Source organism: Saccopteryx bilineata, chromosome 10 (assembly GCF_036850765.1).
Source record: "Saccopteryx bilineata isolate mSacBil1 chromosome 10, mSacBil1_pri_phased_curated, whole genome shotgun sequence".
NCBI classification, from domain to species: domain Eukaryota; kingdom Metazoa; phylum Chordata; class Mammalia; order Chiroptera; family Emballonuridae; genus Saccopteryx; species Saccopteryx bilineata.
This window is the reverse complement of record NC_089499.1, coordinates 46,043,745-46,105,828: the sequence shown is the minus strand read 5'-3', so window position 1 is coordinate 46,105,828 and position 62,084 is coordinate 46,043,745. Positions and strand designations below refer to the sequence as shown.

The following is a 62,084-nucleotide window of genomic DNA, read 5'->3' as shown; positions in this document are numbered from 1 at the left end:
GATGAAGTTAACATTTAAATTGGTGAACATTGGGTAAGCAGATTGTCCTCTTTAATGTAGGTGGGTCTCATCCAATCAGTTGAAGGCCTGACTAGAACAAAACGATTAGTATCCCCTGAGCTGGAGGAAATTCTGCAGCAGATGGTTTTCAGATTTGAACTGCAACATCAGCTCTTCCTGGGTCTTTGGCCTGCCAGCCCACTCTGCAAATTTCAGATTTGCCAGCTTCCATAATTGCATGAGCCAATTCCTTAAAATAAATCTTTCTTTTTACATATACTCTTTTTTTTTTTTTTTTGTGACAGAGACAGAGAGAGGAACAGACAGACTGGAAAGGAGAGAGATGAGAAGCATCAATTCTTTGTTGCAGCACCTTAGTTTCTCATTGATTGCTTTCTCGTTTGTGCCTTGACCGGTGGGCTACAGCAGACCGAGTGACTCCTTGCTTAAGCCAGTGACCTTGGGCTCAAGCTGGTGAGCCTTGCTCAAACAGATGAGCCCGCGCTCAAACTGGCAACCTCAGGGTTTCAAACCTGAGTCCTCCGCATCCCAGTCTGACGCTCTATCCACTGCACCACCGCCTGGTCAGGCTACATATACTTTTTATTGGTTCTGTTTCTCTGGAGAGCCCTGGTTAATACAGATGCCTTTCAAAGAGCATCTCCTCCAGGAAGTCTTCCTTGATCCTTAAGCAGAGTTCTCTACTTTCCCTGGTCTATCATAGCCCATCATGCTGCCTCTGTTGCATAGCATTTGTCAATTTATATCCCACTAAATTATGTTGGTACCCTTTACTGGGGAGTGAGTCCTGGATGTTAGGGAGATAACTCACCCCAGTCCTCAGCCCAGCACAGTACAGCACAGGGCCTAGCATTGAACAAGTGCTGGCTGGCTGGCTGACTGGATGGGTGGATGAATGAATGATGAATGGATGATGGATGTATGGATATATGTATGTATGAATAGATGATGGGTGAACGTGTGGATGGATGGATATGTAGAAGGATGGAAAGATGAGTGGGTGGGTAGGTGGATGGATAAATGAAGCAAAGTCCCCATCACCAGGAAGCTTCCAGATGGGTAGGAGAGGTACCCCAGGTAAAAAAAAGCTCAGGGGCCCCAAAAGGAAACTCAGATTCCCAGGCACAGTGATCTCCCTTAATTGGTGGTAGACTCATTCAATCTCCTCTATAAAGACTCTGCTGTGTGCCTGGCCTTGTGCTTGGACAGTGAGTGTGGAGTTTGGCATGATACAACCTTGTGTCAGTTCTGCTGTGTGGACTTGGACTAGTCACTTTTCCTTTCTGGATCTCAGCGTCCTCATCTGAATTGGGCATATTTAGAGATCAGCTCACCAAGTGGCTAAGTACCTATGTTCTAGACTCGAGCCAGACTGCCCAGCTCTGTCATTTGTTATGGTGTGGCCTCGGGCTGGTGACTTTGCCATCCTGTGCCTTAGTTTCCCATATGTAAAATGGGGATAATACCAGTCCCTCTCCTATGGCATTGTTTTGGGGATTAAATGACTGAATACACATTAAGTTCTTGGCACAGAGTTGTTGCTTATAAATGTCAGCTGTGCCCCATGTCACAGTGCAGTTAGGGAGAGAAAACAAAATCTTGCTGGTAAACCCTTGTCTGGATGCCCCGAGCAATGGAACCTCTCTATATGTTATGTTATCTTTATTTTAATTTATTTTTGTATTTTTCTGAAGTGAGAAGCAGGGAGGCAGAGAGACTCTCACATGTGCCCAACCAGGATCCACCTAGCAAGCCCACTAGGGGGCGATGCTCCATTGCCACTGGAGCCATTCTAGTGCCTGAGGCAGAGACCATGGAGCCGTCCTCTGCACCCGGGGCCAACTTTGCTCCAATGGAACCTTGGCTGCGGGAGGGGAAGGGTAGAGAAGCAGATGGTTGCCTCTCCTGTGTGCCCTGACCAGGAATTGAATCTGGGACTTCCACATGCTGGGCTGACACTCTACCACTGAACCCACTGGCCAGGGCTGTTATGTTATCTTTAATCTCTAATATGAGCCTGTTTTCCAGATAGGCAAACTGAGGCTCTGAGATGAAAAGTGACTTGGCCCAGAGCAAGCAGCAAATGAGTAGTGGAAGCCATGATTCAAACGCAAGGCCTGTCCTCTGTGTAGGAAGGTATCAAGCAGCAGGCCTTGAAGCATGAGTGAAATTTCAGCAGGTGATGAGATGGGGCTGGCAGAAAAGGCCTCTGGGTTGAAGGTCTGGCTGGGAAACCTCGAGGCAAACTGGGGAATCACACAACAGGGCACCAGTGGGGACAGCAGAAGAGTGCCAGGAGGGGGCAAGGGCAGTGAGGCACCACCGAAGGCTTGGGGCAGGCGAGGACGCCAGGTGCTGGTGGCCGTGCAGTGGAATGAATGGGCTATGGAGAAGGGCAGATCAGAGGTGCCAGCCTCCTCCCTGCCAGGCTAACTGTGTGTGGAGAGCACAGGATGAGGTGAATTTCTCTATACATGTCAAGCACAGGGCAAGAAACCACCTTACAGAAGGCCGGATTCCTCCCCATTTCAGTCTCAAAAGGATGATAACCCCAGTGGACACAGCCATGGAGGCTGACCGTGAGCCGGGCACACAGCTTATGAAATCACCACAATCACCCTTACAGGGAAGCTACTGTCCATTTTATGGATGAAGAAACTGAGGCACAGAGAGTCAAGTGACCTTCCTAAGGCCACACAGCTAAGTAACTCAGGACCAACTGGCCTTCGCTATTCTTTCTTGCCCCAGCTGACCTACCAGGTGGCAGGTGAGGGCCTTGGTTCTGTACTGTGGGGTGTTCAGAGTCGGGGGGAAGAGGGATGGGCAGTGAAGAATGTGAGGGGCATTCCAGGTGAGGGTCTCAGCTGAGGAAGGTGAGAGGTGGCAGTGAGTAGGGGGTGGTACAGGGCACAGTGGAATTTTGGGGGGCTCTGTAGTCAAGTGTTTGAGCCAGCCAGTGAACAATAGTAATGACAATGCATGTGACAACAACATCTTTGTTTCATATCACAACTTACGAGGTAAGCACAGCATTATGCCCATCTCATGGGTGAGAGGCAGGTACCTCTGCCCACTTCATAGATGAGGACATTAAGGCACGGGTCAGGGACAGACTTGGGCCTGGAACCTAAGGCTTTTGGAGTCAGGGTGGTAGGGGGTGCTGGTGAGAGTAGGGTGCAGGGCTTGAGAAGTGCTCCAAGTAACAGGACAAAGCTGAGAAATCTGATCACATGTTTACCAGCTTGGAGATTAAGGCTATGCTGCTGGGGCTTACCAGGAGGCAGGCAGGTAGCAGCAGGCTTTGGAGAGCGGGGCGGAGCAGGTGGCCCCGGCCAGAGTTTCCCAGGCCATGATGTCTGCCAGTCACCAGGTTTATTTAACATGCTTAGTCTCTGTCAACCCACTTTTTAAAATTGCTTCATAGCAGAAGGTACATTGAGTATGCCACTGTTTCAAGTCTACGCACTTTATACCCATCAACCCTCATAATAGCCCTCAGCCAGACAGGGATGCCAGTTCTATCTTCACACTGTCCAGTGGGGAAACAGAGGCGAGGAGAACTGCCTGAGAGCATGCAGCAATGAAGAGGCAGAGCTGGGATTGGAACCTGGAGCACTTACCCCCCCCCCCCACGTCCCTGACACTATTGCTTAGGTCAGCATACTTTAAAAGGAAAAACCACGGCACATCTGAGAAATGGCTGCTATAAACAGATGGTACCAGGAAAACAAATAGAACAAAGATAGAACACAGTTTTATAATTTTCTTTAGATGCTGTTACCTGGGAGAGTTCAGAGCCAGAGACCTGTGTCCAGTGGTGGAATTCAGCCGGTTCTCACCGGTTCTGTAGAACCCATACCTAGCTTTTTGTGGAGTTTGTTGAACCAGTTGGTAAAATGGCACTTGTAATCAGGGTTCTCTCTAAGGTGGGCGCCTGGGCAGCTGCCCAATGTGGAAATCACAAATTTACATTCCTTACTCTTTTTTAACGTTTGTCTGCACAACAGCTTATTCTAAGCGCCTGTATTAATGTTCGTTCTGCCCATAGGTGAAAAAAAAATTTTTTTTTATAAATAAATTTTTATTAATTTTAATGGGGTGACATCAATAAATCAGGGTACATATATTCAAAGAAAACATGTCCAGGTTATCTTGTCATTCAATTATGTTGCATACCCATCACCCAAAGTCAGATTGTCCTCTGTCACCTTCTATCTAGTTTTCTTTGTGCCCCTCCACCTCCCTCTTCCCCTTTCCCTCCTTCCCTCCTCCCCCCCCATAACCACCACATTCTTGTCCATGTCTCTTAGTCTCGTTTTTATGTCCCACCAATGTATGGAATCATGCAGTTCTTGGTTTTTTCTGATTTACTTATTTCACTCCATATAATGTTATCTAGATCCCACCATTTTTTTTATCTCACCATTTTGTTGTAAATGATCCGATGTTATCATTTCTTATGGCTGAGTAGTATACCATAGTGTATATGTGCCACATCTTCTTTATCCAGTCATATATATATATTTTTTACAGTGATTAAAGCCTTTAAGCAAACTCTTGGCCAATACAACAAGAATCCATAAAAGAGTAGTGTCCTTAACATGTTCACCAAGTCCAAGTTGGCACCAACACCATTCCAAATCCCTGCAAATGCAACCCAACCCCAGTTCAGTTCGTTAGGAGCTGTCACAAGGAGCAGAAGTTCAGGAAAAGTCCACATCTAGGAAAAGTCCACATGGCATTGGAATTGTTGTCACAATTCTATACTTTGCAGCTCACGTCCAAGTCCCAATGACTGCTGCTTCTAGCTGGCAATGATTCAGGTAGACTGGAAAAGCCATCTGCAGCATGTGTGGAGATGGAGCCTCTGTTCTCTGCCTGGAGAGATGAGACCAGGTTGCTTTTCCCTGGAGCTCTGCGACTGTGGCTTAGTAAAGAGAACCTTGGGATACACTAAGCTGGGTGGCAAAGGTAGATTCATAGTAGAAGTTGGCAAAAGGGGGAGAGAGAGCTCTAAATTAGGAGTAGGTCCTAGCCTGAAATATGAGTGGGGCATTGAGGTAGGAGGAATAAAGGAAACACTATATATTAAACAAAGCAGCAGAAAATAGGACTATCAACACCCACAACAGAGATCTTTGAGGGAAGAATAAAAAACCTGACTATTCAGGCAAGACATAGTTAAGTGGCCCTTGTGCAAATGAGATCAGTTTACCTGCTTCTTGGAATAAATACCCTAGGCTCATCCACAGTGTCGTAGATGGGGCCGACGGCCCTGGGCACCTTCAGCCTTTAGAATGCTGGCAAACCCCAGCATTCTGGGCAAGGTTAGGTCATAGGTGGCTGGAGCAGGGCTGGAAGAGACTGAACCCTCCCTTAGAGGAGCGAGGGGGAAGCCCACCTTCCAGTGTCCCTGTTTCCTCACAGCAGAGGCATGTAAGCCTGGTAGGCTTTAGCTCAATGACCTTCATTTTCACTATTGAAGCGGGACCCAGATGGATTCCTATGACACTTCTTTAGGGTGTTGGAGCCTTTAAGGGCATATCCTAAAAGCTGGTAGTTCCCCTGATCTCCATTGGGCTTTTTCTGCCTCTTGGTACCTTAAAAGCCATGCTCAGAAGATCTCGCTGAAGGGTTTGAGGATCCCCATCCACCTATATAAACCTTTTCCGTATATCTAGAAATATTTGGAAAAAGACAAAACAGTGTTATTAGCTGGATCAAATAAAGAAGGTAGTAGTTAGCAGGAGAAGAAGATTTGGCGTCTCCTGTTCATCAGCATTCAAAAGAAATTTAAAATTTTTTAAGTAAAAAGCATGATATGGTAAACCCGTAGGAGTTCCAGGATATGACTCCCCCCTTTTAAATTTTTTTAAATTGACCTTAAAATATTTGCTGGGTATGCTTTAATAATACCTTGACTTTAAAGATTGTAAGAAATACCCATAATTCGAAAGGTTTGACAAAATACAGTAAATGCTTTTGCTAAATATGCAGGAGCATGGTCAGTTTTAACCAGTTTAGGAAATCCAATAATAGAAAAATGCATACAGACAATGAGCTATAACCTGCTTAGCAACCTCTCCTGTTCTGGGGTGAAAAAAATTTGACAAAACTATACTTGTAATATTTATTTATTCATTTCATAAAACTCATTATACCTTTGATAAAGACTACATTTTAATCCCCTCCCATTTAGTACTTCAGTAGGAAGTGAGGACGCCAATCAAAAAACAATATGAAAATATCTTAAATAACAGTTTTATTGTTTTTTGGTCAGGTAGTATTTAATATTTTTATTAATATTTTAAAACTCTTATAACCTAGTTTTGTATACCTCTTTTATTCTTCTAATTTAAGTATTAAATGTATTAAATAATAAAATACCTTTCGGTATATCGTTTTTTTATACCTAAAACGGTCATTAAGGCAGAGAACCAGTTGTTAAATTATTTGAATCCCACCACTGATGTGTCAGTTTGCTAACAGGACAGAACGACAAATAGCAGAGAGGATTCCAAGACATACAGTCCTGCTCTGAGCCCTCTTGACTCAGTCAGAAGAGCTGGGCAGAAACCCTCCAAGCACGGACCCTTCAGTGTACACTGTCTCCAGTACCTTGGGGAACCAACTTTCTCTGTGTGCCTGCCTGAGAGGCAGTGAGAATTGGCCACTTTTGACAGATAAGGAAACTGAGGCTCACGGTGGGATAGCCTGCTCAGGAAGAACAGAGCAGAGACAGGATTTGGATCCTAGCCTGTCTGGCTCATCATTCTCTGTGCTTTTTCTCAGCACATCCCATCCCGTTGGGCTGACAGTGTCAAAGATCCCTAGAATCTTAGGTGGCCTCCACACATTCCTTTAATTCACTCATTCATTCATTTATCAAGGATTTCCTGTGCATACTGTGGCTGGCACTCTACAGTACCAGGGACACAGCAACGGGTCACCTCCAAGGGAGCTTATCTGGTAGGGAGACAGAACCCAAACCTAACCATCTCATAAGAAGGGGCCCTGAGGAGGCTGCTAAGTCAGCCTGGGTCAATGAAGCCTTCCTGGAGGAGGTAGAGCCTGACCTGAGTGTGGAAGGAGGAGCCTGCTTGGTACCATGTGACTGAGCTTGGCAGAACACGGAGAGAGAGCACACTCACCTCCGAAACTTACAGCCTGCAAGGGGGTAGGAATGCACAGGGGAAACCAAATAACCAGCAAGATCCAATTACTCCTTCAAGAGATGGGGAGCCCCAGGGGTCCCAAGCCCCCTCCAAATCTGATATCAAGACATCACCAAGCACCTGGCCCTGGGCTGGGCCCACAGCAGGTACCTATTGCCCCACAAAAGTCTAGTCATTGAGCAGCAGACCTGGGAGGGCCTTCATGCATGTCTGCAAATGAAAAGGGGGAGAGGGCATTGGACTTGCTCAAGGTCACACAGCAAGGTGTTAATTCACATAGGTTCATAGCCAGCTCCCTCATGCCCCAGCCCCCTGGTACCACCTCAAGGAGACTGGCTATCACTGTGTTTCTCCATAGATTTACTGGGCATCTGCTCAGGTCCATGTGAATCCCGAAGACTCATGTATGAATCATGATGATGATGGTAGTTAACCTTCCTGAGCACTGACGGTGCTAAATGTTTCACATGTATTTCATATGTACCACTCACAATACTTACAGAAACCTAGGAGGTGGACAGTATTACTAGTCTTTATATATCTGGAAAGAGGCCCAGACAGCAGGTATGTGACAGAGCTGAGATCTAAGCTTGGGCTATCTCACTGTGAAGCCCCTTGTGGAATCATGAGCCTCTTTGTCCTCCTAAGTCACAACTGGCTCTTAGAGACCCCCACAATACATCAGGACAGCAGACACATTAACTCTCTAATTATATGGAAGATGTCCCAGTGGAGGAAAGTGTGGCCCAGGTGACAATGGCCAACTTTAACGCCTTGAGATTGGTGCGATCTCCAGGCATTGACGGCATTGTGTCCTCAGTTGTACCTTTTCCTTAGTAACTCTTGGCCCTGAACTTCCAGGTGCATCAGAGAGAAAAGCCTGTTGCTCTTGGCCGGGCTCAGCTGGCAGCCCCTGGGCTGGGTGGGGCCATCCCCTAGCCAGCACCTGACTCCCAAAGTCGAGCACGTACCCCTCACGCCACTGTGCCTGGTGATAGCCCAGGGGTTGGTAGGTGGGGTTCTCAGCCTTCACGTGTGCTCTGCTCACACCTGCCTCTATCTGCCTGCTGGAATGTAGAGCCCTGGCAGGGCTAGGAGGCCCAGGTGCGGTGACTGAGGCCTGAACCGAGTGGGGAGCAGGGTCTCCGGTGGGGAGTAGGGTCTCCAATGAGGAGCTGGAATAAGTAACTGCTGTGTTTGAATCCTGGTGCCCAACTTTCTAATTGGAAAATTCTGGATGAGTCTCTTGACCTCTCAAAGCCTCAGTTTCCTCATCTGTGAAATGGGGATGCTAATGCCAACACTATAGTTTGTGTTGCAAGTACTGAAATGAGAGAGTTTGAAAAACAACTAGCAACAAAGCTGGAGGTTAATTAAAAATTATAATTGATAAGTAAAAAGAAAAGCAACTAGTTAGTGCCAGGCACATGGTAGTACCCACGAACAATGGTTTCCATCCCTGTGTGAGCCTAGGCTGCTTTTAACCTTATTCAGTATTCAATCTTGATTAATGGGAATGATGGCTTACTGGTTTTGACTTAGGGAGATTCTGAGGATCAATCTAGGAAGAGTGAGGAAAAGGCCTCAGTTAATGGTGTCTGTCATGGACCCAGGAGAGAACAGAGATGTGTGTATGTGCTATGGATTCGACATTCTTTCTCCCCTCTCTCCTATCTTCCCCTCCATTTTCCTTCCCTTCCCTCTCCTCTCTTCTCTTTCTTTCTCCAGTTTCTATTGCCTCCACTTTATTAATTAATTTATTTATATTTATTTATTTTTTTACAGAGACAGAGAGTGAGTCAGAGAGAAGGATAGGCAGGGACGGAGAGAGATGAGAAGCATCAATCATTAGTTTTTCATTGCGCGTTGCAACACCTTAGTTGTTCATTGATTGCCCTCTCATATTTGCCTTGACCGCAGGCCTTCAGCAGACCGAGTAGCCCCTTGCTAGAGCCAGCGACCTTGGGTTTAAGCTGGTGGGTTTTGCTCAAGCCAGATGAGCCCACACTCAAGCTGGCAACCTCAGGGTCTTGAACATGGGTCCTCTGCATCCCAGTCCAATGCTCTATCCACTGCACCACCGCCTGGTCAGGCTATTGCCTCCACTTTAAAAACATATCCAGCCCTGGCCGGTTGGCTCAGGGGTAGAGTGTTGGCCTGGCGTGCAGAAGTCCCGGGTTTGATTCCTGGCCAGGGCACACAGGAGAAGCGCCCATCTGCTTCTCCACCCCTCCCCCTCTTCTTCCTCTCTGTCTCTCTCCTCCCCTCCCGCAGCCAAGGCTCCATTGGAGCAAAATTGGCCCGGGCGCTGAGGATGGCTCCATGACCTCTGCCTCAGGAGCTAGGATGGCTCTGGTCACAACAGAGCAATGCCCCAGAAGGGCAGAGCATTCGCCCCCTGGTGGGCATGCCGGGTGGATCCCAGTTGGGCACATGCGGGAGTCTGTCTGCCTCCCTGTTTCCAACTTCAGAAAAAAAAAACCAAAACAAAAACAAACATATCCAGAAACCACTTACTTCTTGCTATATCACTGCTACCACCTAGTGCAGCCACCATAATCTCTCTTGCTTCCTCCCTTGCCCTTTTAGTCTCTACTCACAGGGGCCAGAAGGATCCTGTTAAACCTTTAGTGAAGCCTCATCCATCCTCTGTTCAGCAGCTCCCCGTGGCTCCCACCTCAATTGAGATAAAAGCCAAAGTCCTCAGAACCTGTACAGTCTGACCCTCATCACCTCTGAGGCCTTACCTCCCATTATCTGCCCGTCACTTTGCTCCACCTTCACTGGCCTCCTGGTTGTTCTAATCTCAGGTCTCTGCCTCAGGACCTTTGTACTTGCTTTCCCCAGCTTGGAATGTTTTTCTCTCAAATTATTCACACCATTGTCTCTCACTTCTGCAGCCTTTGTACAAATGTCCTCTTGTCAGTGCAACCTGCCCTGATTTTAATTTATTTTTTTTTACAGGGACAGAGAGAGAGTCAGATAGAGGGATAGATAGGGACAGACAAACAGGAATGGAGAGAGATGAGAAGCATCAATCATCAGTTTTTCGCTGGGACTCCTTAGTTGTTCATTGATTTCTTTCTCATATGTGCCATGACTGCGGGCCTTCAGCAGACTGAGTAACCCCCCGCTTGAGCCAGTGACCTTGAATGAGCTTTTTGCTCAAGCCAGATGAGCCTGCGCTCAAGCTGGCAACCCCGGGGTCTCAAACCTGGGTCCTTTCACATCCTAGTCCGACACCCTATCCACTGCACTACCGCCTGGTCAGGCCTGCCCTGATTTTAAATGGCAAAGCACCCTGGCTGGGTAACTCAGTTGTTTAGAGCAGGGGTCTCAAACTCGCGGCCCGCGGGCCGCATGCGGCCCGCAGACTAATCCATGAAGTTCAAAATATTTTGGATAAAATTAAGTAAGCCTAGGGGCCTACTTGTATTTTTCATTTCTCTAGCATCCTAGCTAGATATTAGCTTAGTTAACAGCAGTTGTGATGCGAACTACAGTTTCTGGTCGTTTTGTGACACTGAGTAAACTGCATGTACGATTGTGCTTGTTGTACTGATTTTTTTTTGTTTTCAACTGCAGTGAGAAAAGTGTTGCGTAACAGTTGCCTTTTGTAGACCTAGTGCGGCCCTCCGAACGGCTGTGATCTTGCTCTGCGGCCCACATGCTGAGTTGAGTTTGAGACCCCTGGTTTAGAGCATCATCCCAATACACCAAGGTTGAAGGTTTCATATTCAGTTAGTGCACATTCAAGAATTAAACAATGAATGCATAAGTAAGTGGAACAACAAATTGGACATTTCAACAAATTAAAATATCAATAAAATTTTTTTAATTAAAAAAATAATAAAATAGCAAACCCATCCCCATCTTTAACACACTGTTAGTCTCTTTCCCACTTTAGTTTTCTCTTCAGCATTTTCTACTTCCTAACATGTTGTGTTTTTTTTTTCTTATTATCTACTCCCTCTCCAGCTCTGCCTCTGTGTTCAAACCAGGCACTTCAGAAGCCCTGTGCGCCCTGAGTCCTGGGCTCTCACATTTCCCCTCTGTCAGGAAAGCAACCCTCTCCCCCTCCCCTGGGCTAACTCTTCTTCACATTTCAGGTCTCTGCTTAGACCCCCCCCCAATTTCTGGAACAGTCCAGATGGTGAGCCTTCAAGGGCAGGGGCCACATCCCTCATGAGTGCCATGTACACTGTGTTGCCCGAGGCCTGGCATAAAGTGAGTGCTCAATAAATGCTCAGTGAAAGGTTCATTCACACTTGGAAACAAAAGAGCTCATACTTTCTGATCATAAATCCCCTTCTCTTTCTACATTTTGCTTTAACTTGGGAGGAGGTGCTGTTATTACTAACAATGAGTGCGTCCTGCACAGCCCATTACAGTTTGTTTGTGGAGCTCTTCATGTTGTTATTCCCTAACTGCTCTGTGAGCTCAGCAGCTCCCAGGCTGCTGGCTCATGGGGGGGGGGGGGGGGCGTGCTCTAGGCCACACTGCTCCGCCTTTCCTGGAAGGAGACAGAGCAGGTGCCAATGCTGGAGGCCCTGGAGATCCACATGGTGCAGCTGAAGTCCTGAGGGTGAGTGGAGGCCTCTTCAGAGGTAACAGCCAAAATAGATTGCCAGTGAAACCATGGGGTCTGTAGGATTTCTTACAATCTGGAAATCTGAATCATTTGGGGACAACTGGTAAGAGAAACCAGACCCAGGGTTAAAAATGGGGGGATGGAAATAAAAGTTGATTCTCCCCACACCAACACTCTCACCCCCACCCTACAGTTCTGTTCTGCAGCCTTTGCACGAAGTATGCACACACCAGATCCCATCAGAACATTCTAGGCCTTTCCTGCGGCCAGAAGGATGGAGGCCAGGCGCATCCTTTTCCCCTGACAGCCTGTAGAGGACATGATCCTTCACAGACCAGGCGTACTTGGAAAGTTTCCCCATTTTTCCTGCCCCAAACCTAGTTGGAATAATTCGTAGGCCATTTTACTTGTTCAGTGTCACTGGGAATTTTCAAGATTACTAACATTTTGAGCTTTAAAATTCAAATTGTAAAAGTTCAATTGTAAAAGTTTCAAGTACAGACAGAAATCTTTCCCTGACGCTTCACACACTTTGCAGAGGGGACTAACCCCTCTGAGCTTTCCTACTGAGTCAGACCACACTGTGTGCCACAGACAGCTGCCCCACACTGAATGTCTCCAGCCATTGTGCTGAAGCAGTTCTTATGTTGACCTTCTGCTCCAGTGGGATTTTGTTTTCCAAGATTGGCCATAACATCTCCCAACGCACAGGCTCCTCTTATGATGTGACTGGGACACTCTCTTCTTTCAGAGCTGAGTTCCATATGTTCTCTCCCCTTGAGTCTGGGTGGGCCTGTGACAAAGACAGAATGATGCTATGTGACTTCCAGAGCTAGGGTCGCAAAGGCAACACGACTTCCATCTGGTTCTTTTGAGATCCTTACTCTTGCAATCCAGCCACCATGCTGTGAAAAAGCTCAAGTACAGGAGGTCCTTGGGTTACAACAGTCTCGACATATGACGTTTCAATTTTACAATGCTCACTCCCATAAAAACTTTAAAAAATTGAGACATGAGTGTTTCGACTTATGCTATTAGCGTCGTACTTACAGACTAAGTGTGCAAACTAGTTTGGTTGTGTGTGGCTATCTTTTAAGGTGTTGCTAGTGCTGGACAATGCCCCTGGTCACCCAGCCCACTTGACTGACTTTAACCCTAATGTCAAGATACTTTACCTTCCACCTAATACCACTGCTTGTTTACAGCCCAGGGACCAAGGTGTCATTGCCTCTTTCAAGGCCTACTACCTCTGGAGGACATTTACTATGGCCCTTAATGCAACTGAGAAGGACAAGAACCTGACACTCAAAGACTTTCAGAAGTCTTATAACATTTACAATGCTGTATAAAACATTGCTTCTGCCAGGGATGAAGTGAGGTGAACAAGCTTAAATGGTATGTGAAAAAAAACTGTGTCCCCAGTTTGTGTATGACTTCCATGGCTTTGAGGAGTCAGTGGAGGCTGTAAGAGAGAATGTTGTTGCCATGGGTAAACAGTTTAATTTTGAGGAGGAGGCTGAGGATGTCACAGAGCTACTGGCTTCACATAGAGAGGAGCTGTCTGCTGAGGACCTCATTCAGCTGGAGAAGCAGCTAGACTATGATTTTATAACTGTGTTAGAAAAGGTAAGTGACTTAGGCTGGGGTGTGCTTTGACACACCAAAATTTGGGTTATATCATTGATGTAGGATCAGAACTGTGTCATAACCCGAGGACGCCCTGTAATTGGTGGAGACCCACAGAGAAAAGATTCAAGGCCCCAGACATTTGAGCTGAAGGTTGAACAGAAGTTGGACAGCAGAGGAGACAGGGAGAGAGTATTCCAGCAGGAATAGCATATGCAAAGGCTCAGAGGCAAGAAAGAACTTGGCATATTCAGGCAGCTCCAAGAGGTGCAAGGTGGATGGAGGCCAGGGGTGATGGAGAGGTTGGCTGTGACCAGGTTACAAAGGGCCTCTGGAGGCTGACTGAGGTAGAGGGATGAGGGAGCCATGGAGATTTATAACCAGGTAATCACAGTGTTTTCTGTCTGTTTGTTTTTAAGATTTTATTTATTGATTTTAGAGAGAGAAGAGAAAGAAAGGATGGGGCCTGACCAGGCGGTGGCGCAGTGGATAGAGCGTCGGACTACGATGCCGAGGACCCAGGTTTAAGACCCCGGGGTCATCAGCTTGAGCGCGGGCTCATCTGGTTTGAGCAAAAGCTCACCAGCTTGGACCCAAGGTCTCTGGCTCGAGCAAGGGGTTACTCAGTCTGCTGAAGGCCCATGGTCAAGGCACATATGAGAAAGCAATCAATGAACAACTAAGGTGTCGCAATGCGCAAGAAAAACTAATGATTGATGCTTCTCATCTCTCCGTTCTTGTCTGTCTGTCCCTGTCTATCCCTCTCTCTGACTCTCTTCTGTCTCTGTAAAAAAAAAAAAGAAAAAAAAAAAAAAGAAAGAAAAAGAAAGGATGGGGAGGAGCGGGAAACATCAACTTATAGTAGTTGCTTCTCATATGTGCCTTGACCAGGCAAGCCCGGAGTTTCGAACTGGCGACCTCAGCATTCCAGGTTGATGCTTTATCCACTGTGGCCTCACAGGTCAGGTTACAGTGTTTTAAAATAATCTCCATGGCTTTAGTTGGGTGGACAATCCCCTTGAGGGGCAGAGCTTGGCTGCAGTAGGAGAGTGAGGAAGTGTGTAACACTGGCAGCCTAGATGAGAGTGGGTGCAGTGGGTCTGAAGGGAGAGTGCTCCAGAGGTGGGTGTGAGGGGTGGTAGCACCCAGTGGGTTTCTCAGCCAGGCTCTGGCTCATTATATGCGCTGTTAAAGCCAATACGGATGTTGCCCTGGGTTGAGGGGACCAGGGGAGTGCCAACCTCCGACCCACCTGGAATCAGGTTCTGACAGCAGGACAATGACTTAGGGGTCAGAGCTATGAGCCACAGAAGGTGTAAATCCCAGAGACCTTTGGTGCAGGCTGCGAGACTCTGGGCTGCTCACCAGCCCTCTCTTATTACAGTCAAGGTAAAAATAACAATGGTCACTACTGAGTGCCTCCTACACACAAGTCTCTCACTAAATCTCGGCTGCCTTTGTATGAGTGTGAGGTAGGTGCCCAGTTTACAGATGAGGAAACTGAGTCGCAGTTGACCAGCTCAAAGCCACTCAGTTTGGAAGTAGTAGAACAGGAATTAGAGCCCAGAATCTTCTAGGGGCTGTGGAATCCGTCAGGCTCTCGGAAGGTGGATGAGCAAACAGAGCTGGTGTTTGTAAATCTGAGAGGAGTTTTGGAGGGAGAATGCAAGCTAAGACACATTTCATTTGGAAAGTCAAAACAAATGGGTCTGAGTCAAAGTCTGAACAAACTAAATCCCCAAGATTTTGTTTGAAAAAATAATTGAGGCCAGATGGAGGAAGAGAGCTAGGGGTCTGGGCAGGTGATGGTCCAGGATCAGGAGGGGCTCCTGGAAGAAAGTCTGTCTGAAGACCGGCTGCTTCCTTGCTGACCCCTGGAGTTGCAGCTTTACGGAAGTTCCAAACCTGCATTTCGGTGGGGTCTGGTCTTTAGTGATTAAATTGTCCCTGGGGGGCTGGGAACAGCTGGCTTAGCAAGGCACAGACGGTCACTTCACCCTTGTGTGGGGCAAGGATTAGAGCCACACGAACTACATGTCTCCCATGGAATATGTCTCCCTTAGGTGTGCTCCCCTGTCCCCTGGATCTGTCGGGCCAACCTGCTGCCTGATGGAGCTCCTGGGGAGCTTTATGAGATCCAATGCCCAGGCCCACTCCAGAATCAACATTTTCTAAGCTCCTCAGTTCATTACAACATGTAGCCAGCGCTGAGAAGCAGTGTGGGTTCTGTGTCTAACTGCTTCCGTGCTGGGTGACTTTAGGCTCATTTGGCCATTTCTCTGAGCTTGTCTCCTCCTCCTTCCACTGGGAATGACATTCTCCTCACCAGGCTAAAGGGATTAAATCATATAATTTGGCCGAATCACCTGGTACTTAGAGCTCAAAATAGAGTATCAACTGTTCTGGCCGAGTAGCTCAGTTGGTTAGAGTATTGTCCAGATATGCCAAGGTTGCAGGTTCAAACCCTGGTCAGAGCACATATAAGAATGAGCCAATGAATGCATAAGGAAATAGAACAACAAGTTGATGTTTCTCTCTTTAAAATTAATAGATAAAAGAATTGAAAAAGGAGCCCTGGCTGGATACCTCAGTTGGCAGCATCCACCAGATACACAAAGATTGCTGGTTGGATCCCCGGTCAGGGCACACACAGGAACAAATGGATGTTTCTGTCTCTCTCTCTCTCTCTCTTGCTCCCTCCCTCTTACCCTAAAATCAATTTTTAAAAATTTTAAAAATTTAAGGAGCCTGATTGGTGGTGGCGCAGTGGACAGAGCATCAACCTGGAATGCGGAGGTCCCAGGATCATGACCCCAAGGTGGCCGGCTTGAGTGTGGGGTCACCATCATGATCACAAGGTCACTGGCTTGAACCCAGAGGTTGGTGGCTTGAAGCCCAAGGTCTCTGGCTTGAGCCCAAGGTCATTTGGTTGAGCAAGGGAGTCACTGGTGTGGCTTGAACCTCCGGGTCAAGGCATGTACAAAAAGCAATCAATGAACAACTAAAGTGCTGCAACTACAAGTCGATATTTCTTCTTCTTCTCTCTCTCTCTCTCTCTCTCTCAAAGAAAATGAATTAAAAAATTTTTAAGGAAAAAGAATAGATTAGCAACTAAAATAATCAAGCCCATAGCAATTGCCGTTGCTGAGTGGAAGGGAACACTGACTCAGGACTTAAAAAGAGCGTGTTGAAAGCTTCTGGAGCAGAGCGAGGGCTGAACCCCATTCAGCTGAAGTCGCCTTGCAGTGTGACTTGCTTTGTATTATCCTCCTTCGCAGAAGGTTCTGAAATGAATGCCATTACTGGTGAAGTGGGCGGTTAATTCGACATCTGTGTGGGAGAACAGCGGTTCCTGCATTGTTTAACCCACTGCTGTTTCTGCAGAGAGGGGCCATGGCCACAAGAGCAAATCAGAACCCTCTCTGCCCCTGGACGGGACCCTGCAGCACCCTCCCTAGGCTGCAGGAGGGAGGGAGAGGAGGTGAGAGAGCAGGAGGCTCACCCTGTGCAAGCACACTCCTTGTGTTAGGCACTTGATGTAAACATGAAACACATGTGAATCTGGCATTCACTACTGGCCACATTCTTTTGTAAGCCTGTGACATGCAATTTCTCATTTGATCCTCAAAATCACCCAATAAGTTCAGCACTATTATTCTTCATTTTATAGGTGGGGAAACTGAGGCATAGAGCAGTCAAGTAACTTGGTCAAACTCACAGCTGGAAAGTGACAGAGGCAAGATTTGAACTCAGGCCAGGTGGTGTCACAGAGCATATACTCAAGTACTTCCCTGTGCTGTGTCTGCCATCAGTGTGCTACCAAACTTGCCCTCTAGGCCGCACACCAAGAATGATTGCCAACACTCTACATGGGCAGAAAATGAGGCTCTGGGGGCTGAAACGCCACGGCCACCCAGCCGGCAAGAAGCAGAGCTAGAATTTGGTCTTGGTCTGTCTGGCTTCCAACCTATCTTTGACCATCTGTGCTTCCAGGGTGTGAATGTTAGTCATTCCTTGATTCACTTGCTTGTTTGTTCATTTATCTCTGTCTCTAGTCAGCAGATTTTGAGTAACTGCTGTGTACCTAGCCTTGTTCTGAGTGCTGGGGAGGCACAGCTGAGACAAGTTCTCTGCGCCCAAGGCCCTTCCAGGTGGTAGGGCAGACAAACAAGCACCTCCCCAGTGTTTGGAGAAGAGGAGACTGATTCTGTCTGTGACAGTCCAGGAGGGCAACCCTGAGGATATAATTTTCCGCTGGGTATCAAGGGATGACTAGGAATCACCAGGAAGAATGAACTAGCCAGAGAGAATGGCAAGTACAGTCATGGCCATGTGAAAGTGTGTGCTTCATCTGGGGACATCAAATAGTTTGGTGTCACATGGATGGTATGACACATGGGGTTGATGAGCTGGGGAGAAAGCTGCTCAAATGTGCAGGGGAGTGATGAGGGGGCCTAAACTTAGGACAGTGGCCGGGCTGGAGAGGGAGGAGGGATTTAGGTTGGATAAAAGCAGGGAGGGAGGTTGACTCCTGAACTTCCCACAATGGGCCCCACCAAAGAGTAGAAAGGGAGGCCCTGGCTGGTTGGCTCAGTGGTAGAGCGTCAGCCTGGCGTGCAGGGGTCCCGGGTTCGATTCCTGGCCAGGGCACACAGGAGAAGCGCCCATCTGCTTCTCTACCCCTCCCCCTCTCCTTCCTCTCTGTCTCTCTCTTCCCCTCCCGCAGCCAAGGCTCCATTGGAGCAAAGTTTGCCCGGGCTCTGAGATGGCTCTGTGGCCTCTGCCTCAGGCGCTAGAATGGCTCTGATTGCAGCAGAGCGACGCCCCAAGATGGGCAGAGCATCACCGGCTGGTGGGCGTGCCGAGTGGATCCCGGTCGGGCGCATGAGGGAGTCTGTCTGACTGCCTCCCTGTTTCCGACTTCGGGGGGGGGGGGAAGAGTAGAAAGGGAGCTGGAGATGGGGGTGGGGAGTGGGGCTTCCTGCAGGCATGGTGGGGGCAAGGGCTTTGGGAGGGAATGGGATGGAGACCTGTCCCTCTGACCAGGCCCTGGCTGGGAGCTGTGAATCCCAGCCAAGTGTCAAAGGCATCAGACTCTGCCAAGGGGCTGAGTGGAGAGAAAGGCCTTGGACTTGGAGTCCATGATGCCAGCTGCATCATTGTCTGGACAAATGACCTTGGGCAAGTCACTTCCTTCTAAGCCTCAGTTTTCTCTTCTGTAAAGTGCGGCCTCAATATCCCTGTCGGCCCCACAAATACCAGTCAATTCCCTGGCCTGCCTTTTTTGTCTTTTGGAGATGCTTGGCTGGTGCCTTCCTAAGCACCCTGCTTGGGATAGGTCCTCACTCCAGCTTCCTCCCTGATCTCCTGGCTCTCAATCTCTTACCTATACAATCCATTGGCCACTGGTCCTCAACCCCACCCCCTGGCCTTTTGGAAGGAGCTTTCTGGGATACATCTGATCCTGGCATTCCCCTGCTCAACTTCCATGGCCCTCTCTTGCTCCAAGATGAAACCCGGGCCTCAGTGCTCTGGGCCCTCAGCAGGCTGGTCCACGCCTACCCTCTGTCTCATCAGCTACCCCTTGCTGAGCAGGAGCTTCAAGCTTCAGCCACAGAGCACATATGCCCTTCTCCAAGGAGGCCACACTGTTGTCAAGCCTCTGGGCTGTAGCATGAGCTGTTCCTGTGCTGAGATGCTTGTCTTCACTGTATCTGGTGAAATTCCCATGACCCAGGTTAACATCTGTGGAGATGAGATGTGAGGGAGGGAACAGGGGAGTCTGGAGGGAAGGAAAGGAGAAGTGGCGGGATTTTACCAGCACCTTTGGCCACAAGCAGGGTTATTTATTTATTTATTTATTTTTTACAGAGACAGAGAGTGAGTCAGAGAGAGGGACAGACAGGGACAGACAGACAGGAACGGAGAGAGATGAGAAGCATCAATCATTAGTTTTTCATTGCACGTTGCAACACCTTAGTTGTTCATTGATTGCTTTCTCATATGTGCCTTGACCGTGGGCCTTCAGCAGACTGAGTAACCCCTTGCTGGAGCCAGGGACCTTGGGTTCAAGCTAGTGGGCTTTTTGCTCAAACCAGATTAGCCTGAGCTCAAGCTGGAGACCTCGGGGTCTTGAACCTGGGTCCTCTGCATCCCAGTCTGATGCTCTATTCACTGTGCCACCGCCTGGTCAGGCCACAAGCAGGGTTCTTATCCAAGCTGGCAGCCAGACCCCAGGGCCTCAGGGGTGGGCAGAAGTGACCAGGCAGGACCCACAGTGCAGTTTCCCAAGCTGCTAGGAATCTGGAATATGCAGTCCCATCCTGTCTCATCTGTGGTTGGGGAAATATTCAGCTGAAAACAAACACTCTCATTCCTGACTGAGGGTGATGTCAAGGACCCTCTGACCCATAAGTGAGGGCCTTGCTCTAAGGGTGAAGCGTGACCATACCCCTCCTCCAGGACGCCCACCTGGACCATGCTGTGTGAGGCCTGGTCAGTCGCTCCCAGTCTCTGCTACCGCATCTGTTGTGTCTTACTCAGGGGAAAGACAGGATCACGGAGAAGTCTCCACACACGGAGGACTTTTACTTCAGGCTCTGTTTGGAGGCTGTTTTCAAGGTGCTAGAAACATCTGAAGAGAGAAACCTGGAAGCAAATATATCCCTCAGGCAGGCCTTGCCTTTTCTAGGAGCTTTATTTGAAGACATCTCTCAATTGTCAGTGGCCAAAAATGGATTTTTGCAGAAGTGGGCACTCCTAAGAGAACTCAGATGTGCAGCTCTCACCTCAGGAGAGACTCGGTCCAGGAATGCCTTCTGTCTTTCCCTTGCCTGCATACCTCCCAGGATGGGGTGCTCATTTCCTGTCCAAGAAGCCTCCAGTTCAGCTGGAACGGGCTTCCCTGGGCTTCTCTCTCCCCTGTCACAGGGGGTCTTGCCCCCACCCCCACACTTCTGCTTCCTCAGCCTTGAAGACAGCCCTGCAGAAGCCTGGGGTCAGAAATCAGCTTCCTGCTGCTGCGCTGCTTCTGGGTGAGTGCTTCCATCTCTCCTGCCCTTCCTGGAGATCCTGATGGTACCCCACTCTGGCTGGGAAAGTTGTGGTGGAGGGAGGGTACAGCTAGAAATAAGCATCTTCAAGGGAGCAGCTTTGAGCCCCACAGATGTGGGTTCCTAATCCCAGCTGTGTCCCTTTCTGACTGTGCTGCTTTGGGCAGGTGTCCCAAATTCCCTAAGCCTCAGTTTACTCATTTGTCAGATGGAAACAATGAAAGCATCTAGCTCACAGGGCCATTGTGGGGATTAAATAAGATAAGCAGTGGGAGACTTTTCCGTGGTTCGGCCTGCATATGGGACTATTCACCTCAAACTCCTCCCCCATCCCTGCCCTTGCACCTGCAGTCAGCCTCATGGGATGGCCCGTTCCTCCCATGATGCTGTGCTCTCTCCAGCCATCGTGCCTGTTTCCTCTGCCTAGTATGCTCTTCTTCCCCTTCTCATCCTGGCCACCCTCAACTCTCCTTTAGAGGGCCCCTCTTGAGAGCCCTCCTGTCCTCCCTCTCAGACAGAACAAATCTCCCCCTCGCCTGGTCCCCACAGCCTCCACACCAGAGGGGTTTGAGGCACCAGAGAGGATCTGGTGCTTGATGGTAGTCCTGTGTCCAGATCACATGACCCTAAACGAGATGCTTTTGCTCCTGAGTCTCAATAGACCTCACTTGAGAAATGGCGACAAGGACCAAGTTCTTGTTCTGCGCTCTTTCACATCCTGTGACTCCCAGAGGTGCCGCTGGTGTGCAGGTGCAGCTTTGCAATATGAGTATTTCCTGGAAAAAGAAAGCAATTCCAGCCTAGCCCTCGGGGCCCAGGCAGTGGGGTTATGCAAGTTCCGAAACTTATTTTTCCTGTAATTATGACAACCTCCTGGAGCCCTGGGTGAATAGGCCCTTGCTTCTGTGCTTGTTGGGACACACACCAGAATTAATTTAATTACCATCTTGGGCCTCCTTCCAGGTAGGCCCTGCCAGGGCATCTCCCTCTGGGTTTCATTAAGTCCCCCGTCAACATCACCCGCTCCGTGCTGCTGGTGGAGCCGCGGGAGGAACGGGCGCCTGCCTCAGCCCTGCGTGATAGATTTTGTTTACCCGTTTCTTCCCACAGATTCCTCCGTAATAACCCTGGAGCCAGGAGGCTCCCTGGCAAGAGGGCGGGAGACTGGGGTCAGGGTGGAGGCGCCGGGGCAGCTCCCCTGGTGGCGTGGGAGCATCTAGTGGGACGGTGCCCACTAGAAAGGAACTAGATTTTTAAGGAATAGAAGAAAAATTCAGTCAGCTGCAAGGGGGTCCAAATTTTGGGAGGGAGCTAAGTGGTTCTGGAAGCTGTGTTTACTCTCTTCATTAGGAAATCCACAAAGGAGCTTCTGAATACTGACGCAGGCTGAGCCCTGGTCACGGTCTCCGACGGACTCCTCATCCCAATCACAGCCGGGCTATGGACAGCCTCAAATGTAAACGGAGCCCTGATCCTGATCATAACCTGGGCCCTGACCCTGGTCACAGATTGAGCTCTGGCTCTGGCTCTGGCTCTGGTTCCAGGCTGAGCCCTGATCCTAACTTTAGCCCAAGGCCTGAACTTGTTCCCAAAGCGCTAGTTCTATTCATAGACTTACCTCTGATTTTGGTCACAGACTAAGCCCTGACTCTAGTCATAGGCCCAGCTTTAACCCTAAAAACAAACTGAGCCCTGATCTTAGTTCCAGCCTGAGCCCTTATCCTGTCCTAACCCAGGCCTTGATTCTGGTCATAGATTGTGTCCTAGTTCTGGCCATAGACATAGGCCTGATCCTGGCCTTAGATAGAGTCCTGGCTTAACCATAGACTAACCCACAGTGCTGATTCATGGAATGGACCAAGCCTCGCTAATGACTGTGCACTCAGACTTGTTCTTAGTCCTTGTTTTAGCCCAAACCTTAACCCAGCTGAATCCTAACCTAAGTTATAGACTGAGACCTCAGCCCTGACTCTGATCCTTAAATGACCTCTAACTCTAACTTCTAACTGAGCCCTGACCCTGATCGAAGACCAAGCTCTGATTCTGGTCATGGACTGTACTAACTTGATCCCTGGATGACCCATGGTCCTGGCTCCAGGCTAAGCCGTGACCCTGGTTATAGACTGAGCCCTAATTCCAGCCCCAGGCTGAGCCCCAATTCTGGATGCTGCCAGACCACACAACAAGTTCTTAGATTATTTTTTCTCAAGACTGCCCCTTTCAAAGTATAAAGTTGTCCCCTAGAAAGGAGCCAAGGCAGCCCATTAGTGCTCATTCCTCAGTTAAGAAAGAGATGTCTTGCCTGACCAGGCGGTGGCACAGTGGATAGAGCATCAAACTGGGATGTGGAGGACCCAGGTTCAAGACCCCAAGGTCGCCAGCTTGAGCGCGGGCTCATCTAGTTTGAGCAAAGCTCACCAGCTTGGACCCAAGGTCGCTGGCTCAAGCAAGGGGTTACTCAGTCTGCTGTAGGCCCACGGTCAAGGCACATATTAGAAAGCAATCAATGAACAACTAAGGTGTCGCAATGAAAAACTAATGATTGATACTTCTCATCTCTCTCCGTTCCTATCTGTCTGTCCCTGTCTATCACTCTCTCTGACTCTCTCTCCCTATAAAAAAGAAAAAAGAAAAAAAAAAAGAGATGTCTTTGCATCACAGAACTAGGTTTAAGAGGCAGGAGACAGAAAGAAACAGTTCCAAACAAGAAACTGAGCTGGACAGATGGCTCCCTAGAGGAGCAAGAAAGGGATAAGAGAAAATACAGTGTCGAGGATAGGGGAGCAGACTGTTCCAAGGCTTCCCCTCAAGCACAGTGGCCGGGAGCCTTTTAATATATGCCCCTTTGAGAACTGACCAAGCATTCAGTGATTCAGTCACTCAATAAACACTATGAGGCACCCCTCACAAATCTAGACTCCATCCATTCTACCATGCATTTAGTAAGTATACATTTTGTGCAGCAGACCCACATTCTATTTGGTGGGAGCAGGAGGCTTCTTAGTGGGTATCTATCTCCAGTTATAAATTATTCTCCTTCCCTTCCTTATACCAGTGCTGCCGCTGTAGGGTCCCAGGGCAATGGGAAATGAGTCTTAGAGTCAGGCAAGTCACCTCCCCACTTAGAACCTCAGTTTCTCCTTCTATTAAATGGGCATTTGTGCAGAGTGAAGAAGATGATAGTTAAGAACATAATTAAGGCAGGTCTAGGTCTGCAGTCAGAGCTTACTTAATAAATGCTGCCCCTTCCTTGACTTCTGGGATGGATGAGAGGATGCAGCCACTCAAATCACAAAATAATGGTGACAGAGACCACCCAATGGGAGGCCAGTGGCAGCTGGTTGAGGGCTGGGCCTCAGTTTCCCCATCTGCAAACAGTAGGCCTTCCTTCTAGCCACCCTTGGATGCCACAGAGCTGGATTTCGGGGTGAAAGGCGACGACGACACCCCAAGCTTGGATATGGTTCCAGCTGCTCGGGATGTTAACCTGCTGCTCAGCAGAGTCCAGAGCAGTGATAAAATGGGGCCTAGCCACCCCCATCCCCACGGGCAGTGTCTGCACCGCCCAGCTCATCAGCCTGGAAGGCACTAAGATCGCACCAGCCTTGACCCCGGTTCAGCAGATGGGTTTGGCCTCAGGAAGTCACTGGCCCCTTACCCCAACTCTGGGCCTTGGTTTCCCCATGCCTCACGTGGAGCAGTAGCCTTGACCCCGGTTCAGCAGATGGGTATGGCCTCAGGAAGCCACTGGCCCCCTACCCCAACTCCGGGCCTTGGTTTCCCCATGCCTCGCGTGGAGCAGTAGCCTTGACCCCGGTTCAGCAGATGGGCATGGCCTCAGGAAGCCACTGGCCCCTTACCCCAACTCCGGGCCTTGGTTTCCCCATGCCTCGCGTGGAGCAGTAGAAGGAGCACAGCCTTGGAGGGGTTGACCTCGCTGTGAAAAATCAGTTCATCCCCTACAAGCTGGGGACCCCGACTAACTTAGTCTCTCTCAGACTTTGTCTTCTTCCTGGAGAATGGGACAATGAAATGTGGATTTTAGGGCTGTGACTGAGAAGTGGGGGGATGGAGACAGCTGGCTCAGGCTGTGCAAAGTACAGAGCAGGTGCGCTATCAATGCAGACAGGTCTTACTATTCCTGGGCCTGAGCAGGGATTTTATACACTGTGCTTCATGGGATGTCCCCGGGTGGCGAGAGGCAGGGGGAGGAGGACTAAGCCAACCAGACTCAGGACCTTGAGCTGTTTTTATCTAATGGGCTGCTTTGTAAGGCTTCATTTAAAGAAAGCAGACTGAAGCTAAAAGGTAGTTATGCAAAAAAGTTGAACAAAAAAGTTCAAGATTGCTGGTTAGGGCTGAAATGCTGGGATTAACAAAGGACCTACTGCGTGCAGGGCTTTTGGAGGGACAAAGTGAAGGTCTTCTACCCTTTTGTCTGTGCTCATAGGCCTTGCAGTATATGAAGGGGCTGTGTATATGGGGGTACTTTCAGTCCATGGCAGCCTTAACCACCCCCTTTTCCACCTTCAATGGGAGAATACCAACAGCTACCTTTTAGAAAGCTCCACTCTGCCTCACAGAGTGCAGAGTTTGACAAGCAAACAAGAGGGTTGTCAGACAGACAGGCACTGCTATTTCTTTCCCATTTCACAGATGGGGCAACTGAGACACAGAGCAGCAAAGTGACTTTCTAAAGGTCACACAGTCACTAAAAGTTGGAGCCTGGATTCACAGGCATGTCTGGGAGCTCCAAAGTTTTGTGAATTGGGTAGTCCCTGGACGGCTGTCTTTGCTTCTGTGTCCCCCCTTCTGTGTTGCTCAGAGGCATCGGGGATGAAGGGGAAGGGGGGATTGTTTGTTTGTTTTCCCCCTTACAGTTATTTTGTTCTGCTGTGGCCAACTTCAACTTGCCTTTGTTAAGCCAGAAGGAGGGAAATTTTGTGGCCCATGTTTGACCCAGAAAACAGAGTGAGCAGGTGTGAGTGAGGAGGAAGGGAGACTAAGTTGGGGGGAGGGATCCTATAAAGCAAAGGAACTTGTGTTTATTGAGCACTTACTATGTGCCAGGCACTAGGTACCATGCTCTTGGGTGGACATTATTTCACTTAGCGTAAGGTTCTCAAGGTTCATCCGTATAGTATATGTTAGAATTTTCTTCCTTTTTAAGACTGAATAATATTCCATTGCATGAATATACCTCATTTTTAAATCAATTTTTTTTGTCATTGCCTCGTTTTGGCTACTGTGAATAGTGCTGGGATGAATATGAGTGTACAAATATCTCTTAGAATTTCTGCTTCAAAAATTGGGTAGTCATTTAATTATTGAGTTATAGAAATCTTACTTTTTTTTTTTTTTTTTTTTTTTTTAGAAATCTTACTTTTGAATTAACATCACAGTTATCAACCTTAGCTATCTGTTAACTGCTTGGTGTTCCAGCCAACATCTTAGTTATCAGCTAACACATTAGTTATTAGCCAAGATCTTAACAATGAGCTCACACCTTGGCAATCAGGGATGTTTTTTGGCAACTAACATCTTTGGTTTTGGCTAAACACCTTAGTTTTCAGTTGATGTTGTGGTTATGAGCTACCATCTTTTTTTCCAGCTAACACTTTGGGGACATTAATACCCTCATTATTTTAGCCAGGATGAGAGCTGGCTGAGTCAGGAAAGTATGGGCCCTAGTGAGAAAATGTGGAGGCGTTAGAGACAGAACCCCTGTGCTTGGGGTCGTCTTTCCTCATTTGAACTATAAACTAGGGAGTAGGAGGGGTCCCATTTTGTTCTCTTGACACCATCAGCGGCACTGAGCCCCTCAATGGGCCCAGCTGTATCTAATGACACAAGGGTAAGAACGCTCCCAGCCCAGCTGCCCTTCACAGGTCTGCTGGGGCAGAAAGGGCTTGCAGAGCTCTGAGCAACATGGGCCTCAGTATCTCCTTCCTTCCAGCAAACGGGTCGCTCCAGGCTAAGCACGTGTGAAGTTACATCCCCACGGGAACAAACTAATTCAAGGATGAGCCGAGTTGATTTATGGGACTGGCTGTGGGAAGAGGAAAGACACGCGTCCAGCCTGGAGCTCCTGGGACAGCCAGAGGGGGCAGAGAGGCCGCAGGGCTGCTGAAGGGAGCCAGGGCCCCAGGGCCCAGGAGCCAGATCAGCCGTGGCCAGGAGTAGGAGGTGGTGAGAGAAGCCCCAGGGTCCATGGAAGCAAGTCCCCCAGTCCTGCTCATACCCGTCTTCTCCTCCTATTCCTCCACAACTCCCTGCACCCTGTGATGCAATCATGCCCAGCAAGTGTCCCCGTTCCCTGCCACTATAAGTCATGCAAGTTCACTGCATTGTAATTTTGCAGTCATACTCGAAGCCCAGAATATCTTTTCTTCTTCTCCAACAGAACTTTTTCGACCTCAGTTCAAAAAAAAAAGTCTTCACCTCTGGGGACCCTTTCCCGGGGCCAAGTCCCTCTTAAGATTTTTAAAAATGTAATATAATGTAATTTCTTTTGTAAGGATCTGTGACTATAGATAGGATCTGACTCAGAGCCTGTTATTCATGAAAGTGTTTTGAATGAATGAATGAGCCCTGTGGGTGGTAGGTGGTGGGTATAGGGCCACATGTCTTTTCTAGGAACAGCAGTTTCCAGAGGCAGTGATCTTTGCTCTCATATCTTGCTGACATACTATGTGTTACTCAGAAACACCTGGAACCAAGTCCCCAGCACCCGAAGTGCAGCTGGCCCTTCTAATGACTCCTGTCCTGCAGTCCCAGAGGGCTAGAATCTGCTCCCTGCTTAGGGTACATCAGGTCATTCCTGGTGTCCTGTTCTAGCTAAGCAGGGTATTAGGGGATCACACCCCTGACCCTGACATCCTCTAGTCACGGCACCAGAACAATAGCATCCTCTGTGGAGCCCAGGCTGCAGGGCTCTGAAGGGGCTCTAAGGGCCCACCCCCAGCCTCATACAACTCCCACCTCAGCCCTCTACTCCCAAGCTTGCCGTGGGTCACTTGACCTCTCTAGACACACATTTGTTTCACTCATATATCTGCATGATCTGGCTCACATAGGGTTCCCTACCTTTGTCTTCTAGCAAGGGCCCATTGCCTAGGTAGGACATATCCTGCTAGTTCTCCCCACAAATCCTTTTCACTGGCTGTTCTTTCTGCCTAGAATGCTTTTCCTCCTTCTTTGAGTCTCAGCCCAAAGGTCACCTCCTCAAAGAGGCCTTTGCTGACCATCCCAGGAAGCATGAGTCAGCCCAGCCCTTCTATACCTCTACTCCCAGGTGGTTTCGATGCCTAGGGGTGGGAGCACCTCTCTGTTGGGCACAGAGTCTCACACTCGAATGTGTGGTTAGCACTGGGTACTGGTCTGCAGGATTCTGGACCCTCCGTCTGCTGTGAGCTGCTGGTCAAACCTGGTAATGATACCATCTGCCATTATTGATGGTTCTAAAAGATAGTTCATAAGGCTGATTTTATGATTGGGGAAACTGGACTCAGAGAGGGGACTGGCTTGTCCAAAACTATACAGCCCTGAGGGGTGGAGACCTCAAACCTACACTCTGCCTGTCCCCTTGCCTCCCTCTCCTGGCTCAGTCTGTGCCCCTCTGGCTTCCTAAAGATTTGCCCCTTGCTCTATAAAACAGGCCACAGATTTTATGAAGCAAGGCAATGGTGGCAGAGGACAGAGTCTGTGCCCAGGAGGGAGGCCATGTGACTATGAACCAAAAAGCTGGGACCAAGGTCCACTTAGATTGGCTGGACCCTGATTTTCTATTCCATTCTGTGCCTGTGCCCTGCCCAGCTCACCCTATTTGTTCAAGACAGTCCCAGCCTGAGCACTGAAAGTCCTGCATCCCAGGAACCTCTGTCCTGGGTGACTGAGACTGTTGTTCACTCTTGAGTGAAGGGAGAGCAAGGTGGGTGGGAGATCCAGCCCAGCAAAGGCTGGGAGGCGGGAATGAAAGGGTATGAGTGGCAGACATGGCTGCCTTGGCTTGTGGAGGCTGTGCTGGGCTTGGGGAGCTGAAATGAGAGAGAGGCATTCCAGGGGACACGAGGGCCATGCACAGGACTTGGGCACCAGGAACTGCTGTGGCATCTCAGTAGCTGCTCCAAGCAGGAAGGAGACATTGGGAGAAGAAAACGAAGCCTCTTTCTACCCTCCAGAGCCTGCCCTGCCAGGGGGGTGATGGGACCGACCCTCTTGCCCTGCCTGCCGGCCTCCGGGCATTGCCAACACAGTGGGTTCTTTCTTGTCAAATAATTCAGTAACAAAACACCTAACAAGGCCCCATGATTCAGCCCCTGCCTAAAGGCCTTTGTAAGGGGTGGGCAGAGAGATAAGCAAACCCCAGACTGACAGTGTTCTCGGAGATTTTGTAATTGGAAATATTCTCCCGCCTGTCCCAAAGCCAGAGGCCAAAGAGCCCTGGGGGCCGGATTAGCCCTGGTCTCTACCTCCCCAGTGGGGGTGGCACATGCCTGTGGTTTAGGGCGTTGGGGGCAGATCCAGCTGGAATCTTGGCTGTGAGCACCACAGGCCAACGCAGCTGCCCACAGGATGTAGGCAGAAGTCCTAACAATGAGAATGCTGACTGCACTCCCTACAGTACAGCTTCACGCCTGTATACTCCCCACAACCCATTTCACAGATGAGGAAACGAGGTCGGACAGGGCACACGGCCTGCTTAGCCAAGGTCACCTTGTCAGTAGCAAACCTGTAACACTTGAGCTAAGTGAGTGCTGATATCAGCGTTCTCCACCACACCCCTGCTTCTCTTTTAGAGCTCCTTGCAGGGTTTCCTGAAGACAGACATGTGGTTGAAACAAGGTTTGGAGACCCTTAAGTGAGTCTACTGCTTCTCAAAGTGGGGTTCCCAGACCACTACCGGCAGCATCTGGAACTTGTTAGAAATGCGCCTTCCTGGCTGCTCCTCAGACCTACGGAATCAGACACCGTAGGGGTGGGGACGGTAATGTGTTAACAAGGCCCATGGGGAGTCTATGGTCCATCAAGGTTGAAAACCCCTGCCCTAGTTCAGTCTGGGAGAGGAAACGGAGGCCTGGGAAGTCTTCCCTTGCTCACAGCAGAGCCCTGAACCGACCTGCGGCCCCCAGCTCCGAGCTCCCCCAGCTCTGGCTCCCCTACAATATGTCCATCTCCCTGAAGAGAATGACATCCTTTGCCTTGAAAGTGATTCACTGAGGCCTTTCTCCTCCACAGGACTGGAAGCTCCTTGAGGGCAGAAATGACATCTGATTGTCTCTCTTCTGAGAACCACCTGGCAAGTCTAAAGTATGTGCTTATTAAACTACCTAATGAATTTAACAAGGTCTCTTTTATATACTTGGTATACTGACCACTTTGCTTTCCCTTCACATCTGGCACATCTCCCCTTCCCCTCAGCACCACTGGTCAAGGAGGACAGTATAGTTAGCTGTGCCCCTTGGTTGATACCAGGACGACCTGGCCCATGGTCTCCAGTCCAGCCTACTATTTCTCCCTGGGTCAGGGTCTCTTCCAATCCAGTAAGTCACTTGGATAAACTCAGAGATCCATCATCCACTGCCCTTTCCTGGTGTGCACACCCCTTCTGTTGGTCCCCTGCCCTCCCCCAGCATCTCTGCTGGTCTAGGATGTCTCTCTGTTCTAAGAGAAACCCTTCAAACAATCCTTCAGACAGGACTCTGCCGCTCAGATGCTCCTGGAATTATCACCTGCTCTCCTTGGTTGACACTTGCTCCTCTCTCTCCATGCGCCCTTTTCCAGGAGCCAGAGATGTTTTCGTTTTAGGAGCAGCGTTTCAAACTCCAAGCTAAAACTGGACCCTGGGTCCGGTGAGAAGAACTCCATGGCAGCAGTGAAATCCAGAGGAGGCTGCCATTTAGTGTGTGTCCTTTCCCTCCTCGGCCCGAGATGTACGTGAGAGCATGATAATCCCACAGAACGGGGCTCAGCTGCCACGTGACATTTAAGCACATCCTTGTAACCTGTGCCAGAGAAAGGATTAGGCTGTGAGGGACCCGGCACAGGAGGCCGAGGCTAAACCGCTCCACTTGTCTTCTGGGTCTGGACCATTGAACCAGCCATGCCCAGGCCCCCTGCCTCCAATTGCACCTCCCTCTCCAATCTGCCCATAGCACCGCTGTGGCTGCTAGAGTCCTCTCAGAGAATCCTACCCTGTTCAGGACACGGTCTGAAAGCTTAGTCTGGCATTCGAGGCTCTCCATAGTCTGACCCCAACTTGACATTGTGGCCTCTTCTCCACCAGTCCTTCACATGCCCTCTGATCTGGGGTGTCACTGCCAAACACACCAGACCTATCGCTTCCAGGCCTTTGCCATGCTGTCTCCATTGCTTGGGATACACATCCTCCCCTTCCCTCCTCCCAGCCATTCATTCAGTTAATGACTCATTCCACAGTGACTGAGCCTTCTGTGCAGCAGGCAGGCCCCGGGTACTTGGAGGGTGACTAGCAAAACCGTGGCTCCTGCTCTCATGGGCCTCAGTCCGGGGAGAGGGAACAACGCAGGCTTCTCAGGGAAGCGAAGCCAAGCAGGCACTGAGGCTCTTGTTTGTGAACTGGGGAGAGTGGGGAGGGGAGAGCATTCAAGCATAGGGAACAGCCCGTGCAAAGGCCATGAAGCAGGAGGGAGCAGGACAGGCTGCCTTCACAGCTGTGAGACCAGAGCAATGGCTCCAAAGAGCCCTGCACTTGGGGTATAACACTCCCACTTGCTGCCTTAAAATTCAGAATTTTATCTTTGAATGTATTGTCCAATGGGACAATGGAGCATGTATTGGTGGCTTGGACCATGGCTGGCATGTGGCCCTGCCTCTTACTGCTGCTCCATGACATTAAAGGTCCCTCCATGACCCTGCTCCCTCGCACCGGAGGCCCTGCCCAGTGACCCTTGCTGCCTTCTACCGAGCACCCAGGCACAGACAGAGTCGAGGTTGAAGGCCTGCAGCATCTCAGAGAAGGACAAGGCAGTGGGTATCATCACCCAAGCCGGCAGCACCGGTAGGCATCTGCTGTGTTATTCCGGCAGAGGAATCAAGGTACTGTACCTAGTATGGAGGGACTCTACCCAGCACAAAGGGTACCATATCCTTGTGGGTTGCCTGTCACTATGGGTTGGGGCAGCAGGCCAGGGAAAAGGAGAGGCCTGGCTTGGTCTCTCACTGCTGTCTGGAGCACGGCCGTGGGAAGGCACCTGGAACTCAGTGGGCACAGGAGTGCTGAGTTGTGGGGTGAGGCCTAGTTGCTGGCGTGGGTCTCTCCTGAGTGTCCCCATACCCAAGGGAATTATGACATTAAGTAATGAATACAAAATAGCATGACAAGTTGAGAAGGAGAGTTAGAGGAGTTGGGAGTGGGGGAGGGGAGAGAGAGACAAAGAGTCAGAGAGAGATATAAGCAGAAGAATGGAAAAGGTTTATATCTTAGTCCCTTTAGTGATACTTTATTTCTGCCTTTAGAATGGGGCCCCGGGCAGTGTGGCTGGACAGAGAAAAGTCGACAGGAAACAGACCACTGTGCTCCAAGTCTGTGCTGGAGGGCTTAGAAAATCCTCTCCCCAGCAGGAGTGGTCAGAGGAGTTACCCTTGTTCCCAGGTAGGGGAAACCAACACCCAAAGGGGGAAAGGCCCCTTTCCCATGGAGCTCAGAGGTTCCAGGCAAGCTGCAGACTAAGTCCGGGGCATGGTGTTTCCTGAGAGGCGGGTGGTCCTCAAACCCAGGGTGCTCTTTGGGTTCCGATCATAGTGAGGAAGTGGCGAGTGGGAGGGGGATGGCACAGATAATTTGGGGTCCAGAGCCTGCCAAGGCCCTGGGGGCTCCCTGCCCCGCCCACCAGCACCCTGGCCTCTAACACCCAAACAGCCATTCTGAACTTGCCCATCAGATAAAGGCTGGTCTTACATCACACCTCTCTCAGCTTCCAGAATTGATGGAGCCAGTGCTAGGCCAAGGATAGGGGTGGGTTTCAAAACAAGAACAGAAGTAGGGAGGATGCTGACTTTTCTACCCCCACCCATAAAACTTCTGGCTTCACAGGCCCCTGTTTTCCTGGTGAGGAGAGACGCAGACCAGTGCCTCATAGGTGGACATTCACTCTACCCCGACCAAGGGTGCCGATCAAACACAGGACGGCCAGTTAAATTGAAATTTCAGATAAACAAGTCCATTTTTTAGTATAAGTATGTCCCAAATATTGTGTGAAACATAGTTATACTGAAAAAGTATTTGTTGTTTACCCAAAATTCAAATTTAAGTGGGCATTCTTTATTTTTATTTATAAAATCTGGCAACCACACTCCCAGTTAGCTTGCATGCTCTACCTTCAGATAGTAACCCTGAAACTCCGGCAGTTCAAGCCCAAGTCAATCCAGTGACATAGAAATCACATTTCACCATCTATGACCTGAGGCCCAGAAAGCAGAAGGCTTTGCTTGAGGTCATATGGCAGAGTGTGTCTGTCCGGGACACTTGGATGGTGCCTGGCACTTTCAAATGCATCTCACCACCCCAGGGCGGGGTGGGGGTGGTGGGGAGGTGAGTTTAGTGTTGCTGCTTCCATTTTGCAGATAAGGAAATTGAGGTCCAGGGAGGGAGAGGTGTTTTCTGGGGCTCACGGGAAGTCTAACTCCAGTTTAACAAACACAAGGCTTGATTAATTCTGACTCTGTCAAGCCTTCAGCCTCCAAAGTCACTGCCCTCTGCCCTGGTTCTAAGAATGTGGGATTCAGTGACATGGATTTGGGTTTGATTGGCTGGGTGACCTTGGCCAAGTGATCCCTTTCCAAGAGCCTCAGTTTTGTCATCTGTAAAATTGGGGATATACCTACTTCAGAGAGTGAGGGAAACCCATGAAGCCTATACCTGCCACCTGCCTTGACCCTTAGCAGCTGGCATCGAGCTCTGTTCCAAGCCACGCTACCCATGTACGCTGCCTTTTCTCTCTGAGTTGGCTCAAGAGGTCTCCCCTGAGATCAACACTGTGAGGTTGCTTGGGACCCGGAAGGAGACCCCCCCACCCTACCCCAAGCAGACACAGGGTCAAGCAAAGAGAACCAGGAGCTGCAGGGGTCCAGGACCTATCCCATCTCTCATCCTTGAGACTACCTCTTCTATACATTCAGCCCATGGCCAGTGTGCTCCAGGCCTCTGCCCATGCTGTCTCCTCTACTTGTCATGCCCTTTGCCCACCCATCACTTGACTAGTTCAGAGTCTCCTCCACACTGGAACCCACAGCCCCGTTGCTTCCCCCAGACTGATCACAACTAGTGCCACTGTAACGATGGTGGTAAAGCTGATGCTTTCCTGGTCCACAGTGGGGACCAGGCACTGTGCCTAACACTTCACATGTATTGAATCATTTAAGGTTCACAATAGCTCTACAATGTAGATTCTATATTCATCCTCATTTTAAAGAGAGATTCACACAGCTGGTCAGCAGAGGAGCCAGGACCTAAACCCGGACAGCACAGCTGCAGCCTCTGCACCCAAGTCACGGCTATGCAGCCCAGCCCCAGCACAGGCCTGGCGTGTAGCAGCTACTCAGTAAGCAGTCGTCCAATGCACAACTAGATGTGTCATATCAGGTCATACTTGATCCTTTCTGGGTCTGTTTCCCTGATAAAATGTTTGCTCCTTGAGGCAGGGACTGGATCATGTTTGTCTCACGACCAGCACAGAACCTGGCACACAGTAGGTGCTCAATAAATGCTTGATGAATAAACAAAAGAATGAATGAACCGCAGAGATGATTTGGGGACCTAAAAAAACAACAAGGAAGATGGCCAAGAATTTCTCCTGCAAACAAGGCCACAGAGTAGCAAAGCCTGGATGCCAAATTCATTCTGATGACCCTTTGTTATGCGCTCAAAACAGTTGGCAACACAGGCTGGCAAAGGGCATGTTGACCAGTTGAAGCGGCAGGCTGTGGCGTGAGGCAGTGCCATGCTTGCAGAAAACCCTCAGAAGGTGTCCTGTCCACCACACTTCATGTTCAGCCACTTACTTTTAGTTTTGTGGTGTGTTTTTTTTTTAAAAAAAAACAGCTTTATTGAGATATAATCACATCCCACACATTTTATCCATATAAAATGTGCAATTCAGCATTTCTTAGCATACAGAGTTGTGCAACCATCACCGCAATCTAATTTTAGAACATTTTCATCACTCCAAAAAGAAACCCTGCACCCATTAGCAGTCACTCCCCATCCCTACCTCCCTGACCCCAGCCCTGGATGACCACTAATCTACTTTCTGTCTCAATGAATTTGCCAATTCTGCATATTTTGCATAAATGGAATCATACAATCTGTGGCTTTTTGTGGCTGACTTCTTTCACTTAGCCTAACGAGTTCAGGGTTTATCCACGCTGTGGCATGTGTCAGCACTATATTCCTTTCAGTTGCTGAATAACGTTCCATTGCATGGATATACTGCATTTTGTTTGTACATTCATCAGTTGATGGACACTAGTTTTTAATTACTTTTTAGTTGTTATAATAATACTGCTATGAACACTCATGCACAAATGCGTTGTGGACATACGTTTTCGTTTCTTTTGTGTGTGTGCCTAGATTAGAATTGCTGGGTCATAGCGTAATCCTGTAGTTAACATTTTGCTCCCTCTTTATTTGCGGAGGGAAAGAGTAATAATCTTTCTTATTTAAAAATACATTCCAATACCTGTGCGGTCTTGTAGCTTCTGCAAAGCTGAGCCCCAAATAGAGGGGTCTTGAGAAGAGTGGGCACTTCAGTGAATCATGTGAATTCAAATCCTGGCTTTACTCTCCATGATGTGACTTTGCCCAAGTATGTCCATCTCTCTGAATCTCAGTGTCCTTGGCTATAATAGGGAAATTTTCATAAAATAACTTGGAGGAACTTTGTGAGGATTAATTGAGATAATAAGTGAAGATCACCTGGCGCATCGTAGGGGCTTGATACGCAGTCGTGTGTCATTTAATGCCGCAAACAGCATTTATTTGTGCCCTACACCGGACACTGTCATTTTACAGCTGGGAAGACTGAGGCCGGGGAAGGACTAGGATTTCCCAGGATCAGGACATTGATTGCAGGCCCAGCCATGCCTCCTTTTTCAAGAATGCACATTTCTGTAGTTCCTCAGACACCATTTTCCCAGCCCAATCCTGGTTACTTTAGGCAAAGGAGGGATCGGGTCAAAACATCCCTAAGTCACACTAAAGGTTTTCACTTTGAAATGGTAAGCTGGGCCTGGGGAGAGGTATTGCCATCTCTGTGCTTCGGTTTCCTCATCTGTAAAATGGTACTTCCCTCATCGGGTGGTAGCGAGGGTTAAATGAGGTAAGAGATGTAGAGTTAAGCTCTCAGGTCTGGCATAGGTAAAGTGTTTAACAAATGGGGACCTATTGCTTCCAGCTATTTGGAGGGATGCAGAGGAAGCATGGGGGGGGGGGAAGAGTAAGAAAGAAAAAGAAAACTGTGAGGCAACATCATTTACAAAAATCGCAAATCCAGGTGCACCCATTGTAATGGCTGTGATGAGGAAGACAGCACCAAGCTGGCAACGATGTGGAGGGCCAGGACTCTCTGACATTGCTGGGGGCAGTGCCAAACGGTGCAGGCATTTTGGAAAGCTCCGGCAGAATCTACCAAAGCTGAACAAACACATACACCAGGACCCGATAATCCTACCCATAGCTATTTACCCAACAGAGATATGTCCTATGAATCCCAAAAATTTTGTTCAAGAATGTGCAGCCCTGTAACAGCTCCGAGCTGGAAACACCCCACGCCCAGCGAGAATGGGCACAGAACAACGGTGGTCGTTACCTACGCAGGCGTTCTAGACAACAAAGAGGGTGGATGAAATCTCCACCAACATGGATGGATCTCACAGATGTGCTTTGAGCGAAAGGAGCCAGATGCAGAGGGGTAGACAGTGCCTGGCCCCATTCGTATAAAGTTCAAGCACAGCTAAGTGGACTCGACAGTGCCAGAATTCAAGAGGGTGGCCCCCTGGGAAGGACCTGGGGGAGCGTATGGAGAACCCATTCTATTCTGCTTCCTGAGCTGGGGGACAGTGTGTTCAGGTTGTGAAAATTCTTAAAGCTGCCCCTATGTCGGTTTTGACCTTTTCTGTATGAATGTCCTGCTGTGAACAAGTTTACTGAAGAATAGAAGCATGCTCATTTCGCAGAATGCACACAAAGTAGCTGGCATTCCACACTTTAGAAGGGTTGCCTGTGTTGGGAAAGACGGCAAAGAGGAGCCTAGAGGAGGAGAAAAAGACACAAGTCTGGAGGGTGCAGCTTGCACAGGCCAGGGACGGCCGTGTGGGGCTGGGTGTATTAATTCAGTTTTAGCACTGTCCCCTCAAAGTGTTTTCTTATGATTGTTATTATTTTAGGTCAAATGGTCTCCAAAACTTGGATGAAAACACAGCTCCCAAAGATGTGTATTTTTTTTATAAAGTATAGACATGCCACTGAGCTAGCATATTATGGAGGTTATAAAAACCATACTCAAAATTTTTAAATTTTTAAAAGGATCATGAGGGGACACAAATATTCTGATTTTTTTCTCTGTTCACTCAGGGACTGCTGCCGAGGATATCCCTTGTCCAGCCCAGAATCTACCTTCCTCCAGAGAGATGGCTGAGGGTGCTGGGCCAGGGCCTCTGTCTCATCGGCTCTGCAACTACCCCGTGAATTCTCTAGGAAGGAAGGCATTAAAGCCCCCTCAGTGTTCTCATCAGGGTGAGGAGCACAAGGCAGGCATTTGTGTTTTATTTAACCTGTACGCCTTGCATCGGACCCTGTTGCAAGCATTTCACAAATATTAACGCATTTCATCTTCAACAAGGAAAGTTTCTGTGAAAACTTTGTTTTAGCAGATGGGGAACTGAAGCACAGAAGGGTTAAGTAACTTACCCAAAGTCACACAATTGGCAAGGAACAAAGCCAAACTGTGAACCAGGACAGTCTGGCTCCAGAGCCCACGCTCTCTCCCACACTCACCATGACCGGTGTCACCTCCGGCTTCCTGGAAGAGGGAGTATCTATTCCCAGGCAAGGCCCAGAGGGATAAAGTGAATCTCAAATCCCCAGCTTCTTCTGAGATGCAAGAAATATCTTAACAACAATGTAATTATTATCCGCATTTACAGAGGCAGAGACTGAGGCCCAGCAAGAAGAAATGACCTGTCCAATCTCCCCAGCTGGTAAGTGGTACAGGTGGGATTCAAGCTCAGTTCCATCAAACTTCCAAGGCATCATCTTCACCATCAGCTGAGCTGCCTCAGGAAAGCCCTGTTTGGAGAAGAGCACTGGAGGGGAAGTCCTAAGGCCCAGTTCTGGCACAGACTTGGCCATTGGCTCACTGTGTTATCTCATGCCAGTCCCCCCAGAGGTCTTGGTTCCCCTGGGCAGTATGTGAAGGGAGTGGTTGAGCCCAACAATCACTTCTAACCTTTCCACCCTGATGTTTCCCAGTACACGATGGGGGCAGACAAGAGACCAGCAGGGTGAAGCCATTTAAGACTGGGGATTCAGAAGCCCAGGTGGGTTTCTTGGAGGAGGTGAAACTTTAGTTTAATTTGGGAGGGGCCCTCACAGCCAAACCCTGAATGGGCTGAGTTGTCAGCCCATTTTACAGAATGGGAAGCAACTGGCTTGAGGTTATAGAGTGAGCAAGTAAATGGCAGTCTTGGATTCAAACCCAGAGCTGTCAGAGCCCTTCTCTCTAACACAGCAGATGGGAAGAAAGGAGGCTGCCCTCACCCCAAGAGCTTGAAGAAATAGAACTAAGAGAATAACACCAAGAGTCTGGACCCCAAGGCAGAGTGTGCTTGGCAAACACTAGGTGCTCAGTAAATGTCTACTAAGAGGAAAGAAGGAAGGAAGGGCCCATGGCAGACCCAGCCTGGCAGGCACCAGGCTTCCCACCAAGCAGCCAGGCCCGCTGGGCCCTGGTGGGGGACAGGAACCTGCAGTTTTGGGGCTGGGCCAGGCACACACTGCAGAGCGCACCTATTAGACTAATTAGAGCAATCTTTTCAACTTAGCTGGCTGCCAGGCAGCTCCTTGCTGTGCCCAGCCTGGGCTCAGGGGAGGTCACCACCTTCCAAGGGCAAGGGCAGGGCAGGACCGGGCTCTGAAGAGCCCCCAGAATTCAAGGCTCAGACTAAATGGAAAAGCTAAACCCCTGATACATTATGGGCCAAACTCTCCTTCTGTACCCCAGCGGGTACCTGCTTACCACCTAGACTACAAAATCCACCAGTTGGGGGTCAGATTGGTTATGTAACATGAACACTTCCCTTGCCCAGCATGGAAAGCAAGGGGCACAGGCCATCCTGGGCCCCGTCCCACAGCATTTTTGACCTTGGTTTGCACATCTTCAGCGGCGTCCTCCAGAGCAGCAGAACAGGTATGGGTTGCCTGCCTCCGAGCTCACGGAGCGGCACCATGCAACACTGGTGCAGGAACCAGATCTAAATGTCTCACTTCCTTCATTTCCTGATTTGTAAAATGGGGAGAAAAACAGCATATATCTCAAAGGGTGCCTGTGAGAATTAAATATGATAATAATATATTCGAAGCACTTGGGACAGCGCCAGGCACAGAGTAATTGTTACATAAATATCAGCAAGCACTGCTGCCACTACCATTACTACAAATGTTATTATCATTCTGATTCAACTACTTACCACCTTTTCCTTAACCTCTCTGACCCTCAGACTTCTCTTCTGAAAAATTAAGATAACTGCTCTACCGCTTCACAGGTTGTCACGAGGATTAGAGGTGTTAACACCTGCTCATGTAAATTACCACACAGTGGCTAGTACATAATTGGTGCCCTGTATCATGACTCTAGGGCCTGCTGTCAGAAAAGCTGGGTCCAAGTCTCCATAGTTGTTGTTATGAAGTCCTGGGCAACTCAGTTAACCTCTCTGAACCTGGTTTCTGCATGGCTTGGGATATGGCATGTCCCTTGGAATAACTATAGTCCTCTTACTGCCTTCCCAGGCGTGTTCCTGCACACAGCCTCCAGGGGTAGCCCCCAGAGGTCATGGAGCCTGCAAAGAGGTCACCTGATCCATTGGAGATTTCACAGGGATGGGAACCCCTTATCTCCCCCAGGAAAGCCCACAGGAATGGCAGCAGCTCAAGCTCAGAGAGGAAACCCGTTCAGTACCTAGAGGAGAGCATTTTAATTAAGTCCCAATAGGGTCAGAGGGCAGACAGGACACCACAAGGCCTGTGGAAAACCTAGGTGCCCTGGCTTCTTCTTGGGTCTCAGGCCTCTGCTCCTGATCCTACCTGCTTACCTCGCTTCAATTCATTCCTATCTGCTAGGAAGGCACCCACCCCCTTGTCCCCCACCCTACCATGTCCCTAGACTCCACTCCAACCTCCTGACCTTGCATCACCTGGCCAGGCGCCACCAAATGCACTGCAGCTTTAATCAATTTCTGTCGCACACAGGATGGTGCTGATTCTCCCCAACTCTGCGAGTGGGGGCTATCCGTCCCTTGTCTACACTGAGGCTTCCCAAGCCCACACAGCTGGGATTTCAACCCTGCATCCTGTGTGCACTGCCCCTAAGTCATTTCTGCTCTGCTAGACTGTGATCTCACCTCTAGCTCTATCCTGGGAAGAAAATTAAAATATTTAACAACTGTCACAGCAACCAATTGGAACAGATGCCAGCTGCAAACAGCCAACCCAGCCATATCAGGACATCATGACTGCACCCCTGTCTGTGTACAACATTTCCTGTCTTGTACTGTGGATGATTTGGCCTCTTCTCCTAGGTCCTGTCTCTCTGAAGCCTGGGCCACAGTTATTCACTGTCTCACTCCACTACGGCCCCTAGCACAGAGTCCTGCACATGATAAGGGCTTCACACATCCACTCATTCAAAAGCTACTTATTCACTAGGCCCCACAGCAGGGGCTGGAGACATGGTAGTGCCAGGTCCCTGTCCCTTAGGGAACTGACCCCGGGGTAGGAAGGTAGTCAGCAGTATGAACACATGTGTAAGCTGATTGCAGAAGTATGTGCAAAGAATGACTTGCCCAGAGGACTGTGAGTGGGAGTGTCAGGAAGTGATTTGCTGTTTAAATAAGTGATCAGGGGAGGCCTTTCTGGGAAGGTGACATGTATGCCAGACCTGGAGGCTAAGAAGTCATTAGCCATGGAAAGATCAGAGGAAGGGGAGATCCAGGCAGACAGCACAGCATGTGCAAACATCCTGAGTGGAGACTGAGTGGGAGTTGGATGGGTTGAAAGGCAAGCAGAGTGTATGGCAAAGATGCAATGAAGGACCCCTTGGTCAAGAGTCTGGACTCTCTGAGCATGATGGGGGTGGATTGAAGAGTTCCAGCAAAGGAAGTGACATCATCTGATTCCTATTTTGAAAGGCTCCATCTGCCTGCTGAGTGGAGAACAAGGTACAGGAGGGGTTGCAAGGACGAAGGAGGGAGAGATTTCCATAAGTAGCTTGCAATGAGTAAGGTCTAACTACACAACAGATGAGAGAAGCACTCATTACCCTTATCCCTCTGAGGCAACAGGACTTCTGGAGAACAGCTTTCTGAGTAATAAAGCAGATGGAAGAATGCTGCACTCCTGCCAGTAAGGCATAACAACCTATAGAGCACGTAACCACATAAGTCACAGAGAGTGGTGGTCACTTGTCAAAGTTCCAATAAGTGCCAGTAGCTATAAATTCTATTGCATTGACTTTTTTTTTAAGGGAAGTGGGGAGGCGAGAGATGAAAAACATCAACTCATAGTTGCTTTACTTTAGTTGTTTACTGATTGCTTCTCATATGTGCCTTGACTAAGGGGCTTCAGCTGAGCCAGTGACCTCTTGCTCAAGCCAGTGACCTTGAGTTCAAGCCAGCAACCTTTGGGCTCAAGCTGGCAAGCCCACACTCAAGCCAACAAACCCGCGCTCTAGCCAACAAACCCGCACTCTAGTCAGCAACCTTGGAGTTTTGAACCGGGGCCCTCAGTGTTCCTGGCTGACACTCAATCCATGGTACCGCCACCAGTCAGGCTGCATGGACTTTTAATGAAATAAATTCACTAGGAGAGCCTGACCAGGTGGTGGCGCAGTGGATAGAGCGTTGGACTGGGATGTGGAAGGACCCAGGTTCGAGACCCTGAGGTCGCCAGCTTGAGCGTGGGCTCATCTGGCTTGAGCAAAAAAAAGCTCACCAGCTTGGACCCAGGGTTGCTGGCTCCAGCAAAAGGGTTACTCAGTCTGCTGAAGGCCCACAGTCAAGGCACATATGAGAAAGCAATCAATGAACAACTAAGAAGTCGCAACACGCAACGAAAAACTAATGATTGATGCTTCTCATCTGTCTCCATTCCTGTCTGTTTGTCCCTGTCTATCCCTCTGACTCTCTCTCTGTCTCTGTAAATAAATAAATAAATAAATAAAAAATAATAATAATAAAAAATCACTAGGAGAGTTTGGGCTTGGCCCACAAATATACTTGGTACAATACAGTGTTTTAAACAAACCTGACATCGTTACTAATATTCCAAAATCAGATATATAAAAATATGAATTTCTGGCATCTTTGGAACACTCCAGAACTCTGGCAGCCCTGGGTCTGCACTCCCCATGCAGACCATGCTCAGGGAGCAGAGCTGAGGTCATTGATCTGAGACAGGACTCGTGTGTCCCGGTTTGCTGCAGTCCTCACCTTTCCCTGCTATCCTCAGGCCAATCTCTGGTTACTCCAATGTCCTCCAAAGCATCTGAGTTTATGGTTCTTATCTTTATTTTCAATCATTTAAAACTCCCAATAATTCCAAGGTTTGGTGAGGATATGGAATTTTAATCCTTTGCTGTGACATTGTAAATTATAAAATTGTCCATGTTCACTTTGGAAACTATCCAGTAATTTCAAATAAAGCTGTTATTATTTTATAAGTCAAAGACATGCATTTGCCATAACCCAACAATTCCTGTCCTGGGTTTTTACCCTAGAAGAACTTGTACCCAGGTCCACCAGAGGATATACACAAGCTCCACTTGCCCCAATCTAGAAATAACCCTATCAGCAGAATGAAAAATTGTCCTATAGTTCCTCACCGGAATACTATGCAGTAATGACAATGAACAAGTTACAGTTATGCACATGAATGAATGTCAGAGACACAGGGTGAGTGAAAAAAAGCAAGTCTCAGAAAAATACAGGCAGAATGATTGCATTTATATGGTGTGCCCAAACAGACACACTAAACAGTAAACTATTTAAAGAGATGGGTAGAGCTGGTACAATTTAGAAGAAAATCAAAGGAATAATCAACACACAATTCCATCTAGTGTTCATCTCTGAGGGAGAGAGAAAAAGGCGAAGGTCTAACATAGTGGTTATGCTCTATTTCTTTTTCTCTTTTTTTTTTTGTGACAGAGACAGAGAGAGAAACAGAGAGAGGGACAGATAGGGACAGACAGGAAGGGAAGGAGATGAGAAGCATCAATTCTTTATTGAGGCACCTTAGTTGTTCATTGATTGCTTTTTCATATGTGCCTTGACCAGGGGGCCACCGCAGAGCGAGTGACTCCTTGCTCAAGCCAGTGACCTTGGGCTTCAAGCCAGAGTCCTTTGGGCTCAAGCCAGCGACCATGGGGTCATGTCTATGATCCCACACTCAAGCCAGTGACCCTGCACTCAAGCTAGTGAGCCCACGCTCAAGCCAGATGAGCCCATACTCAAACTGGCAACCTCGGGGTCTCAAACATGGGTCCTCTACATCCCAGTCCTACACTCTATCCACTGTGCCAATGCCTGGTCAGGCCATGTTCTATTTCTTGAGCAGGGTAATGGAAATGCACAATTTGCTGTATTATTATTAAAGTATTAGGAATAATACAAATTATTTTTGAATTTTAATTATTTAATTTTTTTAGAAATTATCAAAATTTTCTTTTTTTTGAGAGAGAGAGGAGGTGAGGAGGGGAATGACTGAGGGAGAAGAGAGATGAGAAGCATCAACTCATAGGTACATAATCTTAGTTGTTTCTTGACTGTTTCTCATATGTACCTTGATCTTGGCTTAGGCTGAGTGAGTGACCCTGTGCTCAAACCAGCAACTTTGGGCTCAAGCCAACCACCACGGGGTCATGTCTATGATCCCACACTCAAACAACCCTGCGCTCAGGCTGGTGAGCCCGTGCTCAAGCTGGTGAGCCCGCACTCAAGCTGGCAACCTTAGGGTTTCAAACCAGGGTCCTCAGCATCCCATATCCACTGCACCACAACCAGTCAGGCTAGAATTTTTATTTTTTAAGATATATATATTTGCCAAAGGCACATATAATTAGTATAGAATAAATTGCACAAATTGTAAGTTTTTACTTCAATTCATTTTTACATTTGTATTCACTCCTTGTAATTGTCACTTGAGTAAAATATGAAACATTTGCAGCACCCTAGACACTTACTTCCCTTGTACCCCTCTGCAGTCATTTCTTGTCCCCGGAGATAATGTCTGCTCTGATTTCTTTCACTATAGGTCAGCTTTCACATTGACGGATTTGCACAGGATGTACTCTCTTGGGTCTGGCTTCATCTCCTTGGTGTACTCCAGGGGTCCCCAAACCAGGGCCCCGCGGGCCGCATGCGGCCCCCTGAGGCCATTTATCCAGCCCCGCCGCACTTCCAGAAGGGGCACCTCTTTCATTGGTGGTCAGTGAGAGGAGCATAGTTCTCATTGAAATACTGGTCAGTTTGTTGATTTAAATTTACTTGTTCTTTATTTTAAATATTGGATTTGTTCCTGTTTTGTTTTTTTACTTTAAAATAAGATATGTGCAGTGTGCATAAGGATTTGTTCATAGTTTTTTTTTTTATAGTCCAGCCTTCCAACGGTCTGAGGGACAGTGAACTGGCCCCCTGTGTAAAAAGTTTGGGGACCCCTGGGTGTACTCTTTTGGAGGTTCACCCACGTTGTCACCAGTAGTTGACATGTTTTCATTTTCAGGTAGTATTCCATCGTGAGGATGTCCCACAGTTTATTTATCCACTCCCCTGGTGATAGACATTTGGGTTGTTTCCAGTTTGAGCTAACATGAAGAAAGCTGCTCTGAACATTTTCACACAAGTTTTGGTATTAACATATGTTTTTGTTGCTCTTGGATAAATAGCTATGAGTGAAATGATTGAGACATTCTCTAGGTGTATGCTTAATGCAAGGTAACTTTGAAATCTCCTTAGCTACCTAATTTCAGAGAAAATGTCCCGACTGTTCCTCCCCAAACTGTCTGTACATTTTAAATTTTCTTCCAGCAGAGTCTGAGATTCCAGTTGCTCCACATCCTCATGGCACTTGGTATTGTAAGTTTGTAAATATTTTAGCCCCATTGGTGGGTATACAATGGTATCTGGTTATAATTTTAATTCTAATATTTTGTATTTTCCTGGTGTTGAGCACTGTTTTATGTGCTTACTGGCCATTGGTATATCTTCTTTTGTAGTATCTCTTCAAATCTCCTGGCATTTTTTATAATTGGGTTTTCATCTCATTATTGTTGATTTGTAGTTCTTTATATGTTCTGAGGATAAGTCCTTTGTCAGACACACACACCCACACGCGCGCACACACACACGCACACACTCACACAGTGAAGGTTTTCTTCCAATCTTTGTATTGCCTGTTAATTTTGATAATGGTGCCTTTTAATGAGCAGAAAATTTAAATTTGGATGAAGTCCAATTTTTCAATATTTTTCTTTTAAAGTTAGTACTCATGTCCTGACCAAGAAACCGCTGTCTTCCCAATGTAACATAGACGACTTTGTGTACTCTTGGCTCTGCTTTTTACATTTATGTCTGTAATCCATTTCTAATTAATTTTTCTGACATTTAGAAAGCTGTAGATACTCACTGTATAACATTGAAGAGTTTGAGGATAAGTATATATGCATGAAACCATCACCACCATCAAGGCCACAGAAATGCCCATCACCTCCCAAAGTTTCTTCTTGCCATTATTATTGTTATTATATTGCAATTGGTTTTTGTGTATGGAGTGGAGTAGCAGTTAAGATTCTTTTTTTTTCCTGATACTCATTTTTCCATTTGTTAAAACTGCTTTCCCTTCCCCATGGATTTGACTTAATGCCTTGCTTTATTATTTAAAATTATTCTTTAAACCCTTGTACTCCCCTCTCTCTCTCTGTGTCTCTAAATTTTTTTCTCACATTTTTAAAAAGAGCCTCCTCCATGTCTGTGGCCCCTCTGAGGAGGGAGCATTGCGCTTCATGCCGGGGAGACAGCAATGGTCTGACAGTCCCTCCACACCCCCGTTCCTGAGACTGAGGTTTCTGACATGGAACCAGAGGAGTATGGTCTCTCCTATTTGGAAAGGTCCAAGTGCAGGAAGAATTGACTGAAACCAATTGTTTTAATGCAGGCTGGAGGAGGCCTTTCTGGGGAGCATGTTTATGTGAACAAGATCTAAAGATCCTAACAGGCCATAAGCTGGACCCAAACCAACAATTTAAGGTAACTTAAGATCCCCTACAATGCCTTCATGTGTGTACTGTTGTATTATGCTCAGAAGAGAGGAAGGGGCCTTCCTCCTGTACATCTCTGTTCCATCCTGTTTGGGGGGTCTCAGGCTCATCTCTAGGAGCAGAACAGGGCAGATAGGGAAAATCTGAAGGGGGCTACAGAGCAGAGAGAAGGCTGGGGCTGCCTTTCACAGGGCAGGAGACAGAAGGGTCTGAGGCCCAAAAGGTGGAGCCGGGACACTTCCATATCCTACAAAGACACAAGGAAGCAGGCCTCACGGCTTAGCTGGAGAGTGTATTCTAGGTACGGATTGTCCAGCATGTCAATAGGACTCCCAGGGAGGGGGTTTGCCCAGACCCTCAACAAGACCTCTCTCACTGCGGTGTATCATTCAAAGGCTCCTCCAGGCTCCCCTCCCTACACACCATGTTCTTCCGACATTAAAGGAAATTTTTGTCCTTAAGCTTTGTGGCTGCTGGTCAAGGCCCTGAGAGGGAGGACCAGCCCTTCCAGGCTATTTACTGAAAGGACGTTTGGTTCCCCTTCAGGCCCTGGCACAGAGCAGGAGGGCCCAATGAAGCTCTGTGGAATGTGCCACCAGCCCCCTGGCTCTGCCTGGAATTTCACGGGGACATTTTGCAGTCACTAAACTTAGCACCAGGACCTGTGGCCTCTGGGTAGGCACAGGCATGCCAGTGGCTAAGAATGAATCACGGGGTGAGTCTGCAGTAAAAAATCCAATGGTTTGGGCTCTGGGAACACATACGTGTTACTCTGGGTAGGGGATAGGTTCCTGAGAAGCTGTCCCTGGGACCCCCAGGTCTGTCCTGTCCTGTTCCCCTTGATCTGCTGATGTAGTTCCCACCCCTGAGAGAAACGTCTGTACTTTTGGGGGAGAAGGTCTGGTCAGAGTCATTTATTGCATATATTCTGCATATGTTTATTGAACGCACCTTGCTACACCTGACGATATTGTGGAGGGTGCGACACAAATGGTCTTGTCCTCGGGAGTCTGCCTCAGAAAGTCTCCTGAGGCAGACAATGAGTTCAGACAAAGAGGGCTGGGGTAGCTGAGAGGAAGAGTCCCAATGTGGGGAAATAAAGGAAGGCTTCCCAGAGGAGGCAGCATCTGAACAGAGACGAGGAGGAAGAGGGAGAGCTCCGCTGGGGAGAGGAAGGAAAGGCAGTTCAAGCAGACAGCCAGGCCTGGCTTTAAGGACTCTGGGGGAACCAGGGGCGGTTCTCTGGTGCCCTACCCAGCTGCTTTGCATGACACCATGAAGCTATTTTGACACTTGGCTTGCTCCCTGGAGACTGTCATGCAGGAGAAAGAGACCACTCTTTGGGGCTGAACAGACAGGATCTAGAATTCCAGGTTCCACTTCCTAACTTTGTGACCCTGGGCAAGCCAGCTCAGCTCTCTGAGCCTCAGTTTCATTTTCTGTAAAATGGGGATAATGACAGGTCCTCTCTTTCCTAGGGTCTTGGTAAGCAATAATGCCGTGTACATGCAAATGCATATGTCACACTTCCCGATGCCTAGCAGATCCTGATAAAGGGTGTAATTCTGCTTTGGCCTCTACTTTCTACCCTCCATTAGTGAGTGTTCTGAGGGCAGGGCGAGCCCTTCTCTGAAAGATGATGGTACCTGCCTGCAATGGGCAAGGGCTTGTTTTCCACACAGCCCCCGGCCTGCAGCTGAGGAAGACCTCGCAGTGTGCAGGGAACACTTACACACCTGAATTAGAGCTGCTGTCACCCACCCAGCCCCGCCCAGCTCCAGGGAAGGGCAGGGAGAGACAAGAGAAGGTCAGTCAGCCTTTCTTCATGGCCAGCAGCTGTCACTGACAAGACCCGTGTGTTGCCTTTGGTTTCTCTCTCCTATGGAGATGTGGCCCTGGTGACTGCCAGCCCTCAGATGGACAAGGACAGCTTTCTGCTGTCCTCCTAGGGACTGGCATGTACCACTGACCCACATCTACCAACCAGTCCCATAAGCTTACACAGACCCAAGGCAGGGGTCTGGGACACCCTCTGCTCGTCCCGGTCCAGCAGACTCTCTGGCCTGGGTCCCACACAGTACCCACTCTTCCTGAGCAGCTAGCTGCAGGAAACTGCCTAGGACTTGTCATACATCCCTCGAGGCCATTAAAGGTTTATTTTTAAGATGTATTGAGCACCTCCAGTGTGGTCCAGAGTTATCTTACGACTCTTTTTGCCTTGGCCGGGTAGCTCAGTTGGTTAGAGAGCCACCTGGATATGCCAAAGTTGTGAGTTCAATCCCTGGTTAAGCCACATACAAGAATCAACCAATGAATGCATAAATAAGTAGAACAACAAATCTCTCCCTCTCCCTTCCTCTCTCTCTCTCTCTCTAAAACCAATTAAAAAAAAAAAGAATCTTCTTATTCCAACAACCTAGGAGGTCAGGATTATCCCCTTGGTTTACAGAAGGGGGTTGGGTACAGAGCAACAAGGCAGCTGCCCTGAGGTCACACAGGGAGGACTAGGTGGAAGGGTGAGAGGAAGAGAATCCAGTCTGCTGACTCTGAGGCTCACTAAAGCAGAGAGAGGACTGAGAGCAGCAGGGAGTCCCGACCTGCTGCAGAGGAGGATATTGAACAGTGGGAAATAGTTGGTTCAGCCAGTAAGAGGAAGAGTCCAGAATTGAACTCAAGTCTATAAACTGAGTCCATTGGTTATACGGTACAAGGCTGCCCTTGGGGGCTAACAGTGGAAATGGGGCCAGATTGTGAACCCAGTTCAAATTCTGCCCTGCCCAGTACCAAATAGCACACGCAGTGAATGCGTGATAAATGTGGAATGAATGAAAGCTGGAAGGGGTGACTGGAAATGAGCTGATTAGTGCCCTTAGCTGGGTGGCAGACACTGATAATCAGTCTGCTCAGAGGCTCTCTTACTGTCATATTCAAATGGTACTCCTCTTATTCCTGTGCTGGCACATTGCCCATTGGTTTAGCAGTTGGCATCAACTGAACCAGTCATAACCTGCCTTCCCAACAGCAGTGATCGGGCTAGGCATAAGCAATCTAAACTGGGCCAATGAATCCCCATCCAGGAACGTTTTTTTGAACCTGGGATTCAGAAGGTTGAGTTCATATGCTTTAATATATGAAACTCAGGGGCCAAGGGTGATTATGTTTTCATTTATGTGCTGCAGTGAAAGTGAGAGCAATGGTCTCCGTTAAGATAGCTTTCACCTGCAAGTCAAAACAAATCTGCCTATCAATGGCTTAATAAATAAAGCCATTTTTCTCATATGATAAAAAATCTAGAGGGAGGTGACCACGGGCTTTGGTTCAGTCACTCAATGGAGTCAGAGCTAGAATTCTGTGATTTTCTTGCTTTTCTTTCATGTCTATATGATGGCCGCCTCTGCTCCAGCCATCATATCTGCATTCAAGGAAGGATGAAGGGGAGAAGGGTTAGGCCAGCTGTGTTTGATGCCTTTTATTTAAAAACAAAAAACCTTTTCACAACCCACAGCAGATTCCTGCTTACATGTCACTGACCAAAACTATGTTTCATGTTTGCAGCAAAGAAGCTGGGAAGGAGTATTTTTTTTAGCTGAGCACGTTGCTAAACACAATTGGGGCTATTTCAAATGAGAAGGGATGCTGAGTGGGCAACCACCCACCTCTGCTTTCTGACAGTCCTCAAGAAGCAGAGATGAGAGATGCAGAGAAAACTGTAGTGGCAGCTATGTGCTGATTTTAGGTTTTGGCTTAACCTTCCCTTGGATTCTGTGATGCCTTAAACAATACTTTTGGATTAAGCTGGTTGAAATGGATTTCCAAACTAGCCTAGGGACTGCTGTAAATGCCATGTCCCCCTTCTGAGGACAGTGGCTGCCTGGGAATCTGTGCCTATCAGGGGTCATAACTAATTTGGGGAGATAGATGGTAGTACTCTGCTCCATACAGCCATCCATTCACCTAGGCTCATTCAAGCTAGTATCTCTGCCATTCCCTAGGCCTTGGAGTCATACAATGAATCCTTGGGGTGAAGTGTGTGAGGGAAATAACCTGGAAGAGTATATGCAAGGTTTTTACACCCAGGCCCAGAAGTGGCTTACATCACTTCCTCCTAATGCAGAGGAAGCTGGGAAATGTAGTTCAACTGAGTAGCCAGGCGATAAAGGAACACATGGTCTTGTCTCTCTGGGAACATTCTTATCCACATCCAGTGGTGGGATTCAGCCGGTTCACGCTGGTTCAATAGAACCGATACCTAATTTTTTATTGAGTTTGGCAAATTGGTTGCTAAAATGACACTTGTAGTCAAGGTTCTCACTAATGTGGGCACCTAGGCAGCCACCCAATGTATTACAGAAAGCACAAATTTATATTCATCTGCAAAGCAGCATATTCTAAGCACCCGTAGTAATGTTCATTCCATTCATAGGTGAAAAAAATTGCAAGTAAGGATGCCAATCGAGAAGCAATGTTGGCACAGCAGATAGCGCATCAGACTGGGATGTGGAGGACCCAGGTTCAAAACACGGAGGTCACCGGCTTCAGTGTGGGCTCATCCAGCTTGAGCATGGGGTTGCTGGCTTGAGCATGGGGTTGCTGAGTATAGGATCATAGACATGACCTCATGGTCACTGGTTTAAAGCCTATAGTCATTGGCTTGAGCAAGGGGTCACTTGCTCTGCTGAAGACCCTGGTCAAGGCACATATGAGAAAGCAGTCATTGAAAAACTGAGGTGCCGCAACGAAGAATTGATGCTTCTCATTTCTCTCCCTTGCTGACTGTCTATCCCTATCTGATCCTTTCTCTGTTTCTCTGTCTCTGTCACACAAAAAGAAGAAGAAGAAGAAGAAGAAGAAGAAGAAGAAGAAGAAGCAGCAGCATATGGAAATATCTTAAATAACAGTTTTATTGTTTTTGTGAGGTATTATTTAATATCTTTTCACTAATACTTTAAAACTCTTATAACAATCTAGTTTTGTGTACCTCTTTTACTGTTCTTATTTAAGTATTAAATGTATGAAATAATAAGCTACCTTTCGATATATCATGTTTTTATACTCAAAGCAGTCACTAGGGCAGAGAATCGCTCGTTAGATCGTTTGAATCCCACCACTGTCCATATCCCACTCCTCGTGCCTGGTCTCCTTGCACCACGCTGGCTTCCCCCAGGCTCTTCACAAAGCAGTGGGAAGGAGCTTTCCAAGATCAGAATCTGATCATATCATTTGTTTGCTTCAACCCCTCCAATGATATCTCACTGCTATCAGGATAAAGGCCAACAAACATCCTACAGAATTTCCTACAAAATCATGCATGAACTGGCTGCTGCCACCCTCTCACTCAGGGCCTCCCATACCCCATATCTCCCAATTTCAAAATCTCCTGATTTTCAGCTGGAGAAATTAAGTGATTTTCTAATTCAAGGTTTGCTAATTGAATAAACTAAATGGTCTTTAAAAAAAAATAAGCTGAAGAGTATTGTTAGAGTTATGTAATTATAATAGGGTGCTATGTTTGGGGGTTTTTAGGAACTCAAAATTCTTGGCTTTTTCAGTTCTAAAAAACATATTTTTCTCAGGTCAGGTAGGTTCAAACTGTCTTTCTGAAGTCCTGCAACCAGCAGAGTGAACAGAACATCACCAGGCCCTGCTGTCTAAGGCCCCTTGAAATCTAACCCTGCTCATCTTCTCAGCTACTGGGATGGGGTGCTGGTAAACTGGTTCACTGGAGGGGGAAAAAAAGCTCTGACCTGCAATGATTGCCAATTTCCATGGTGCAAAAACTTCCGTGGTGGCAGAATCCAAGTTACTGAGGTAATATCACTGAATGCAGAGTTGGGAAGAGACATGCACTGTTGGCTCTACGGAGTAAGATCAGGCCCTATCATAGATTCTGGCGTGAAGACAGCTCCCCAAACATGCTGCGCTTGGTCCCACTGCCAGATCTTTCTTTATGCCATCCGCTCTGCCTCTAGAGTATCTGTTCATTCACTCAACAAATATCTATAGAATGCCTTCTGTGAGTCAGGCACCAGGCCTATACAAGAAATGTTCTCACTGAAGGCTGAGCTCAGCCCTTTAGTAGGTGCTAGGGAAATTTCCATTATACTGATGTGGTAGCTTAGGCTTGATGACGTGATGTAATTTGGTCGGATCACAGAGCTGCTGAGCAGAGAAGCCAGGATTCAAACTCGGCCTATATAAATCCAGTCCTTATGCTTAAGCATGTTTGTCTCCTGCTCCTCCTTCCCTTCTCCACCTGACAAACTTTTCTTCACCCCTGCAGAGCCCCGCTCAAGTGTTACCACCGTCCCAAGGCCCTCCCTGACCACCGGAAGACTTCTTATGTCAAAGTTTATTTAGACATGATGTAATGGAGAAATAAGTAGGGAGAGGAGGGGATTTGCTGAGGACTGAGGAGAGAGAGGGTGGAGGAAAAGAACAGGAGATAATGGAGTGAGAAACCAGGGAAGAAGAAAGGAAGAAAAATGAAAAGCATCAAATGAGATGTAATATGGTTGTCGAAGCTGTGTTAAGTAGAAAGAAACTGAACAGTGGGTCCTCACTGTGGTAGGCAGTTAGAGAGATATGAGCAGAGCAAGGACTAGAGGCAAAGCACAGAAGGTCACCAGGGCAGAAAGCCTCAGGTTCTGGGGAATGGGCAAAACTGGGAAGACAAGGATCTTGGCTCCAGGGTAACCTTTCCTCCACTAGCATATTGCTGGTCATGTGGTTTAGACCCCCTGATTTCACATCTCTGGTCATGCAGTTCAGAGGTTCCCCTGACCTCTCCTCCCCTGGCACATTACTAGTTATGTGGGTTAAACCCACTTAACAGAGAAATGAACAAGGGGGCCAGAGAATAACCCTTAAGCATTAAAGCCCCCAGGACAATTAGGTTCTAACCCACATCAAATCTGTCTAGGCCTCAGTCATGTTCCAGCTCCAGGCCTAGAAAAGCAGCTAAACAAGTAATGCCACAGCTGACCTCATTAACAATTACCCCCTGCCCTGGCATCAACCAATCAGTGGAGACCATGACCCTAAAAGGACACACCTGGAGAAATGATGAATATTCTATTGAGATCCTCCCCTGGGACCTCCCCTAAATTCCTCAGCCTTAAAGTCCTTGAGGGCTGAGGGCCTAGCATGTTCTCCCTTCTGAGAGCACTTCCATACCTTTCCCTTCTCCCTTCCCTTTTGCTTCCCTGGCAGGCATGTATCTCCTAAACCAGGGGTCCCTAAACTTTTTACACAAGGGGCCAGTTCACTGTCCCTCAGACCATTGGAGGGCCGGACTATAAAAAATACTATGAACAAATCCCTATGCACACTGCACATACCTTATTTTAAAGTAAAAATACAAAACAAGAACACAATATTTAAAATAAAGAACAAGTAAATTTAAATCAACAAACTGGCCAGTATTTCAATGGGAACTATAAGCCTGCTTTTGGCTAATGAGACGGTCAATGTCCGGTTCCATATTTGTCACTGTTAGCCGTATCAAGTGTTATGACGCGCTTCCGGAGCCGTGAGGCGTGCATCCCGCGTCACCGGAAGTAGTACTGTACATGAGCGACACCATGCTTTGCGGCGCTGCCACATACAGTGCTCCTCTCACTGACCACCAATGAAAGAGGTGCCCCTTCCGGAAGTGCGGCAGGGGCCTGATAGATGGCCTCAGGGGGCTGCATGCAGCCCGCGGGCCGTAGTTTGGGGACCTCTGTCCTAAACTCTAGGTTCCTCATGAGACTTGTAATGAGGGGAGCAGTGGGCAGTGGCAGCTCATCCGGGCTAACCCCCTGAGGTCTCCAAGGCCCCCTTTTCTCTGACTTCCCAGTGAGCCAGAGCAACTTTGCCTAGGCTCTTCTGTCACTTCTTCTGCTTTATGTCCTTCCTTGTTTCACCATCCCCAACTTTAATAAACTTGCTCTCAAAATCACCTGGACTCATGTTGTGAAATTTTTCCAGCATGAAGTTTCTAGAACCCACACACCTGACCAATAGTGGTGCAGTGAATATAGCATCGACCTGAACATTTGAGGTTGCCGGTTTGAAACCTTGAGGTCACTGCAGCTGAGCATGGGCTCATTAACTTGAATGCATTGAGCATATGATCCCAAAGATTGCTAGTTTGAGCTCAAAAGTTGGTGGTGTGAAAAATCCAAGGTCGCTGGCTTGAGCAAGGGGATGCTGGCTAGGGTTGAGCCCAAGATCCTATGCCTGGTCAAGGCACATATGAGAAGCAATCAATGCACAACTAAAGTGAAAGCAACTATGAGTTGATGCTTCTCACTCTCACTTCTCCCTCTCTTTCCTTTCTGTCTCTTTCTCTCTAAAAACAAAACAAAACAAAAAAACCCTACATATTATCGTCTGACCCTGGGCAGACCTGTCAGATAACAGAGATAAAATCACCACTCTTGTGAAACATAACACCCCAAACTCACAAACTCAAATTGCTACAATGGCCTTGTGGAAACTAAAAATGAGTAAGACAAACCAGAGTTATAAGTCAGTAAGGCATAGTGGAGACAGTGCCCTGTTCTAAAAGGGGACGCTCAGGTCCAGCTCACTATGGCTAGAAGAATCCCCTCCAGTCCTCCTCACCCAAGCACAACTATCTCAGCTGGTCTGTTTACTCATTTCCTAAACCAGGTTACAGAGTGATTTCAACCAGCTGTCTGATGGGGATAGGGGTGAGACAGTGAGGCATCTAGGGCACAAAATGTAAAGAAGCACTCACCACTCGCTCGTTGATTCTGAAGGAAAATTCAGAGAGATTCAGAGTGTTTTAGGGTGCAAGTAGAATTAGAGAACCAGAGGGCAACACCTTCCAGCTACACACACACACACACACACATACACACACACACACACGCACACACGCACACAAAATACATATTTGATAGATAAGGAAACTAAGGCCCAGACTTTGCTGCTACCTCTGTCAGGAATGTTCTTCCCCCCTTAATGCCTACCTTGCTCCCTCGAAGCTATAAAATATTTTATATGAAGACACCAGTGCTGTGGGGCAGCTGTGTTAGGCTTGCTTGCTGGTTTACCTGCTGCAAGCCCTTTGCCTGATTAGTGCATGAGCACATGGCAGTGCCACGTGTGTATAGTCTATATAAGGCTATGGGTGCTTATGCTTGAGAAAGATGGGGGATTGTGGATGAACGGATTGCCTGCCCGCCACTGTGAGGGGCTATTTTGCTATTTGTTTGCCAGAGAGGTGGTTTCCCCTGCCTGTGTGCTTGTCCACCATTGTGAGACTCTATTAAATAGAATGGCCCAACCCTTTCCGGCTCCACAGTTTTTTTACGGTCTTCCCAAATCCAATGTGAACCTGCCTGGGTCGGCGACTAGCATTACAAATGCTAATCTTAATAAATATTAAACCCAGCTTCTCATTCTAACTGGGTTATGATTTATATAATATTACCAATCTAGTAATCAAAGTTATATATTCTGTAACAAATCAAAAGTTAATAATCAGTCCTATGCTTTCACCTCTGGTTGAGTTTTCATTATAGTTCAATAGCCTTTTCCCCTTCTGGGATAAGGAAAGTTACTGCTGGCCATGAATCACAGACATACAGCTGTTGCACATCAAGAGTTAACATCGGAGTGAGAAGAATGAACCCTCAGGCCGCATCCTCTCTCTCCCACCATGCTGAGGCTTACAGTTTTGGTTCGCTGATAAGGCCAAGAGGACCACAGAAGCCCAGCCAGCCATGAAGATAAGAACTTCTCTCCCTCAAGAGACACTGCACATCTACCCTCCCCCTAGGAATTCAGCCCCTCCAGAATTCTCCCCATCCCCTATATTATCTGGCTAAGGCATCTGCACTGTGAAGATGGGGTTCTGAGAACAGGAATGCCCCCATTGTCTCAGGTGGCCGGCACTTGAATAAACTTCTTTCCTTTTCACCAGCACCTGTGTCACAAATATGGGCTTTTTGTGTCACAGCAGGCAGCAGGAACTGCAGGTCATTTTACCCAGTTACAATCACCCAGTGTCACCCCCTCAGCAGCTCTCCTTACTGCCCTGACCACACTAATGCTCAGTACATGGCCCCAACATCAGACAGCGAGAGAAAGCTCAGGAGTGGGGACTGCACTGGGCCGTTGCTGCCTGTCTGTGCAGCATTTGGCCAGCCTCTTTAGTGGCTCTGGACCTTAGCTTCCTTGTCTACACAACAGGGATAAGACCTTCTTTAAGAATGTTCATCAAGATGAAACAAGATGCTGCTTGCACTGTACTTAACATAGAGTGCTTGGCCCAGACTGGATACTGGAAACATGCTGGTTAAAATAAAACACTAAGAAGTAATGGACATTGAAATTAGCCAGGTAATTAGTCCAGACCATGTTAGTTTGGAGCACCACACAAAGAGTGAGTGGGCAATGGGGAGTCATCGATGGTTCTTGAGCAGAGGGAATGGCTGGATGGCAGGGGAATTTCATTAAGCTTATTCTGGCACTGATTGTTGTTTATCAGTGTCTGGGTGAAGACTTTGGCTCCAGTTGAGACATGAGAAAGCTGCCAACGAAAGGGCCTGTTAAACCCAGGAACAATAGCTTTTCAGCAGCTTTTGTGGAGCCAGATTCCTGCTGTCCAAACCACCCAACTTCCTGCTCCCAACCTGCTGGGAGCCGCAGGAGGTGCCTTTATCCACCGGTAATGAGCCAGAGGAAGAAATGCTAATTCATCTGTAATCCCCGGGCCACTCTCAACCCCATCTCTTCCCCGAAACCCTTGCCAAAGGTACCTGCACAGGCTAATAAGATTGGCTCTGAGTTCATCTAGGAAAACAAGATCCCCAAAGATCCCCTTTAGATGATGAAATAAAACATTAACCCTTTGTTTGCACTTCAAGTTCAAACAAAGGTTAGACATTTAAATTTGACATCAATCCCTTATCTGAGGTTAAGGCATTATATTAAAAGAGAGGGTGCTGCCTGACCAGGTGGTGGCGCAGTGGATAGAGCGTCGGACTGGGATGCAGAGGACCCAGGTTCGAGACCCTGAGGTCGCCAGCTTGAGTGCGGGCTCATCTGGCTTGAGCAAATAGCTCACTAGCTTGGACCCAAGGTCGCTGGCTCGAGCAAGGGGTTACTCGGTCTGCTGAGGGCCCACGGTCAAGGTACATATGAGAAAGCAATCAATGAACAACTAAGGTGTCACAACGAAAAACTAATAATTGATGCTTCTCATCTCTCTCTGTTCCTGTCTGTCTCTATCTATCCCTCTCTCTGACTCTCTCTGTCTCTGTAAAAAAAAGAGAGAGAGAGAGAGAGAGGGTACCTCATCCACCTGTGGACATATAGGCGCTATCAAAGTACAGAGATTAGCTTGATTTAGAAGCTTAATATCCATAGAGCAGCAATTTTCAACCGATGCACTGTGAGAGGCATACTGGTGCGTTACAAGAATTTTTAAAATATGCACCACCTGACTAAAGGGGCACTGACCTCCTTTCCCTTAGATTGTCAAATTAAAAAGAAAAAATGACATAGCTGTCCAGTGTGAATGAATCAAAATTATACCTATTTTTTTTATCAGACTGGCAAAAAATATATTTTTGGTGTGCCATAGAATTTTAGCAGTTAGTTTATGTGTGCCATGAGATGAAAAAGGTTGAGAATTGCTGTCCTAGCCTGACCAAGTGGTGGCGTAGTGGACAGAGCGTTGGACTAGGAGGCAGAGGGCCCAGGTTTGACACCCCAAGCTCGCAGGCTTGAGCGTGGACTCATCCTGCTTGAGTGCAGGTTCACCAGCTTGAGCGTGGGGTTGCTGGCTTAAGTGTGGAATCACAGACATGACCCCATGGTCGCTGGCTTGAGCCCAAGGTCACTGGCTTGAGCAAGGGGTCACTCACTCTGCTGTAGTTCCCCCCCACCCCAGTCAAGGCACATATGAGAAAGCAATCAATGAATAACTAAGGAGCTACAACGAAGAATTAATGCTTCTCATCTCTCTCCCTTCCTGTCTGTCTGTCCCTTTCTCTGTCACAACAAATAAAAAAGAAAAAGAAAATTGCTGTCCTAGAATCTCTGTCTTATCTAACCCTTCCCTGTTACACAAACTGCCACCTAGTGAAGATAAGGAACGTTCTCGAGGTCAGTGAGCTAATTTCGTGTCAGGATTGGGAGAGTCAACCTCACCTTTTAAGGCATGCCGCACAATAAAATTGATTTGTCAGAAAAAACTTTGTCCAGCTAGAATACAACAGGCACAAGTTAATGAGGTTTGTTTCCACAGCCTGTCTTTGAGTTAGCAAGATGAAATAAAAATAAAGACTTTCTATACCATGATACCAAATTGATAATTCAGAATGATTATTTTTGTTAATCTGGCTGGTTTTAAACTTCCAACCTCTTGAAAGTTACTATTTTTAAGAGAATAATTGAGCTTGGTTATTTATTTTATTATTATTTTTTAAGTGAGAGGAGGGGAGATAGCAAGACAGACTTTGTATGTGCTCTGACCGAGGTCCACCCAGTTACACTTCTCTGGGGCCCATGCTGGAGTCAATCGAACTATCCTCAGCGTCCAGGGCCAATGCTCAAATCAGTTGAGCCACTGGCTGCAAGAAGGAAAGAGAGAAAGAAGTGGAGAGGGAGAGGAAGATAAGCAGATGGTCACTTCTCATGTGTGCCTTGACCAGGGATCGAACAATGGACGTCTGCATGCCAGACTGATGCTCTATCCGCTGAGCAAATCCGCCAGGGCCTTGAGGTTGATTCTTTTTTTTTTTTTTTTTTTCTTCTGTATCCTTCCGAAGCTGGAGACGGGGAGAGACAGCCAGACAGACTCCCGCATGCGCCTGACCGGGATCCCCCCCGGCACGCCCACCAGGGGCAACGCTCTGCCCACCAGGGGGCGATGCTCTGCCCCTCCGGGCGTCGCCCCACCGCGACCAGAGCCACTCCAGCGCCTGGGGCAGAGGCCAAGGAGCCATCCCCAGCGCCAATGGAACCTTGGCTGCGGGAGGGGAAGAGAGAGACAGAGAGGAAGGAGAGGGGGTGGAGAAGCAAATGGGCGCTTCTCCTATGTGCCCTGGCCAGGAATCGAACCCGGGTCCCCCGCACGCCAGGCCGACGCTCCACCGCTGAGCCAACCGGCCAGGGCCGAGGTTGGTTCTTAATATTTATGAAAATGGGTTGGCAATGGATCTAGTTTCTCTACATGGGTCATAACGTCCATACAAAACCATCATCTGGTTGGTGAATTCACAATGATAGTCCAGCATATTCAAACTAGAAAAGCTCACATTTTGTGTTCCAATAAGTCCACCTCTGGGTCTTCTGGTCTACCCCCCTCCCCAGGACATTTTTTCATGGGTGCATCAATATGTTCAGGGTAGCATATTTGCTGTGACAATAGATTAGGAGCAGCCTAAATTCAAACGGTTCAATAAATAAGGGCACATTCAAGCAATGCAGCGAGGCAGTCACTGAGAGAATGAAGCCCAGTCCTATACACCGATGCAGAAACATAGAGAGCACTGCTGTGTGAGAAGAACAGGGACAGAACAGTCATGCGCTGGAACTCTTGCTGGAGGAATGAAATGTTCACTTACTTGAGTGTGTATCTGCAGCAAATGTTTCTGGAAGGCCTGGCACAAAACAAAGGGTGGCCTCTGGGAACGGAAGAGAAAGTCTGGCTTTTAGTGGTATACTTTTTCTACTATTGGCAATTTTGTTTACGATGTGCAGGCATTATCTTTCCATTAAAAAGAGTTACTTATTCAAGGGAATTGAAAATATATATCCGTGCAAAACCTTGTACACAAATGGTTACAGCAGCATTGTTTACAAAAAGTGGAAACAATCCAAATGTTCACCAACTGATGAATGGATGAATAAAATGTGGTCTATTCATACAATGAACCGTAAAGAGGAGTGAAGCGCTGACACATGCTCATCGTTGGAAGAACCTTGCAAACAGGAGGCTAAGGGAAAGAAGCCAGACCCAAAGGCCATACATTGTATGAAATGTGCAGAATAGGTAAATCCATAGAGACAGAAGGCAAATTGGTGGCTTCCTGAGGGGCAAGAGAGAACGGAGAGTGACTGCTAATGAATATTGACTGAGTTTCTTCTTGGGGGGATGACATGTCCTGAAATTAGATGGTGCTGATGGTTACCCAACTCTGCAAAAATACTAAAATCCTTCGAACTGTACAGTTTAAAAGAGTGACGTTTATAGTATGTGAGTTGTATCTCAATAAAGCATTGGTTTAAAAGAGTAGTTTTTATATTGACTAGTTTCCTCAGTCTGCTGTAACAAAAAAGCAAAAACAAGGTGGCTCAAAACAACACCAACTTCAAGGGACTTTTTGTATTCAGGAGCTAACCAGGTTCTTCCTTGGGGGCAAGGGAAGATTCTGGTTCAATCTGTTTTGTGAGAAAACCCCAGCGAGTTCCATGATGTGTGTGTGTGTGTGTGTGTGTGTGTGTGTGTGTGTGTGTGTGTGTGTGTGACAGACACAGAGAGAGGGACAGATAGGGACAGACAGGAAGGAAGAGAGACGAGAAGCATTAATTCTTTGTTGCAGCTCCTTAGTTGTTCATTGATTGCTTTCTCATATGTGCCTTGAAAGGGGGGGAGGGGGCAACAGCAGAGTGATTCCTTACTCAAGCCAGAGACCTTGGGCTCAAGCCAGCAACCTTGGGTTTCAAGCTATTGACCTTTGGGCTCAAGCCAGCAACCTTGGGTTTCAAGCTATTGACCTTTGGGCTCAAGCCAGCAACCTTGGGCTCAAGCCAGGAACCTTGGGCTCAAGCCAGCAACCTTGGGCTTCAAGCTAGTGACCTTTGGGCTCAAGTCAGCAACCTTGGGCTCAAGCCAGGAACCTTGGGCTCAAGCCAGCAACCTTGGGCTTCAAGCTAGTGACCTTTGGGCTCAAGCCAGCATCCAAGGGATTGTGTCTATGATCCCACACTCAAGCCAGCAACCCCGCATTCAAGCTGGTGAGTCCATACTCAGGCCGGTGACCTTGGGGTTTCAAACCTGGGTCCTCTGCATCCCAGTCCAAAGCTCTATCCACTATACCACTGCCTGGTCAAGCAAGGTCCATGATATTAAATTCAGGTTTCTCATTGGCCTAGGATGAAGTATAACATCCTCAACCCTGCATCCCTTTGAAAAAAAAAAGCAACTATGTTCTCAGAGTTCTGAAGGCTGTATGTCCTAGGCCAAGGTGTCTGCAGAGCAATGCTTGCTCTGGTGTCTGGTGGCTCTAGGGGAGGACCCCACATGACGTCTTCTCAGCTTCTCATGTTTGTCAGCCATCCTACGTGTCCCTTGTCTTACAGATGCATCAGTTCAGTCACATGGCCGTCTTCTCGGGTGCCTTCACATTGTTTCTCTCTGTGTGTGTCTTTCTCTGTGCCCAAATATTCTCTTTTTATAAGAACATAGCCGTATGAGATTAGGGCCCACCTTAATGACCTCAAGACTAGGCTAAATCTATGAAGACTCTATTTTCAAACCAGGTCACATTAACAGGTATCCAGGGTTAAGACTTGAATGTATCTCTTTGAGGTACACAATCTAAGCCATGATACTATATTTTCTAAAAGCTTTTAATGAAGAGACAGTACCTGCCTAGCAGGGGAAAGAAGCCACATGCCGAGGAGGATGTCCGCCAGAGCACGATACACTCAGGAAAGGCACTTGGGTCTGTGCAAGGTCGGGTTAAAGGAAACCTTTGCTCTGGGAATCCACCTCTTGCTGGGTGGTTAGAGAATCTGTTGTCTGAACCATGATATTTCTGAGAGTGAAAGGGGGCATTATTAATAATCATCTCAGGATAACAGCTGTAAACCAGGACTAAGGGAGGTTAGTCAGATTCTGTGGTCATCTTGCTCTTAAATAACAGTGAGAATTTAAATATGCAAAATTGGGAGGACTGGCAGTAAAAGTATATCAGATGGAAGGAAAAGCAGGTACAAAGGCTCATAGGTGGGCAACCACCAAATGCATGCTGGGAAGGGCTGAGCCTGAAGGAAGGGAGTCTGGGAGGCTGGGAAGAGCATTGAATGCCAGCCC

The 62,084-nt window shown here is 48.0% G+C and overlaps 2 long non-coding RNA genes across 3 annotated transcripts; one reads left to right on the top strand and one right to left on the bottom strand.

The window, feature by feature from the left end:
• Positions 1-11,669: 11,669 nt before the first annotated feature.
• LOC136314199 (uncharacterized) lies at positions 11,670-30,378 on the bottom strand. 2 transcript variants are annotated; one of them, XR_010727284.1, is made up of 4 exons: positions 30,197-30,378; positions 21,134-21,241; positions 19,885-20,061; positions 11,670-12,580 (listed from the first exon to the last, which is right to left on the bottom strand). It is a non-coding gene; the product is annotated as an uncharacterized lncRNA (long non-coding RNA). The 2 variants fall into 2 exon arrangements; XR_010727285.1 differs by lacking the exon at positions 11,670-12,580 and adding an exon at positions 19,425-19,745.
• A 793-nt stretch (positions 30,379-31,171) lies between these two features.
• On the top strand, positions 31,172-50,997 carry LOC136314569 (uncharacterized). Its single transcript, XR_010727333.1, has 4 exons — positions 31,172-31,541; positions 37,647-37,700; positions 45,922-46,013; positions 50,448-50,997. It is a non-coding gene; the product is annotated as an uncharacterized lncRNA (long non-coding RNA).
• The last annotated feature ends 11,087 nt before the right edge of the window (positions 50,998-62,084 follow it).